The 65881-nt window shown below is 29.6% G+C and overlaps 4 protein-coding genes across 7 annotated transcripts; 2 read left to right on the top strand and 2 right to left on the bottom strand.

Moving 5' to 3' along the window:
- Positions 1-3112: 3112 nt before the first annotated feature.
- On the bottom strand, positions 3113-4011 carry LOC100792317 (60S ribosomal protein L12). Its single transcript, XM_003537245.5, has one exon. The coding sequence runs from the start codon at positions 3837-3839 to the stop codon at positions 3339-3341; it is 501 nt and encodes a 166-aa protein (XP_003537293.1). The 5' UTR covers positions 3840-4011; the 3' UTR covers positions 3113-3338.
- Positions 4012-11644: 7633 nt separating this feature from the next.
- On the top strand, positions 11645-12878 carry LOC100793369 (ubiquitin carboxyl-terminal hydrolase 34). The gene has a single exon (XM_003537246.5). The coding sequence runs from the start codon at positions 11825-11827 to the stop codon at positions 12389-12391; it is 567 nt and encodes a 188-aa protein (XP_003537294.1). The 5' UTR covers positions 11645-11824; the 3' UTR covers positions 12392-12878.
- Positions 12879-34964: 22086 nt separating this feature from the next.
- Positions 34965-37282, top strand: LOC100305799 (uncharacterized). The gene is given in 4 exon segments (NM_001249917.2): positions 34965-35355; positions 35940-36051; positions 36683-36751; positions 37133-37282. Coding segments are annotated over 4 exon segments (387 nt in total). The 5' UTR covers positions 34965-35227; the 3' UTR covers positions 37211-37282.
- Positions 37283-53257: 15975 nt separating this feature from the next.
- Positions 53258-58352, bottom strand: LOC100796522 (auxin response factor 18). Of its 4 annotated transcripts, XM_014763000.3 has the most exons (7): positions 58088-58340; positions 57813-57926; positions 56236-56467; positions 55002-56129; positions 53998-54544; positions 53622-53907; positions 53258-53531 (listed from the first exon to the last, which is right to left on the bottom strand). In XM_014763000.3, exons 4-7 carry the CDS (start codon positions 56109-56111, stop codon positions 53462-53464), a joined length of 2013 nt encoding a protein of 670 aa, XP_014618486.1. In that variant the 5' UTR covers positions 56112-56129; positions 56236-56467; positions 57813-57926; positions 58088-58340; the 3' UTR covers positions 53258-53461. The 4 variants fall into 4 exon arrangements, with proteins under 4 accessions (XP_014618486.1, XP_040862283.1, XP_006588784.1 ...); XM_041006349.1 differs by lacking the exon at positions 56236-56467; XM_006588721.4 differs by having other exon boundaries at positions 53622-54544.
- Between the last annotated feature and the right edge of the window lie 7529 nt (positions 58353-65881).

Below are 65881 nucleotides of genomic sequence, written 5' to 3' on the forward strand. Positions count from 1 at the left end.
AAATTTACATAATAAATTTTTTGATGATTATTTTTTATATAACAATTAATTTGTTTAAATATATAAATTATAAATAAAAATGACTACAAAAATGACACATTATGTTATCAATATTTTTTATAACTACAAAATCAAATATATTTTTAAATTTAATTTCAATCATTACCTTAAACTAACAATCTTATTATATCTTAAATTTTGGTTTCCATATTTCTTATAACAAACAAATTTAATATATTTTAAATTTAATTTCAATCATTATCTTAAACTAACAATCTTATCATATTTTAAATTATTTTCAACATTTTTTATAACTACTAAATCAAATATATTTTTAAATTTGATTTCAATCATTATTTTAAACTAACAATCGTATCATATTTTAAATTTTAGTTTCAATATTTTTTATAACTACTAAATCAAATATTCTTTCAAATTTTATTTTAATCATTATCTTAAACTAAAAATCTTATCATATTTAAAATTTATAATATTGAAAATTAATTGTTTCACCAATCTAATCTTAATTTTAGCAATCTAATATTAAATTTTAAATTATTTAACAGAAAAAAAATCCATACGTATGGTTCATGCGGAATGTCAATCCGTATGGTTCATACGAACAATCTGTATGGAATTTTTCCAAAAAAAATTCATTTTTTTGTTGGAGAGGAAGAATAAGAACAACAGCGTGGGATCTATTCTGGTTCATGGTTTATCAATAAACAAATGTATAACTCCCCAGGAATTTTAATTGCACTTTTATTCATCACAGTAGGAATTGGATTCAACACCAAGCAACCAGCAAGACGAAGCAGCAACGAACACCAAGCAACAACCAGCAATCAACACCCAGCAGCAACGAAGAAGACGAACCAGCAGCAACGCGCGACAGAGGAAGAAACAATGTGCGTGAGAAGAAGCAAAAAAAACGAAGAAAAAAGAAGAAGCAAAGGAAAAACGAGAGGAAGAGGAAGAAGACAGAACAGAAGAGGAAGAAGACGAAGCAGAAGTGAAGCGGCGCAGAGGAGAAAGGGAGAGGATGAGTCACTGTTCCTTATGTATTAAATGGCTTAAGGGTAATTTAGTCATTTTACTAAAGGTGTTGGGTGTCCCAGCAAAAATGCTGGGTGCCCAAAGTAACACCCAAATTGCTTCATTGAAGATAATCGAGTCCATTGAACCGAAAGCCTATTTTATTTTATTGACCTAAAAAACAAGGCTCTTTTATTTTTAGTGAAGAAAGATAAGATTAAAATTGTATTTCACCGCTCAAATTACACAATTGCTTGCTGCACTCTCCAAATTAAGTCCTGAACTTCTCATATTGCTTTCTAGAGGAATGCTAGTAACATTCTCTTTTGGGTACTCTCTTGATTAGAATTTATTAAAAATGATTAATTTTAATAAATTTTGCTTCTCATTTAATATAAATCGGGATATAAAAACATTAATTGAGAAATAAAACCTACCAAAATTAATAATTTTTAATAAATTCTAACAAATCACATAGAAGTTATTTGAAAGAGAGGATCAAAGAAAGTATTCGAAAAAGAGTGTTAAAAAGAATATCACTAGTATTCATCTTGCTTTAAGGATGATCATTCTGGAAGCAATATGAGATGTGCAATCATTCTGAAAGTAATATAAGACGTGCACGAAGCAATTCCGCAAGTGCAGAAAAGAACACCCCTCAAATTAGATAACTTCTCAACTGCTCTTATAAGAAAGATCTCCCATCGGTATAGATAAGACCCCTCTCCAATGTCTCAATAGTTTTACACCCTCCTATGTAATTATTATTATTGTTAAGAAGAAAAAAAGAGAGAGAATCGATTAGTTTTCCTTAATTCTACATTTGTTTTTCTTTTTAAATCTTGGAGAGTATGCACATAGCCATGACGCTTGTAGTTTGTTTAAGTAAGCCTTCTTGATTTTGAATCATCTTAACTTTGTAAATTAATTTTGATAAAAAAGTTTAATTGATTTATCTTTTGAATATTTTTATCTAAAAATTAAATTTATAATAAAATTTAATATAAAATTGTCACCTTAAAACAAGCTATATAATTTTGCTTTTGTCAGGTATGCTTTTAAGTTAACTCTATGTTAGTTGCTCTTGAAAAGCAATTCTAAGGGATTGTTTGGTTGGAGAGAAGAGAAAAAAGAAAAAAAATATTTAAATTAAAATAGAAAGATAAAGGTGTGAATAAGTGAGACTCACACAAAAAAATTTAAAAAAATTCTTCTTTCTTTCCTATTTCTTTTCTACCAAATCTACCATAAAAGTAATTCACCATTTATTCATATCAGTATATCACCATTTCTGGACATGAAAAAATTTCCTTTCTATAAAACACATACTGACACTTAAGTCAATAAAATAATGACTAGTTATATAATAAAAGAACATACATGATGACAACTGAGAAGAGACGATGATGTATACTTAACAGTTTAAGGGATAGGGCTAGGTGATTAACAAGCCTCAATAGTACACTAGCCATAAGGAAGATTGTGTAAATGAGAGAGGTTTATTTTACACTGAAGTTAAATGTACACATGAAAGACACACTTGATTAATTCGAGGTTATGCATAAAGCCAACAAGTTGGGTTCATGACTTGGAGGAATAGTGCTCAAAATAACCAAACAATATCCCACACAATTAAACTAACACCTCTAAAAAAAAGAGATTTATTAAGAAAAGTAATATAGGTAATGGATAGGTAAAACCATTTCCAAGTGACAATTTTAATTAAAAAACTTAATTTGAATGAAATGATAAACCCATGACTCTTCTAAGTAGTCATATGTTTAGCTTAATTATTAGACCATTATTGTAAATTCAGATCATATTATATAACACTAATTAGTATTTCACAGAATTCATATTCGGGTCCCTTTACCAAATTAACCAGAGATTGCCTTCTAAATTGCATATAAAAATTTAAAAACTACAATTTTTATCGAATTGAATTGTTTAATTCATTTCACCCAATATCTTATATTTCATTTTGCTCTTCGGAATACTACTAAACTTTGCTATGCTACCCTTCGCACATACAACATAAACGAGCACAGAAAAGCAATCCATAGAGCAGATAACAAACTTACGATCCAACCTTAAAATTTGACAAATGGTTTTGGCAACAATACAAATCACAACTCCATTACAAAATTACTCAAAAACCCAACAATGTGATATCATTTACCAAAGTCTTAACTATCATACCATTCCTATGACTCAAATTCCTTTATAAAAAGAAAAAAAAACCAAAATTGCCCAAAAAAACAACATAAACGAAACAACAAAAAACCACTGAAATTTCAGCAACTTCATTCAAGAGGAACCTCAACATCTCCATCAGAAATCTCCTGCTGCAGATCCTTGGGGTCCTTCCCATCAACGGTGCACCCAACCGAAACGCAAGTCCCGAGAATCTCCTTAATGGTTCCACTGAGATCCTTGGCCATGGAGCGAGGACTCATGACCCTGGCGATCTCAACGACGTCGTCTAGGGAGATGTTCCCGCTGTGCTTGATGTTCTTCGTCTTCTTCCTGTCCCTCTCAGGTTCCTTCAGCGCCTTGATGACAAGCGCGGCGGCGGAGGGCACCACCGTCACCTTCGCCTGCCGGTTCTGTACTGTCAGCTTCACCGTCACGCGGAGGCCCTTCCAGTCCTTCGCGGTTTCCTTCGCAATGTCTTCTCCGATCTTCTTTGGGGAGAGACCCAATGGACCGATCTTTGGAGCGAGGGAACTCGCCGCGCCGACCTCGCCGCCGGTGACTCGGACGAACACGTCCACCACCTGCGAGGGATCGAACTTCGGTGGCATCGCGCACCACTGGTTTTTTTTTTTTTTTTTACCTTGCGGTGGGAATTAGGGTTTTGCAGGGGGAGGATGAGATTGTGTTGGGACTTGGAAATATAAAGTTCTGTGCTAGGGTTTTGTTTTGTGGCTTGGGCTTGTGGGCTTTGAGGGTCCGAATGGGTTTACGTTGTGGCCTTCCTCATTTAGGAGATATTCTTCCTGCACCAGTCCAATCTCAAATACACCAAACAAATCATGTGAAAAATCAAATTTGTCTTTCACTTAAAATCTTAAATACACCCATCTCTCCCCTCACCTTCTTAACATCCCACTCATCCTTTCCACTTTTCACAGCATACTCTGAGTTAAACCAGGTCTCAACTGTCCCCCAAGTTGATTCAGACACTTTTGCCTAAATGTTGTATTTTGATTACTATAAAAGTGACCTTCAAGACACAACCGAAAATAATAATTGATATGCATTTCTATATGATCCATAAGTAAAAGGCAAGCCAGGGGATGCAAAAGAAATAATTAAATAAGCAATATGATTACTACCTCTACATATGTCTTTAGATGAAGACCACTTGATTGTTCAATAGATGTAGGTGGGGATGAAGATCTCACTGCACATGATATTCTAATTGTAGGCAACAAATCAGAAAATAAGAGTAATTTAATTGAGACTTAATTACCAACATGATAACCTAAACGTAAGTTGTAGTCCGCTTTTCCATTCACAATCAGTTGTTGCATATATTTAAAAAAATTACAGTTGACAAAAGTTAAATTTTATTTTATACAACTTAAATAAGGATCAGCTTTCAGCAATGCCAAAATTTCATTAAAAATACTGAGACAGTCCCCATTTACTTTTAAAGAACCAACTGAACCCCTATTCTAACATCTAAACATTAGTAGTCAAAAACTAGTGATTTCTATTAACAATTGCCTTTAATCGATCCTACCCCGTCCGTTAGATTTCCATCTTCCAAATCATACTATCAATGCTGCAATTATGTGATTTCTCCAACACAACAACTTTGGCCCGATGTACTGCTAGTGAGTTCTTTACTCTTTCATACTGAGGAAGTTCGCAAGCTTCACTGATAGAAGTTGTTCTCAAACCAGCAGGTGGAATGAAGCAATCTATTGAAAGGCCTCGAACATTGAACGCAACCTCGTCAATTGTCCGGGCTTCTTCCATTCTTGTTTTATATGGCTCATGGCCATATCTCCCCAAACCTGAAAAGGGTAATGTTGGAATTATAGAAAATTTGTTGTGTGTATTTTAGATTGGGCTGGTGTAGGAAGAAAATTGCCTCATTTAGCCAAGAATTGGACTCCGTTTTTGTTGGGCTGATACGAGTTTATTTTTTTGGTGATCCAGACAGATACGGATTTTTTGACAAAAATGGGTGTTTTTAAAATCAATTTACCCAAAGAGTGCAGTTCAGAAACAACTTACGTAGTTCAGAAGCAACTTACATGGCATGGCACCTGAGTGGTGCTAACTGTCGGTTGTGATTTTTTTTTTAGATGGATTATATGTATTTTTTTATATCAATTATAAATATAATCAATATGAAATAAAAAATAAACATAAAATGTCACTCGTGATAATATTTCCTATATCTTGTTCCTATGTGTCATGTTATGTAAATTGTTTCCAAAGTATTCTCTTTGGGTGTATTTTTAAATTATCTATTTTTGTCAAAAAAAAAAAAGTCGTTGATACGAGTATACAAATGATTCTTCTCTTTCAAGATTTTTTTATTAAAAATAATAAATTGTTATAAAAAAGAATGGAAATTTTGATTTTGTATCTAAAATGTAACTTAGATTAAATTTGTGTTTGATTTCTATTTTTTAAAATTATTTTTTGCTAATAAGAAAAGAGATATTGCATGCCACGAAGTGCAAAAAGAAAATATAATGTGAAAACTATCATGAAAGAAAATTTAGATTATTTTGTTAAACTTGACGAGATATATAATTGTGTAAAAAAAAAGGTATGTAATAATTATACCTACTATTGTTTTAGACTTCTAAATCTTGGTCTTTGGTGGACAAAATTGCTTACTTCTTCTATAGTTCTATAACAGTGAGTTTTCCATTCTTCCTCTTTTATTTACTTGAATTGCGTTCCTTCATTCTTTGTTTTCTCTCCTATTCTTCTTTGGCAAAGCTCTTCGTATCAATGTGATCTTCTAAGCTTCGTTCGTTCCTGAATATCAATACCCTAGTAAAAGCTAACCCTATTTCCATGCTCGCTGCGCTGATTGTAGCGTTTGGTTCCAATAAAAAAAAAATTGTACAATATGGAACCTGTTTATAATACAAAAATCTCAATATTTGCAATATGTGCATATGTTAAGAAATAGGCTACAAGCCTACTCCAAGCTATAGGTTCTTACTTTCCAAAACACGTTTTACGTGGTGTTTAATTACTATAAGTATACTCCAGGGAAGATACCAACAAACATGCATCATTATTAGGATAGGTACATCTTCCTAAGTTCCTTTGTTGGTAGAATGACTTTAAAACTAGAATAGTCACAAGCAACTTTCTTTTTTTCTTCACTTTGATCTTTGAAATGGGTAATAAGTCGAATGCAAAGGAAAGAAGATAGAAAGAAAAAGAAACATGAACAATGATGTATTCAATTATTTTTTGTTTGATCAAATAAAAGACTAAAATTTTGATGTTTTAGTTTTTTTTTTTCTATTCAAATTTTTGAATTAATTTTCTCTCCTACCTCATTTTCTTTACACTCATGTAAAGTGACCATTATTAAGAACATGTTAGTTCAAGAAAAATTAAAATCAAATCCTTTAAGTAATGTTTTAAGTTTGAGTTGTGAGAAAAAAAGGATTAAAAAATATTTCATCAAAGCTTATCATCTATGTTGGTGATGGATAATAACCATTAACAAAACTACTAAATATTTCACCGTGTTAACATGATTAAAAAAATAATAAAGTGACCATTGAGTTTTCTCATTTTGAAGTTAGAACTACTCCTACCCAAACAAAAGTAAGCAATGCCGCAGGTCATTTTTAATATAAAAATAAAGAGAATGGTATTATAGTTGTAATTTTCTTTTAAATAATTGATCGACAAATCTTTTAAAATTTAAATATTTTAATTATTACACTAAGAAACAATAGTGGTAAAAACAGAATTTGATTCTAGTTCCTCGGAATCAATTGGTAAAAATATTATTAGTTGAGGTAAGAACATGAACAATTATTGGCAGTAAGAACATCCAATTATATAAACGTTGTTCTTGGAATCAACGTGAAGACTGGAGGTGGAGGCCCGCGCAGTCTGGTATCCTCTAAAAGTCTAAAGTCTAAAGTCTAAAGTTGGTGGAGATGAATATAAAAAAATGCTTTGTTTAACAAATACAGGATTTTGAACTGTTAACAAATATAATTATTTTACAGACAAATGCTTTAATATATTTTATTATTATATTGTAAATTTTATATCAGTCTCGTTTATGTTTATGTTCTATTTATTATGATCGTAGATTTAGTAGCACCCGTTAAATTTCATTTGGATTTATCGCATAATATAAGTATTTGTATAAGTGTTTAAGAATGTTTATAATATGTTCATAAGTTGTCTCCTTTTGTCTAACCCTTCTATCAATCGTTTTAACATATTTTCATTGTTTTCCTCGTTTCATATTTTTTCTTTGTCCATCTTCACTCATTTTCATTGTTTTTTACCCAATTTTTTGTTCATTTGTCTCATGTTTTTCAAGCTAATGTTTTTTAATTACCAAATTTTAAAGTTTATCTTACTTTTATAAATACATTTTGAATCGTAAAAAAATATTATCTAAAATATTTTAAAAATGAAAAATAAAACAAACATAATTTATAAAAACTAAAAAAATTATAATAAAAAAAACAAAAAATGCTAAATTATAATGACTAAATAAATATTTAAACCTACTATTTAGGATAGCTCATGAAGATGACATTACGTAGTTGCAAAGCAGTTGTGTGATTGGTTATGCATCTCGCCCTGGAAAAAATTTACTTCTTAATTATATGAGCGACTTCATTGACAAACATAACATAATTTTGGTGGTTATTTCACTTGAAAAATTTGTTATAGTTGTGATTAGAGTTTTGATGCATCCATGATATTCATATTCTTATGGCTTCTTCAAGAATATTATATTTTTTTTGTTATTTTTTAAGAATTCGAAATCGCGAGTATATCAACACATAACAAACACACAGCAACTTAAAGGCTGCTGGTGCCCTATTTTTTTTTCTTCGCCTAAAAATTGACTTTTTGAAAAGTACTTTTTAAAATGTGTTAAAATTTTAACATTTTTGTGAAGTACTTTTAATGTTAAATTTTTTATACTTTGAAAAAGTACTTTTCTTTCAGAATGTGTTAAAAATATTTAACATTCCACTAAGTAATTTCTGGAGAAAAACATATTTTTGAAAATAAAATGGAGGTATATTAGTGAAGTTGGGATGTGTAAATAATAATTGCTTACATACATTCAAAGTGAGAGGATAAGAGTCCAAGATGCACTTAATACTGCACACCAACTATGGGCTTACCGCTTAATTTTTTATATTAGAATTCCTTTATGTGTTTTGGACATTTTTTTGTTGTACTAAATAAGCTAATGTAATTGGGAGCTCAAGTCTAAGCTTTAAATTCGATTTCTTATTTTGGATCCTTGCTTATATTTTTTAATATTAGGTTATAATGGGGACAATACTTACTACTTAGGAATTCCGTAAATAAGATTGTAATTCATATCATTTCACAAGTTGAATAATATTAAACTTTTTGCTCCATTTGAGAGTGTTAGTACAGCATTGATTTCTTTTTTATTTCTTAGATTAGAGCATTTTTGGTTCTTATATAAAAATTTTAGAATTTTATGTGTTGAATACTGACTTCACTCATCATTCTTCATAGAGTATGACACCTTCTTCCATTCTCTAATCTTTTTCACCTTTTTAATTTGGTCTTTTTTTTTTCTTTCTAAAAACAAAAATTTCAATCAATACTTGTGTTCTATTTTTGTTGATATTCTTAAGTTTGCATAAGTTTTATCTTTTGTTGTCATTCTTCTTCCTTTTTTTTTTTTTTATCTCTATAATTCTTGACTTCAAGATAACTAACTCAAGGACCATTCATATAAATAATATGATTCTAGACTAGAATCATATTAGTAGATCTTTGAGCACCCTGCACTAATATTGCTGACAATAATATTTGTAATAGTTATTATCATAAAAAAGCTTTTCAAAATAAAAATAATTAAATCTTATCTAAGATAAATGATTATCATAAAATAAATTAGCCATTCAGAGTGAAATATTAAAACTACTTTATTATAAAACATTAACAAATTATTTTGTAACCTATTTTTACTGCAATTATTTTGTAACTTAAGTTAAAATTATGTAGCCAATATTTGTAGTCTTTGTAAATAAAAAATATTTTTTGTTTTTAAAAATAATCTTATTCTTTCAATTTCTGAATTATAAAAATACATTACGTGTAATCTTTATTTTCATTAATATAAGACTAAAGAAGACATTTTTTATGAAAGGTACAAATTAAATGTGATATTTTTTAACACTAAAAAATAAATATTTTCATATTTTAAAAACAAAAATATATTAATTTAACCCTTATTAAAGATATTCCTACGTAGTATAAAAAGAACCTGATAATGTGGTATAGAATTCTACAATTGGAATATTTCCTTCATTTCTAATTATAATATATTTTTCAGAAATTTATTTATTCTTATTATAATTTTTTTTAATTTCTAGATGTATTAATATTTTTTTCTTACGTATTTCTATTTAATTATTTTTTTCTTCAAATATTAATGATTGAAAAATAATAATTTTGAAATAATAATATAAATAATGAATATATTAAAAATGATTAACAATTTTTCTTAATACAAATAAATGACTTCAAAAGAGTCTTAGTTTATAACCATTTTAAACCTATTTCTCTTTTCATAATGGATTTCTTTGAATTTTTAAAGAAAAAAATAATAATATACTCAGTTTATTAAATTATATTTTCCTTGTGTTGCTTTTATTGAAATCGAAGTCCAATCAAAATGTAATTTTCTTGTTTTTGAATGGACTTTTTCAATTCTTTTAAATGTCTTTTCTACTTTTGGAGTAAAAATTTGACCAATTTAGATTTATACATATAGGATAAATACGACAAAGTGTATATTTTTGATATAATTTTTTCCTTTTCTGAATTTTTTATTTAATGTTTTCTGCACACCATATGAATATTTTATTATAATATGTCCATAGGACAGTTGGCTAAAAATATATTCCTATTACATAAAAAAAAATATCCATAACTCCATAAGACAGTGATGTGACATAATAATTAATGATGGTATGCATAAATTAATTATAAACGTAGAAGTTTTGTCTTACAGGAGCAGTATTTTGCATATGATAGTCTGTTCTGAAGGCGTATTTGGAGAGAAGCATTGCGTTGGTCCACGTGTTAGTTTTTCTGGAACTGGATAACTTTGCCCCTTTTCTGCACTCAGTGATGGGGGCATGGCATGGATCACTAAGTTGCCTACGTGTTATTTCCTCCATAATCCATTTATTCACCCTCCACACAATCCTACTTGTCACTTCTCTCTAATTAATTTAGGGAATTTTAAACTCAACCCATCCCGTGCCAGCTGTCCCATGTTTTTAAAATACACACCCTCAATCTCTCTCAATTTGGCTTCTGCACTGTTCTTGTTCTGTTATTTAAAATTAAATATCACTATTAAATATTAATATTATTGTTATGTATTATTATTTTAATAGACAGCATAATATGAAAAAGAACAATAAAAAAATCAAGTTTCTCCATCTCCATCTTAGCTGCACTCTGTTTATGAATATACTATAATTTAATTCTCAAATCCATCATAAAACTCTATTTTATCAACATTGCATTCATAATCATCTCATCTTGTATAATTTAATTATAAAAATTAATTTTATATTTTATAATTTAATATTAAATTAGTTTTAAATGTTATTTATTTTATTCTAAAATAAATATCGTTATAAATTATTTTATATATACTAAAAAATTAATAAATAAATAAATAAAAGAGAATCATAATTTTACCACTTATTAAATATTGTAGATGAAAAGAAATAATATTAATATAAGATTTTAAAACTAAAATAATATTTATTAGGGATATATGTAAAAAAACAATTAATATTATCTTAAAAAATCAAATATAATATTTATTTTGAGATAATTTTTTTTAAATACAACACTCATTTTAAAATAAAAGTAACACAATTTAATAATAAAATAATCATGCAAAATTTAATGATAAACCATAATTTTCATACATTTTATATATAACAAATGTTAATATGTGACTTTTTTATCCTTTCTTATAATTTTCATAATAAATATATATTTTTTAATTATTTTTATAAAGGTAAGGCTGCGTATAATATCCCTCCCTCATATCTTCGCTAGCCTCTGGATAATGGGTAAGAAGTTTTTATTTAATAAATGTTATTTGGAGACTGATTAACCGTATCCTTTTATATATTTAGGAATAAATGATAAATTTTGCTATATCAAGTATTAAATTATTATTATTCACGAAAAAAATATTAAATTATTACTGATTTACACGTTTTGGATCAAAATCCATCATTTATCCTTATTAAAATACCCCTAGAACGTTTTGTTTATTCATCATTATTAATTCTCAAAGCAAGATAAAGCAGATCGAAAGGGTGCTTCACGTTAAAAGAAGTGAGGGCAATTACACTGAATACAGACATAGGGGTTAGCTTTATCCATTACTCCGAAAGCAATATAAATAAATGTAGTATTGAAGACTCGGTGAATTGAAAAACAAAGCCACCTACAAACAAACAAAAAACAAAACCAGAGAGAGAGAGAGAGAGCAAGAAAAAACAGGTTTTCTTTGAGATCAATGGCGTCAAGGAAGAGCTTTCTTTCAAACCCGAACCGTTACATCTTTCCGACAACCTCAGACACCCATTTGAGCCAAACCCAAGAGGGCATGTTCGAGTTGGACGAGGCTGAGTTATGGAACAACCACAACCACTCTTCCACAACAACGGATCAGGGCAAAAAGGGGTTACCTTCTTCAGGTTCGCGTTCCGTTCTGAAGAGAGCTTCAAGGAATCATAACAACAACAATGGAGGGAGAGACAGAATCACTACCCCGGCGTCATTGCCTGTGAACATACCCGATTGGTCCAAGATCTTGAAGGAGGACTACAAGGAGCACCCCAAGTACTGGGAGAGTGAAGATGAAAAAGAAGAAGAAGATGATGATGATGATGAAGAACACAACAACGTTGTTGGTGAACAAAACCATGGGTTTAGAAATATTAGGGTACCCCCACATGTGTATTTGGCTAGGACAAGAGGTGCTTCTCTGTCGGTGCATGAAGGGATCGGAAGAACTCTCAAAGGAAGAGACTTGCGCAGTGTCAGGAATGCCATTTGGAAGAAAGTTGGCTTCGAAGATTAATTAATTAATTATTAGTATTAATAATTATTATCAGTGGGGTGGGGATTAGAGCTAGCTTGGTTTCAACTTTTTCATCTAATCATAACATATATATATATATATATATATATCAAGAGAGAGAGGGATAAGATATGGATCGGATTCCATATTTTTTGCCAGATTTTTTTTTTGGAAATTTTGGTTAAGGTGGCAATTAATTACTTTAGTGACTGCTAGTTGTAGTATACTGTAGCTATGTGCTTGAAGATCGAGATCCATTTGCTATGTTGTTCGTGTGGATGATCTCAATCTCATGATCATATTATTAGGGGACTTTTTTTTTTAATTGTTGACTTGTATTGTAGTACTAAGTAAGGAGATGATCATCATGATCATATCCTCATTTTGGTGTCTGCTGTTTTTAAAGAAGGACCACTCTTGAGCTCTACATTCAACTTTTTTTTTTATTGGATATGAATATATTATCTTTTTGGGTTTGAGGATTTAATTTCATGGCCGTGTAGTTTTGTTCTTTCTTGGTTCTATGTATTTCTTGTTTTGTTGATCCTATGTGTTTAAATGATGAGAGAGCAAAGTGGAGTTAAAGCTAGATAAAAGAGGACAAGGCGTGCAATGGAGTACTATTTCTGTAGTAGTTTTAATATGGATAAGATTGGTTGAATGAGAAGGAAACAAATAAATTAAGAAGAAGAGGGAGCGAAAAATGGGAAACGTCGGTGGGTGGATTTTCTATGGGTAAGAAGAGGTTAGTGGTTAACGTAATAGTTGGTGAGAAAGGTACTTGTTGGCCAAATAAGCATGACTTTGAGTAACATTCATATAAGAATCAATGGGACTCATCTAACCATTCCTGCCCAACCTTTTCTCCATACCCTCCTCAAAGGACACAACTTTTTCCCTTTGGTAAAGTAGCGTCATCACTCACTCATGCAAGAATCGATATCAATATTTTTTTTATTGGCCGGAAGTACATGGTATTTTAATACGTTATGAGAACGAGGTTGAAATACATTTGTTTACCATGTGCTATTTAACAATAAAGAAAAAAAGGTTGATCAAAAACAAAGAAACATCTTATAGTGTGTTTGGAATAGATTTATTGAGAAAAATAATCAATTAAATTTTTATGGTTAAGACAAAATAATAATAATTTGTTTCTAGTTTTTTATGATGTAATCATAGTTTTGTGGATTAAAACTGATTCTTGTGTATTATCTAAATACACAATTATTTTGGTTATTAAAAATTATTATGAAAATGTTTTGATACTTAAATCTCTTAACTGATGTTTGAAATTAGTTAGACTTCAAACAAGAAGTCATAGATACCTTCGGGTAAAAAAAAAAATTATATATATTTTGGTTGGTAACATGTTACTTTTCAATTTAGTATTGATTATATTAATTTAATTAATAGTTAAACTTTTTTTTAAATACTAAAAATGAGCAAGGCTTGATCATTTTACGCAATGAGATCATTTCTAATTTTATTATCTCCATCAAAGTTATGCTCCACCTGTATAATAATATATCAGTTGATAAAGAAATTGAATCTATTATCTGCACTTGCGTCATGTGTAGATAGACGAATGTAGTTGGAAATAATATAACAGTTGATATGTTCGGTTTACTTAACGTGCGACCATTAAATGCTAGCAAAAAAAATTGTTTCAATTACTCCAAAAACACTCCCTCGTCTCACAATAAGTTTATACTAAAATAATAATTATTTAATATTTTAATATATATTAATTATTTTTTCACTTATATTTCTTATAATATTAATAATATGAATAAAAGATAAAAAATGAATTAATGATTATAAGAATTAATTGTGTAGAATTATTATTCCTTTTTATTTATTTTTTAATTTGTTTTAATCTGTATAAAATAATCTAGGATGAGAATTACAATCAGATAAGGAGACTTATTATCTATGTCACTTTAGGGGATTAACTAAACAACGAATAGATAATTTCATGCATAAAAAAAACGAATAGATAACATTCTTTGGTGTTTGTGATTTGAACGTTTGTCTAACCATTAATTAATTAATCCACGATATCAGTCAATTATAGATTTAACTTTAATGCATTGATTAATAGACTTTTATTGTGCTATAAATTAACCATTCATTTCTAAGTCGTTAAAAAATTAATTATCACCGGTATCATTAATTTATTAATTAAAGTTAATATCAGATGCGCATATCTTATTCCTTTTAATTAAGATTTGGATTCAAACATCGTGAAAAAAAGAAAAAATTCTTATTAAGAGAACTGAATTCATTATATTGTGATTTTTTTCCAACTTAAACATGATTATTCCTCAAAAATATATGTGGTTCTGAAAAAAAGTTAATTATAATACAAATACAAATCATTAATAATAGTGTAAAAGTTTGACTCTTTTTCAATATACTAATAATAGTTATGACAACAACCTATCATATTATTATTTCTTTCCTTCCTAATTATAAGATTATTCCAATAAATTCAGATCCTTAAAAAAATTATTAGTTATCGCATTAAATTTATTAATTATTTATACTATTATTTTAAAATATTTTTTTTTTCTATCAACTTACTTATTTCTTATTAATGGTTGGAAAAAGAATAATTAAGTAAAGATATATAAGAAAAATAAATAATTTATACATCAAGCAGTTAGAAAAATATCTTATAAAAATAAATAAATAAATTTTTAAGAAGTGTCTTATGATTTAAGATGAGATAGTATAATCTTTAATCTAGCGTTCTCATCAACAATTTTGAGAAGCTTCCTCTTGATGAATTTGATAGTGTACGAATCATTAAAAAATGTTGTATTATATGAACACTTTTTTAATTTGTATAAAATTTTAACATATTTAAAATAAAAAATATGTATTATATAAGAAAAATATATAATCAAATCAAGTAAATGAATAAAAAATTACTCATTTAATCAAAAAGTGTGAAAAATGAGAAGCACTTAATTAGCATCCTACATCTCACATTACTCTTTGTCTTGTCACATAATGTAGAGCATGATTTCAAATATCACTTTCAAGAATAAAAATACTTTTTTAACAAAAATAAATCTTAACACTTAAGAATTAAAACTAATTTATAATTAAAACTAATTTTTTGTTCACAATATATATTATTGGAGTTTTATGTGAATAATCTATCCTAACAACTTTTTACATTATCATTTAATTTTTTACACTTCATTTGATGATAATTTGACCGTATATGCATGTTAACAAATACTACAGATACAACATAATATGTCAAAAAGTCATTATTAACCGTCATGATAGACAATATCGTAGAAAGTACTTTCTACGACTGTTTCATAAAAATCGTCTTAGAGAAATATGTTCTTCTAAGACGGTTCTTAGTTAATAATCGTCTTAGAATATACATTTTTTAAGACGATTTTTTAAAGAACCGTCTTAAAATATCTTATTTAAAAAAAAGGAAAAATGTAATAAAATAATAAATAAGGTTAATAACAAAATTGCTATTCCCAAAATCTACCAAATGTTAGAAACACAAACAACTAAGTTTTTTACTTCATTTTTTTTCTTAAAAATTAAAATGTGATATAACAAATTTTCAAAATTAAAGTTGGGGGCATTAACAGTAATTTCCAGAATTACTAGAGAGCCTAGGAATTTCATCAAACCTAAAGGAGGTAAGAGACTATGCATAATTCACCAAATTAGCAAATATAAGCATTACATAGGTATGCTTTAGACTAGCATCACTTACCCACTTGATATCCAACCATCAGCAAAAAATCCTCCACCAGGACGTTCCACCACATTCATCACTAAATAAACCTTCCTTGTATCTATAGCAAACCAACGAAACAAAATACAGAAGTTTAGACTTTAGGGAATACCATGGATCAAATGGGAGAAGACAAATGAAAGAGATTAGGTCACTTCTTCAAGAATATATGTATTTTCCATTTGACAACATTAGTTTTGGATTGAGAGAATATCATTTCTCTGTTTCCTTTTATGTAGACTTGGTGTGTCACCTCTTCCTTACATGTAATAATATTTTTAACTGATTGTAAATTAGTCAAAATTATGTTTTTGGTTGTTGTAACTAATAGATCATACTTCAGACAGGCTCTCAATTCTTGTACTACAAATATCAATTGTAAACTCAAACTCTAAACCTTGAATTAATTTTTCTCATTTTTCAATATAAAGAAAATTTCCCAAATTCTCTCAAGGATTATGAGGTATGAGATATAATAACTTACTATCAAATGTCAATACACAAATAAAAATTATCAAGAAAATAATTGGGCAACTTGTAGAACACTGCACCTTGTTTTAGCCCTTTTTAGCTATAGTCAATCGTATAAGAAGCAAAAAACTTATATTTGCAACTAGAGACTATGTTGGAGGTGACGTCCCTCAAGAACTGCGGAGTGTGTGAGCATTCCATTTTGTAGAAAGATACAGTGTTTCTATCATAATAACTTCCTTTTTTTCTTTCTTCATTACAAGACTAAGTTGTCTAAAATGAACTTGAAATAGAGCAGAGAAACATAGAAACAACATATGAAAGGGGAGAAAAAAAATGATATATACACAGCTCTGGCCTCTAGGTGTCAACGCATGTGGCAATTTCCAAAGGCACAACAGTATCGGGAAATGTGTGTGTGTGTATAATATAATATACTGGTGCATAATTGAAATGCATATATAGAATAGGGAGGTTGACAGGTAAACATGAAAATCTTGATAAGCAAAGTTCTAGAACTTACCTCAAGGACTTCCAAATCTAGGAGTTTTTTATTGCTTGGTTTGGTCTTCAGACTTTAGAGTCACAGAGAAAAACGGTAGGAAAAAAATCAAAATTAAATACTACTAAAAGAGAATGGATATACCTTTTCAGAAAAAAATGTGAATAAACAATAAATGTTTTTGGTTTCAATTTTTTGTTGTTGCAATATTTGCATTGTGTTAGAGGTTTTTGAACTTCTACATATTACTTAAATTAAAATTTTAGACCAATTTCAATTTTTTTAGAACTAGAGTTCAAATTAAAATTCAAGTTCCATGTATGGACTCTAACACAAATTGTTAAACTATAAAAACCAATTTTAAATAATTATAATGTATATTGAATTTAACAAATGAATTTATATTTGACGACAACAAAATTGGAAAAAATAATTTAATTTGTTTAATTTTAGAAAATAGTTTTTTTTATTACAAAAAAAATGTTACCTTATTTTTGTTGTTTTCTAAACAAACTTTTAAAAAAATAAAAACAACATGACAAGTTTATAATTATTCATAAAAATAAGAAATGAAATGTTAGAAAACTTCCAGCAAGTGTTTGAAAATGGAATGTTGGAAAGAAAAAAAGAGAGTAAACATTTTAATTATATATTAAGAGAATTACAATATATTTATAAAAATAATAATAAGTATGATATTAAATTCTTATATATATATATATATATATATATCAATATAACAATTTTCAAACCTCTAATTTTTTAAGAGAAACAAATTCTATGAAAAGAATAGTCCACATAAATTGATATTTGCAAAATTTAATTGAAAAACTAGTTTATTTGACATAGTAATGGGTAGATTGAAAAAACAAAGTACATAGAAATACAAGCTACCTATATCAACAATCTTAATCTAAGAATCAGCAAAACAACTAATTTGAAAAAAAATTATCATATAATTCTAAGCTCTTGCATGGTATAATATGGTAGATGGAACAGTTTCAGACAATTCCGTGTCTCGTCTAAGAAATCAATAACTTTGGGATATCTAAGTTTTTTCAATAGATTAAAAAAAAGATGGATACTTAAATCAATATCCGTGAATAACTTAAGAGCTAGAAATATATTATTTCTATACTGGAACTGGACATTTGGTAAGCCCAAAAAATATATAAATATTAAAAAGTAGAAGATAAACAAAAATCATTTAAAAATAAATGAATAAAAAAAATTCAAACCTGATTTTGAAGTGCCATGAGGAAGACTTCTCTTTTTTTTTATCTTCTTTTTCTTTTGATCTTCATCAGCCTTAGCAATTTTAGCCTCTGTAGGCCATGTCTGGTAACAACAAATGATGTTGTACTCAATCATTAAGTGAAGAAATAAGCTAACAAAGGGTATTCAAACACATAAATAAATGGTTAAAGAAAGCATGAGATTCAAAGGTTAAATAAATTGAAAGATCACAATGACTCAAGATAATTGTGTATTAAAGATGACAAGAATGATCAATAATCCAAGAATTTAAGGTGGCAGAAAATAGAGCAGAAAGAATGTTAAGAAAATATAGCAGAAAAAGCAAGATGGAATATGAAAGGATAAGTTTCTTTATCATGTCTCAAACACAGTACCAATCAATGTGTCAACTAGAGACAAGATAGGAAAATGCAATAACAAAAAGAGAACATGTTAACAGCTTGCCCCTATAATATGCCATGCCTACTAAACCAAATGTTGAAGTGTTGAGTATATCATATGTAATTTACGGTTCTACCATTCTAGCATATGCAAGAATGAATAAAATTTCCAATGAACCTGATCAAAGTCAGCAAGTTGTTTTACAGCCTTAGGCAATTCCCTCTTGGTTTTCGTCATCCCACTTTTTCTTTCTTTTTGACAATGAACATTTCAAAAGGAGAAAACAAAAATTAGATCTAATTGCCAGAGGTATGAAGCTCACAAAAGCTAAAATATTTCAAAAAAATGTAATACCACCTTCTAACGAGAAATCACACCTTCTGTGAATAGCTCATAAACTAATTTATAACCCACTCACAATCAAACTTACCAATATATGCTTGCGGATACATGGATATAATACACTTTCTGGTGCATGTCAACCGTGCAAAATAGTATAAAATGAAATAACAAACATCAACTACAATAACATAATTATTAATCAAAATGATGAAAATAAGTTATAGTTTAATCTTTTGGAGAAATTTCTTGAGAGGAGAGGAAGGGGTGCGACCTTGGTATGTGAAGAGGAACGGACCCGAGTGTAAATGAAAATAGAAGACCTACGACGATTCTTTCTTAAAATCGATTTTGAATATCTAAGATCAAAGACGATTTTGCAATAATCATCTTTGTAAAATTACGATTATTTATAAAAATATCACCACATTTTTATAGATGACAGTTTTCTAGAACCGTCGTTAATGCAGTGTCGCAAATTCATTTTTTTTTTTGTAATGAGTATTTATTAATGATTTTGAAATAAATTATGATATGATTTTATTATTCGAATTTGAATCTAATTTAATATTACAAAATTAACTAATAAATTATTTCTCATTTATATATTTTATTTTAATATTATCTCTAATCGATCATACTTGAGTTTTTTCTAGTATTGAATAGTTTTCTCCATGATTACACTTTTGATGGAAGGCTCGAAGGTCTTGATTATACCCGTATCGTATAAATGTAAAAATTCCTTTTCAAGTGGTGACGTGGGTACCATAAAGCATCTCTCTACATATAAAGCAGATTTCGAGGATAATGTTGCAAAGAGGAACAATTCGAAGGCTTATGTTCGGTGGCCATATTCGAGTTTGATAATTGGAAATGAAGGAAGCTAACATGGCAGCAAAGATAATATTCGGACTTGAGAATTGACTATTGTGAACCTGGGATTCCTAAAGCATCAAACAAGGGGAGCATGCAGTTGCTTGATTTGATATGTGTTCCTACAGGCTACAGTTTTTTTATGCATGGACTATACTAAATAAATTCCTGTTATTACACACCAACTTAGTTGCGACATAAAATATTACAAATTTGAATAATCGATCTAGATTTTTTTTATTAATAACACGATTATGTCATGTTATAGTTAATAATAAAAAGTTACAATATGCGTTCAGAACGTATGAAACTTTCATCGCGTAGGGCAGTGGACTTTCAAATGCAAGTTATACCTAAAATACGTACGCTCCCAAAATAATTTAATATATATTACCCATGTTTTCCTCATTTATTTTTTATAATGAAAGTATTGGGATGGATTTGAACATTTGATGCTGTGCAAATTATTCAAATTCTATATTACTACATTTTTCCTTTAAGTATTAATATGAATGACTCTTGAATAATTAAAATTTAATGTGTCTACAAAAAATGTGTATATGATGGGAACTGGGGAGGAAAATATTGACTAAATGGCTCTAAGCCTAAATATGGTATTTGCCCACAAATTTAAGATTTATGAAAATGGGTGTGATTTCAAATACCTTATTATTATTATTTTAAGTAAAGAATGTAATATTAGCAAGGAGAAACAGAGTTGGCCCTTATTATTTGATTTGCTCATACTTTTTTATGCATGATTTGTTCATATTTATGTGTTACTCTTTCCGTCTTATAATAAGTATCATTTTAAGCATAAAAAATAATAAGTATTGTTTTAATTTAATATTTTTTCTTCATTTATATCGGTCCTTATAAAATTAATAATGAACAGTAAAAATTATAAATTAACATGTTGAGATTAATTTTATAAATAAAAAGTCATATTTTTTTATTTATTAGTTTTTTTTTTTGTTTGGGTAAAATACCTAGAATGACACTTGTTACGAGATAAAGAGAGTATTTAATAAAGTAGTAGTATTTTTTGGGAAAGATTTTAATATAATTGATTTAAAATAAAAACTAATGTTACACAAATTTTATATAATTAATTGTAGTATGTTAAATAATAATACACAAATACTTATAATTAAGAAATATTACCCAAATCAATTATATAATAAAAACCATTTGTGCTATTTTGACTTTATAAATTACTAAATATAATTAATCAATGTTTATTTTTTGTCATATCTTATGAAGTATAAGTACCGAACTATTAATTAGTTATTTCAAATGTTTATTACACTGAATTTAAATTATTTTATTTGTTACAAACATTAGCTATACATTATGTTTTGCAATCAATTTATTATGCTAGATTTAAATTTAGTTCTGCATTTTGTTTGTAATGTTTTATAATTAAAAGATATATAACATGATTACTAGATTGTTAATTCATGTGGTACATGTTTCATTTCCTTTAAACAAGGTTTTAGCCTTTTAGGTTATTACCTTACTCAAATTCTACTCATTGTACTAAATTTTAAAATTTTAGTTCAAAATTCATACTGCCCTTACACGGAAAATTGTGAGTTCGTTGAAAAAGAAAGGATCTAAATCCAAAATTCCAAATACTATAATTCATCTTTATAGTTACCCCACATCATGGCCTATTTTATTTTCGGTATCCCCTACTAAATATACAACACAGTCTCTCAGGTCATGGATAAGCATGACTCAATAGATAGGATAAGAGAATATACACTTTTTTCTTTGGGTACAACATATATCTTTGTCTGAAACAACCGGAGTTTCTTGTCGTATGGTATATGAATTTGTCGCTTTGGAGTAGAGTCGTAACTGAAAAAAGAAACTATCATGTTGGTTTCAATATAGTTAATACTTAACAGGCTATTGAATTAAGCACCAAAACTTGTGCATCTGAAATAGGGACATGGTGCTATCTGGGACAGGTTTTTTCATTTTTGCTTGGTCGTCTGAGATTTAGACTTTACATTTACTAGTATTGATTTTTTGTGTGGTCCGTGTCCAAGACTACAAGGGAGTGTGCGTGAGATTTAGACTTTCTTCTTATTTATATATGTATCATTTATCTTATTTCTAACTAAGAAAAACCATATATGTTCTCCCGCATATATATAGTCCCAACTTCCAAATCCACCTTCTTCAAGCTTGTTTTGAGGGTAAATCCACGTATTTTTTTTTTCATTTCCTTGGCCTAAATTATTGGATTCGTTATGAATATATGAATATGGTGTAACATGATTAATAGATAATTTTATTTTATTCTTTAAATATCTGTTAGTAAAGATTAATCAGAAAAGCTATCCTAAGTATATGCCTAAAAAAAATATTTGTTGTTAAAAATTAATCTTTTAAATAAGTTTTAGTATCTGGAAAGATTTGTTCTAACTTTCCACTAAAGAATATTTTAGGTTCACTGGAAAAAAATAATGGAGCTAAAGAGGAATATTGAACCTGATCCTCGATCCTTGGATATGCTTCATTGCTTCTCACTTCTCCACATAGCGTTTCCTTTGCCAAAGCAAAAAAAAGATTACCAAACCCACCTCATGATATTAATAGTAACTTTCACTGTTGGAATTGTGACATTTTCCCACAACAGATTTTTAATTATTATCATCTGTAACATCAATACTGTTGAATTCCCGTGATCTTACACAGTTCAGTTCTGCATAGTTTACTTATGAGGGAGTGAAACCAAGGTAAACCTCTTCTTGAAGAGGGGGAGTACTGAAAGGGTTTGCACAGATTCTTCTGAAGTTCCATTCATGAACTAAAAACTTAGTGTCATTATGGCAGTATTGAATTCTCATAACCAATACTGAAAGAATTATTGATCCGGTGTTTATCTCTTTTTTTTTTTGGTAGATCCCAGTATTTTTCTCTCTGACAAGACGTAAACAATAATTGTAACAAAAAAAAATGGTTAAACTATTCCATAGATTTCTACTATTTGGCAATTTTAATTAGATTTTTTTTTCCCATTTAAATCCTTAAACTTGCTTGTTTTTTCAATTGGATCCTTTATCTAACTTTGAAATACTGATTAAAGAATCTAATTCAAAATACTATTTTCAAAATTTGTAAAGGTGAGAATATTAGTTTCAAGAGATGAGAATAGTGTCTCAAATAAAAAATAAATATAAATTTAGGAATCCAATTAAAATAATGAATTTAATATTTATGTATTGATAATGTAAAATAATTTTATATTATTATTTAACCATAAATTATTATTTGAATTACTTTAAGATATATTTTAAAAGTTAATAAACTTATCATGCAGGATGTGTTATGATTAAATGACTGTAAATTTTATACCGTAAATGTATAACCTTTTTTCTCTAAAATAATAATAATAAAAAATTATCAAATAATTCAAACATGTATGAAATAATTTAATCAAAATAAATTTACGTTTTGTTTGGGCTGAAATATGAGGTCCAGATTCCTCTAAAAAAAATAGGGAATTGCTTGGGGCACCCAACATTTTTGTTGGGGCACCCGGTAATTTTTCGAAAAGCCGAAAATATCCTTATGGTATTTTCGGTTATAAATAGCAGGAGGAGTTTTTTATTTCTGCAGTGTCTTTTTTTTTTGCAAAATTTCCGTCACTTAGTGTAAGTTGCTTTCGTTAAGGACGGTTTTGAAGCGTATTTGGTCTCCGATGGTGTACGTGTGTTGTTCAGGAATATACGATGAATTTTGGTCAGTTTTCGTTGCCGGAGAAGAAGAGGTACGCGAAATACATACGAATTGTCAATTCATATGGTTTGTACGGATTTAATTTTTTTTGTTTTATTTATTAGATTATAATTGTTAATTTAATTATTATTAATTTTGTAATTTCTTTTGTACTAGTTTTAGTAATTTCAGAAAATTTGATTTGGTGATATTATTTTTGATAGTGATATAAAAAAATGTATTAAGTAATTAGAATGGTGAAAAAAGAAATACTAACGATTAATAATTAATTAACATTACATTGCTTAAAAATTAATATACTAATGATTAATAATTAAACAAATTTATATGACAATGACTATATATTTACATGTTTAACTGAATAATGTGTTTTATTGGATGATGTATTTATTAGATTTATATGATATTTTAATTAAAAGGTGCAGTAAAATATATTTTTTGTAAACAACTATATTTGTGTCAATAACAAATGAGGTGATTGTATAATTTGTTGTCATTGAATTAAATTTGTAAAATGTTTTATTAAGATGCATGAAGATCAGTGGATGTATGATAGTATGATGTCTGAAGAAGTTGATATGAATGTTGAAAATGAGGAAGATGCTGGTGTTAAAGTAGAACACGTTGATTGTTCTGATGCCTTTAATACTTCTCAGGTATTTGTGTAATTTGTTGTTGTTGGTACAATAATTATATTACATAGATGTTTATTGATGTCAAACCTGATTTGAATTGTGTTATAGTTGTTTGCTAGCCATGATGAAATTTTACAATGGGCTCGATTGTTAGCTCATGACATTGGATTTGTTGTCGTTATAATAAGGTCATACACCAATATCGGTGTTCAAGGAAGAGCCTCATTTCTATTGATAGCTTGTGAAAGAAGTGAGAAGTAAAAGCCTAAGAAACATAATTTGGTAAAAACATGCACTGACAGTAGAAAATGTGGATGCCCGTTTAAGTTGCTAGCGAAACCAGTTTCAGGAGGAGAATGATGGATGATGAAGTTAATTTGTGGGATTCACAATCACGAAATGGCAAAGTCATTCGTTGGGCATCCATATGCGGGTCGACTGACAAAGGATAAGAAGATTGTTGTTGATGATATGACAAAGTCCATGGTGAAGCCAAGAAAAATTCTGTTGACGTTGAAGGAGCACAATGAAAAAAATTATACAACAATCAAACAAATTTACAATGTCAGACATGCTTGTAGGATCGAGTGGCCTCAGAATAATTAAGAAGGGGGGTTGAATTAATTATGAACGTGTCTTGACTAATTAAAAATTTATCCTTCTTAATATTACTAGATTCAATTAGGCTTTATTACTAAGTTATGAGGAAGTAAAGAACAAAAACAATAAATTAGACAAAAGTAAAGCGGAAATAAAAGAACACAACGGAAAAGTAAAGAGTGTAGGGAAGAAGAAAACAAATACAAGATTTATACTGGTTTGGCCATAACTCGTGCCTACATCCAGTCCCCAAGCAACCATCGGTTCTTGAGATTTCCAATAATCATGTAAAATCCTTTACAAGCAAAGATCCACAAGGGATGTACCCTCCCTTGTTCTCTTTGAACAACCAAGTGGATGTACGCTCCACTTGAACTGATCCACAAGAGATGTACTCCCTCTTGTTCTCAGTATCATAACCCAAGTAGATGTACACTCTACTTGTACCACAAAGGATGTACGCTCTAATGTGTTAAGACAAAGAATTCTTAGGTAGTTAGTCCCTTGAATCTTTGTAAGGGGAAACAAAAGATATATTAGGAGGTTAGTTTTTTGAAATCTTTTGTTTAAAGGGAAAGGGAAAAAGATATCTCAGGCGGCTAGTCCTTTGAAATCTTTCGTCAAGAGGGAGAAGGGAAGAAACAAAAGAATTCTCAGACGGTTTGTCCTTTGAATCTTTTGACAAGAGAAAGAAGGAAATAAAAAAGAAGAATAACACAAGTTTTTGGACAATGAACTTTTCTTAAAAAAGAAAGTATTGAAACAAAATTCTATGAAAGAAATCTGTTATGCATGAAAGGAATCAGTCTTTGAAATTTGTGTCATGGTCACATATTTATAATCATTTGATGACTCAAGTTAAAGTTTGTGACTCTTACAATTTCTTTAGAACTAGTCACTTTAAAAGTTGTGACTCTTTTGAAAAACTAATCACTTTAAAAGTTGTGACTCTTTTTGAAAACTAGTCACTTAAAGGTTGTGACTTTTGAAAAAACTCTTTAGAAACAAGTCACTTTAAGAATTGTGACTTTTGATAATTTATTTTTTGAAATCAGTCATTGGTAATCGATTACCATCATAGTGTAATCGATTACACATCAACATATGTGACTCTTCATGTTTAAATTTGAAAATCTAAACATTTAGAAACTCTGGTAATCGATTACAAGTATTGTGTAATCGATTACACAAGTTTAAAATGATTTGAAAATGTTTTATCACTAGTTGTGACTCTTGAAATTTGAAATCTAACGTTTTACAACATTGGTAATTGATTACATGATTATGGTAATCGATTATAGCTTTGTAAATCAGTTTGAAAAAAACAATGTTGGCTACTAGTAATCGATTACTGTCTTCTGGTAATCGATTACCAGAGAGTAAAACTCTTTGGTAAAAGATTTTGTGAAAAATTCTTGTGCTATTCAATGTTTTGAAAAACTATTTTAATACTTATCTTGATTGAGTCTTCTCTTGATTCTTGAATCTTGAGTCTTGATTCTTTACTTGAATCTTGATCTTGATTCTTGAAACTTGTTTGACTCTTGATTCTTTGGCATCATCAAAATAATCTTGGAAGACATTGTTTCCACAATGCTTACCGTTCTTCCATAAGAGGGAGTAACACCGAAATGCAATAACTGATGATGTTGCTTGATCGAGATCAATATATTCACTAGCATAGGGTGAATGATGATAATGTTGTACGTGACTTGTTCTGGAGTCATCCTGATGCAGTAAAGTTAACCAATTCTTGTAATTTGGTTTTTTTGATCGATAATACCTATAAAACAAATAGGTACAAACTGCCGTTGCTTAATATTGTTTGTGTTGCACCAACAGGAATGACATTTCCTGCCACTTTTGCTTACTTGGAAGGAGAACGTCTTAATAATGTTATTTGGGCTCTACAACAGTTTCAATGTCTTTTCGTGAGAGTTGATGCACTCCCCAGGGTTATTGTCACCGATAAGGATTTGTCTTTGATGAATGCAGTGGAAACTGTATTCTCGGATGCTACGAACTTGTTGTGTCGGTTCCACATTGAAAAAAATATGAAGACAAAGTGCAAAACCCTGGTTGCTCAAAAGAATGCATGGGATTATGTGATGGAGGCTTGGAGGAGTTTGGTTGACTGTCCATGTGAGAGTTCTTTTGATGAGTGCCTTAAAAACTTTGAAATGACTTGCTCTTCATGGCTTATGTTTGTGAACTATGTGTGTAAAACATGGGTGATTCCGCACAAAGAAAGATTGATGAAAGCATGGACCAACAAAGTGATGCATCTAGGAAACACAACCACTAATAGGTATCAATATTGTTTTTTGTTTGTGTTCATTTGTTTAAGTGTTGACTTAAATGAAAATGATGCGGTTGTTTACATGTTGTTGTATATTTCATCTGTAGGGTTGAGAGTGCTCATTGGTCACTAAAGAGACTCCTACAAAACTCTGTTGGTGACATATGCAGTGTTTGGGAAGCAATAAATAATATGATGACACTTCAACACACCTAGATTAAAGCATCTTTTAAGACAAGCACGCACGTGGTTGGGCATTTGTTTAAAGTAATATTGTATAAAAAATTACTTGGCATGATATCAAGGTACGTTTTAAATGAAATTGTTGCTGAGTATAAGCGTGTAGCTTATGCAGGCAAAAATCCTTCACGTTGTGGATGTGTCATGAGGAGTACACATGGTCTTCCATGTGTATGTGAGTTGTTTAAATATGTTGTTAGCTCCAAACCACTCAAGACAATCCATATTTTTTTGGCAGAGACTTAGTTTTTCAGATCAAGGGTTATGTGAGACACAAGTGACCATAATTGAGGAGATGGAAACCATATCGAAATGCTTTGAGCAGCTCGATGTTTGCGGTAAAGTACATTTGAAGTCAAAGCTGCGAGAAATTGTTTATCCTGATATGAACTCTATGTGTCCTCCTCCAGAAAAGGTGAAGACCAAGGGTGCTCCAAAAAAACCGCTAACCAAACAACAAAAGTCAACAAAACATGATCCGTCTTATTTGGAGTATGTTGATGCGTTACACTCTGTGCAAAATAGTAATTCGTCAATGAAACATAGTGCATCATCATCTAAGGACCCAATACAGAGACAAAATATTCCAATGTTGGATCAATTTCATCCTTGCATCCAGGATTCTATTGAAAACATTATTGATATCAAAACGGATGGTAATTGTGGTTATCGAGCAATAGCTACGTTATTGGGTATGGGTGAAAAATCATGGTCATTGATGTGCAACCATATACATGAAGAATTGACAAGCTGATCCGAAGAGTATATCAACCTAGTTGGTGGCATAGAGAGATTTGAGGAATTAAAGTGTTTCCTACTTGTTGACGGATTATCTATGGTGCGCAAGTTCATTGTTATGTCATTTTTTCTTAAAATAACCTTTAAGTAATCATCATTTGTTGTCTTTTACATGTAGGTTACCATGGATAAATGGATGAATATTACGTATATGGGATATGTCATTGCTTCATGATACAACATGATCGTTGTTTCTCTTTCACGACAACAAAGCATGACATTTTTTACTCTTAGAAGTCAGCCGCCACCAGATTCTTCTGTGCATCGCATAATATGCATTGGTCATGTGTATGGAAATCATTTTGTACAGGTAATTGCATAATTATGATGTTAGTATAACTGGTGACACTGTAGTTTGGTATCTTACGTTCAATTTGTTTGTCGTTATCTAACAGGTTTTGCTATGAAATCATTGTCCTTTACCACCAGTGGCGTTGTTGTGGAGTACACAATGTCATTCTCAGGCAAAGTAGTGGCCCACTCCGTACATAGGTAGAATGCAGCGTTACACAACTTTGTCTAGGTTAAAAACCAAATTTGTTGATTTAGGTGAACCATGAACATAAAATGTTATTACCATTGACGTTTGTGTAAATTATTATTTTGTTGACATTCATAATTTTGTTTTCAGTCATTATTTTTGAAAGTTAGAAAATAAGTAAAAGCTTTGAAAATAATAATCATATGGTTTCATTCGCTAATGGACACGAATTCAAACATTACATTAACTTCAACATAATTGAAACAAAAAAAATTGCATGAAAAACTACAATTAACTAATACTAATTTTGCATTGAATCATGTTGCGACCGAGACATGTCGTCTTCCATTTCCATTATCTATTTACTAAAAACAACTAAAATTTCTATTGGTCCAAATTATTTTCAGTAGTTAGACTGTACTAAGACCTTTAGCACGTCATCATCAGTTTTCAGCTTAATAATTTTAAATTTGATAACTTTGTCTGAATACTCATAATGACCTGGTTGTTGAAAAAACAATCGTCTTACCGTTTGTGATTCATGAATACCATAAAGAGGAATTCCTTGAGATGCAACTTGCTTGATCAAATCCTTCAATTCATCGATGGTACATCTAGAGGGAATGACAATTTTTTTTGGATTTTTTCCTGTGAACGGATAACCGACAAAGTCGTGTTGGCGTGACATGTTTCACCTCCCTTTGTAATATAGCAGGGCATCATGAGTAAGGGTCATAGTGACTTGAAGTAAGTTTAATATATCATCCGGTGTTTTACCAATGGTGCATAATAACTCAATCGGGCCAACACACGAGAATTGATGATTACATTTTAACATTGTGTTAACATTATCATCATCATTTTTCAATTGCATAGATGGAAAGCGAAATTGGTTACCTGCATCTGTGCATGGCCGCCGGTAGTAAATTTCATCAAAATATTGATCGTCGGTTAGCTGAAGGGTATGGTGCATTCTGCTTTTTAGCGTTTGAAAACCACAATCGTTAGGTACTTGAATGGGTATTAGAGTGGAACTTTGGAAATAAACACCAGTTTCATTGTGAATAATCGATCCATTCTTAAAAATAAAAGCTAATTTGGAGTTCACTATTGCCTGACTGCTTGTTCCTCCCCAAAATACCATAGTTTGTTGTAAAATTTGGTTTGTCAAGTTGGTTTGGGAGAGAATGTGTGATTTTTGAGAGTGTTGGTGTGATATATATAGATGGTGTTCACTAAGACTGCTTGAATTTTTTTTTTAAATAAACACGCGCGCAGATTTGTGTTTGTGTTGTCAAGTACAACAATGTCGTGTCAGGCTTTATGTTGCATCAGACATGTATTACTTTTAAAAATACGCATACATTTCACAGTGTGTTGTCAAGTTTAACAACGATGTATCATACATGCTAATTTATTTTTGTTGCACGAATTAATTTATTTCTTAATGCAACATTAACGATAAACGAATCACAAAAAATTATCACATAATCATTAAAATTAAAAATTAACCAAATGATCCAAATAAATAAATTATCCACAAAATTAAAAATATTCCAAATAAATAACCCAATGTCACTGTCCAAAAATAAATATACCAAATAAATAAATTATCCAAAAAATTATAAATGATATATACAAGGCAAAAATAAAAAAAAAAACTTCGATGACAGTCTGTACCCCGCCTCCGCCTCGATCTGTGACCTACAGTTGATTGGCCAATGTAACTTCTTGTGATGCCCACATATTCTCAACAACAGTATAGGTTTTTGTTCCTTCGGTCAAGATTCTCAGATTTAGTAGCCTCTCTAACTTATCACCAATTGCTACAAAGTCATTTTAGCAAGTAAAAAAAAACAAACATAACAATTGTTAGTAATAAAATACTAAAGAAAGCAACAAACACAAATACCAAAAACAAATATTACCACTGCATGTCGAACATGATACACATCAACGTCTGCCTCATTAGGTGATGTTGTCGTCATCAATTGCTGATACATATATGGTTCAACAAATTCCTCATATTGTTGAACCGGTGGAACTCTAGGAGGATTCTCTGGCTGTGCCGGACTCATGAATGGGTGCGAGATCATGTAAAACCAATCCATGTAATTTGGCAAACAGTGGCTAGGCACTGCACATAATTGCCCTACAGGTGCAATGTACTCACCAAACTGCATCTATCTATCATCAATTTCTTCAATAGAGAGTGAAGACATAGCAGGATGTGGCGGAATAGTCTAAATGTAGCCAAACTGTCGTACAACCCTTTTCGGTCGATGGATGACCGTCAAGGGGCCTCATCTGAGATGGCCAAAAAATAATGAGATAACCTCAAATTCTCTAAATGAACGGTGATCACCGTATGGAATCCAGCACACCATGTCAGGGGTCAGTCTATCTAAACGCCTGCGATACGTGGAAATGGGCAGTGCCTTGCTAGAGGTCCATCGACATGCACACGGTCTCCTCTGATCATAATCCTCGGTAGGAACAATGGAACCAACGGATGAAAAATGCACGTAGATCCAACACTAATTATATTTTGCAAGCATATTCATTAAAATACACGACAACATATAATATTCAACTTCAATAAAAAAAAAATTTCGTAACATCTTAACTAACTTGTAATAGAGTGATATATCCTGCAAGCTGCCTCACCATGCTCTTGGACGCGTCATTTAAATTATCATACATGTGCATAAGTGCAACATTGCCCCAAGCATAACCCCACCTCTACGTCAAGTCACGCAGTGCATCAAAAAATACCATGTGCACGTGTGTGACACTTTTGTTAGCAAAGAGTGTGCATCCAAGCAGATGCAATAAATACGCTCACGCTGCTACGATCCAGTGACATGCCTCGATCTTCATCACATACACGTCGCGTAGCCACGATATTTGAACATAAGAACCATGACACTGAATCATCTCAGCTCTCGCCTTTGCAGCGGTAACCTCGAGTAATTCCACCAACATTTCGACAGCGTCGTCGACATGAAGTAGCTCGAAGCTATGGAATACAACAGGCAGATGTAGCAACAACGCGACGTCATCCAAGGTGATAGTCACCTCTCCGACGGGCAAATGGAAACTGCTAATTTCTTTATGCCAGCGTTCCACAAAAGCAGACATTAGTTTTCGATCGCCCGTATCTAGGGAACAGGCGATCAAGGGACTTAGTCCACTGGCCGCCACAAGGCCTTCAATCTATGGAGCAGGTCTCTTGAACTTAGCCATCTTCCTTCCATGAGAAGATAACTTCAGCTCAGGACATTCCTGCAAACAATAATATCGATGATGTAAAAAAATTATTGACTAGTAAACTACATTCTTTATGTTTTTAAAAATTACATACCTCTCCATTCGAGACTCTAAAAGCAATGTGATTTTCAAAATCTTTGAGAACTGATGTGTCATGGGGTCCGCCTGGAAAACCCTCAACATCAGTAACAACTTCTTCAACATGTGCTTTTGACTGCTCTTCGTTCAATTCCACTGCGGCTGTAAGAGGGTCCTCGACAACAGGCTCTTGCTACCGCTATCTACGGGCTGATGCAATAGGCCTTCGCCGCTGGGGGGCATCATCGTCACTCGCGTCTCTCCTCCCCAAGACTTTTCCTATTGCTTGGCCTAAAGCTCGACCAAGACCTCTAGTTCTAACCATTATCTGCATAATAATTATCGTGTTTTTTATATTCAATAATCTAATCTAATCTTACTAATCTAATTTTACTCTTAATATGAGAAATCTAATCTAATCTAATGTAATCTTATACTATCATACATAATTAAATAAAAAAACTAGCCAAATTTTATAAAAAGGAAGACTAACATATAAATTAGAAAAATTATCAACAAAACTAACCAAATAATTCCATACATAATAAAATTTCAATACATGATTAAATTTCACAAATGATTACAATACACTAAAAAATAATTACACTAAATTATTTTAACAAAATCACTAAAAAAAATTAAAAATAACTACAATTTTTTTTTACCAAACATAACACCATTAGAAAAATACCATATGGATCAGTGATCCGTATGACAATAACGCTAATTAAATTTTAATAAATATAACTAAAATAAATTTTTTACCATACATAACAACTATTAATTTTTTTAAAAAAATAACTCACTAAAATTTGTTAAAAAATTGCAAAAAAAAAAATTTTAACAATTTTTTTAATTTGAAAAACAAAATTTTAAAAAAATATCATAGGTTCATACGGATTGACAATCCTTATGAACCATACGGATCACTAATCCGTATGGTAATAACGCTTATTAAATTTTAATAAATAACTAAAATAATGTTTTTACCATACATAACAGCTATTATTTTTTTAAAAAAATAACTCACACTCACAAGGATTTTTTTTAAAAATTGCAACAAAAATTTTCACTTTTTTTTAATTAATAAAAAAGTTTTTTTAAAAAATACCATATAGATCAATGATTTGTATGGCACAACACACTGAAATTTTTTTAATAATAACTTAAATAAATTTTTCAAAAATAAAAGGAAAAAAATTTCAAATAAGTTTAAAAAGTAAAAATAAAACCCATACGGATTAGTAATCCGTATGGGTCATACGAGTTGGTAATCCGTATGACCCATACAGTTTTTGATCCGTATGATTCTTACGGATTAACAATTCGTATGACTCATACGGATCATCAATCCGTATGGGTTTTTGTCAGCAACATGTCATTTTTTCCGACAACAGGCCATTTTTTCCAGCAAAGCTTAAAAAAAACCAACACCACAAACCAATTATATAAAACAATATAATCATGCAACAACATCATAATAACAAGAAATCATTGAACGCTTCAACAAAAAACAACTTGAGAGCGGGAAGAGAAACAAGAAGAAGAACTGAAGAAGACGAAGGACCAACAACCACCAACAGCAACAACCACTAGCACAGAGGAAGACGAAGGATGAGCGGAAGAGGGACAAGCACCAACACCAACGGTGAGAGGAAGAGGAAGAAGCGACTGTAGGAAGAGGAGACGAAGGATTCACGTTGTACCAACGGAAATGTAGGAGTATTTATATTATCAAGGTGAAGGACATTTTTATTATTTCACCACATGTACCGGGTGCACCAAGTAACATCCAAAAACATATTGGCCCAAGTGAACTCAATATAAAGTGACAGTCTAAGCTGAAGGCAGTTGCTTCCTGTACCATCAATGTCACTCTGAATCTTTTTAAGCTTTCAAAACACCTATTCTTAAATATAAATTACATTTCAGAATAGCCTTTCCGGAAAATAAGACTATTCCGATATACAATTATACATTCCAAAATAAGTGTAGGAAACAACGTTAAAGGTGCAACAAACAATTGCCCAAGCTCAAATGATGCACTCACAATATCCAACACAACGTGAAAGACATACAGTGATACAGCTACGTCGAAATTCCTTTTTGATCATTTTTCTTGCAGTATCTTATTTTTATCATTTCTTTCAAGTTTATTTAAATTTTGACAATACAGCTACGTCACTTTCAATGCACTTCCTCTTTTTACATTTCTTAATTTTTTTTCACATATTAGAGGAAATATTAAAAAAATTAAAGGAGGTACACTAGTTTTCAAAAGGATGTGTTTCGAAAAAAATATTACAAAATAATGAAAGGGGAATATATTAATGGCATAACGACTGGAATGCGTTAGGCTTTTCTTTTCAATGAAGGGGAGTATACTTGTAATAAAGGGATGTGTTAAAGTGTATTTAGAAATTCTCCCAAAGTCCAGAGCCACAATTGGAGCGAAGCATTAACCCAAGCCCAAAAGCCTAAATAAATAATAAATAGTAATTAATTCTCATTTTGTAAAATCGAAAATGGAAAAAAGTAAGTATTTTCTTTTTAAAAAAAAAATTATATCAAAAATCTAATATGAGAAAAAATAAATAAATTATTATATATTTATTTTTAACTATTTATATATCAATAAATTTATTAGAACGTATTTATTTATAAAAATGGTTAAAAAAAATCTTAAATTAGGTAAAAAATTTAAAATAAAATTAATAAGTAATAAATAAAATTATAATAATTTGATTATAGGTGAGTATAGGTACATCTCCAACCCATACCCGATTAAAATAGTTGAGCAATCCTTGAACCCGAATCTGTATCGGGTGAACTCAGATATTTTCCCACAACCACAAACTTAGAGCGGGTTCGTACGGGTACGGACGGATACGGATTTTATTGCCATCTAAAAGAGGTTAGATCATGGAATTGAAAGCAATTAGGCGAAGCAAGGTCCAATATAGTGTTTTGTGTAGGTGACAGTCACTGGCAACGTTGGTTGTTGGGTTCGGATCCCAACAACGTTATAGAGAAAATAAGAGTGAATGAGGAACACACATCACATGACATAACAGAGGAAGAATGATGGGAGCGAGGAGAAGGTGTATCTTAGCCACTCTCGCTTTTCTAATGTTAATGGGCATCGCCGTCTATTTCAGACTCTGGGCTATTCACTACAACCTTTCTTCCGATGACACCCAACTCTTAAGGTTACCTAACCCTTTCTGCTATTTTACCCTTTTCTGGTCTTCTTAATTTTTCTTAAAATGAATTAAAAATCATATATTTTGCAAAGTCAGCCTTACCATTATTGCTCTGTAGGAGATATAAGATTGATGGGGTTCTTAAGAAATAAGGGAAAAAGGAAAATGTCGCTGATTGGGTTCCTCTGCTAACAAAAACTAACAAGCTAACAATTAGCATTTGCTGATAGAAGAAAATGAGTGTCATTGGTTTGATCCCTCCTGTTAACAAAAATTAACAAACAATTAACATTTGTCCATTGAAGGAAATGAGTGAAAGGTCATTGGTTCGATTCCTCCTGTTAACAAAAACTAACTAACAAGCTAACAATTAACATTTGTTGTTAGAAGGAAAGAAGGAAAAGATCGTGGGTTCGAACTTTCTTGTTACCAAAAACTAACAAGCTAACAATTAACATTTCTCGATAAAAAAACAAACAAACCATTATTGTTCTGTAACTCTTTTATCATTATTTTGGCAGATTTATTGCACTATTGTCGTTCCCGCTTCTATTATGATGATATTTTTTGGTTCATTCGTCTGTTTGCAGGCAACAGTTTGATATTGCTAACAGGGAGGCAATGGATGAGTCTGCAGAGTGGAGGCTGAGGTATGATCAGGAGGTAGATAGGACAAAAAAATGTTTACAGGAGCTTCAAGTGGTATGTGTTCTTTCTTTTCAACTTTCACTTTCTACCTTGCAATGTGAATTCAAAGAAAGATTTAGTGTCTGTTTAATTTCAATTTTCAAAAACTTTTTTTGTTTTAAACAACAACAATAAAGAAATCATATACTCACACCAAGCTAGACGATTCACACCCTTGAGTGGTTGAGCCTAGGCGCCGAGGACCACAAAACAGAAGAGGATCAGGGAACATCTTCTAGCTGTTTCTGTTTATTGGTTTTGGAAACAATTTTTTCAAAAGTTTGAATAGATTTTGGATGAGAAGTTGATTGTTGAGTAGCATGGAATTATTTTAGAAAACAATTTTTAAAACCAACAAGTGAGAAGAAAATCAAACATGTCTTTAGCTTCAAGTTTTGTGTTATGATTTGGTTGGTAGTGCTTCACAGTTCACACCTTAGCCTTCTTAATTTGAGTAGGTAGTAACAGCTAACAGGTTTATGATATATCTGCACCAAGATAATAGAGTCGGCACTCAATGAAACAGACTTGTAAAAATCAATATTTATTTTTCCAACCAATAAAGTAACAAATGTTCCTTCCTTTTTTTTTATATCTTTCCTGCAATGACCGTATAATCGTGTGTGTGTGTGTGTGTGTGTGGCAGTTTCAGGAGTCCTCTCAGAAGGGGCAGGATGCTTCTGATATTAACCATAAATTGGCAATACTGCAAAAGGTATGTCTACATAAATTTTGAATCAAACTTCATTCTAATTCCCTATGATAATCCTTTTATTCATTTCTCCATCTTGGGAAAACAAAAACTAAAATCGTTAAAGCATAACCACACTCACTGTTAATGTAAGAGATGCAGTGCACAACCAACTTATAAGTTATCATAAGTCCCGAAATTCCAAAATTCAAATTTTATTGCCTGTGATGCTGATTTTATTTGTGTCAAATGCTATAACTACCTATAAACTAGGACAATTTCCTACCCTTTCTTATTAAGATAATGTTGGGTGAAATTGTTTTTGGCTCTATTTGGTGGGTATGCATAATTTGTTTGTTTTTCACGACATTATTCATGTGTTCTAATGACCTTCTAACGTACCAGGAGAATGCAGTCTTACTCGAAAGGTTGGAAACATTGAAAAGAGAGCTTGAAGAGGAAAGGTTGAAGTGCAGTTCATGATACATGAACTAACCACGAAAGCGTTAACATGAAGGTCTATGTTTGTCATTTTGTCCATAAGTTGTTTATTCTTTGGCACAAGTGTTTTAAAGATATTTGCAGCATACAACTAGTATTCAACCATGGAAGAATATTGGCTGTATGATTTATGGTCTCAACTTTTCACCTTAGAGATACAGGCCATCCTGGGAATATGAAAACACACAGCATTTCTCCTTTTCCCCCATTTTGACGGGGGTTACATTTTCCTCTGTACTTTATTATGGGCAAATATATATATTTCTTTAATCTCCAAATGTACCTGATAGTGATAGTTATGTTGTTTTACTTTCTTTAAAGAACAGGTGTCAGGCGTATGCCTTGATTGTGTACTATGGGCCAGTATCTGATTAATCCAGCCTGTCCTTGGTAAATTTATTCACTCTTTATTCACTATGATGCCATATAATAAGATCAAGAACATGCAGCATTTTTACTATTTCCATTTTATATATAGTGGATTAAAGCAAATGACTTTCATGTTTACCAAAAAGAGAGAGAAAGGGATAGAAGTGAAGTTAAATTGCAGTTGCAATTTTATTGTTATCATTGATATTTTGAAAAATTCTAGGCAAATGTAGTTGATGTGGCTGCAATTATGGTTACAATGTGGTCACATGGACCTCAAAAACTTTTATGTTGCGTCTTAAATTGAACTTACAGACCTTTTTTTTTAAAACATTTATAATTATGCAAGGGTTAAATGTCAACATACATGATGCATTGAGAAGATTAGGGTCATGCTATGTTGCTAATATATGTGCTTGGACAAAAAACAAAAAATAAAAGGGAGGGGGAGCAGTATTGTTCTCTGACCCAATGGGAGGTGAGTATTTTACTCATTACTTGCTGGCTTTGGCCACTAGCTACAGCAATTGGTATAATGCTTTTATATCAAGATTTGCATTTGGTGGCTATAATGATTAATTTTGATCTTCACACAATATATAACTACTGTTATCCTCATCTGCTCCTTGATCACTCAGAATCTCTAGGGTTATTTCTCAGTTCATGCAAAAACCTGGTCACTGTCTGCACTAGTACTTCATTGTTGTTTGTCTGGATTGAGGAAGCAGCTGCTCCTCCACCAGAGGCATTCCCTCTTCGACCCTGTTTGCAGTGTGTGAGAAAAAGAGAGGGAAGGGCCATTAAAGATATAAGAAACATGATTTAGATGCACTAGACTAATGAAAACATTAAAATTGTTCATACTTGCATTCCTTAATAGCAGCATTCAAGGACCCTACCTGATAGTGTCCAACGTTGTGAAACTATGAAGTTTTTTTGACAGAGGAAACTATGAAGTTATGACCATTAACTAACTACATGACATTTCTTTGTTATATAGAATCATGCACTAAAATTGGATAAAATAAGGACATCTTAAAGATGTACCTTTCTCCACTTTGTCTTTGGTACTGCATTGCCATTGCTCATTATTCCCATCAGCTCTTCAAACTGAAAGCATAGTGATTATGTTCATTTGTACACAGTATAAGATAAGATTCATCATGACAAGAAAGAAAAAAATGTTCATCCATAGAGTTGCACATCAAACATTAAGGTCATACCTGTTTCACTATGGTTTCATACTTCCTTAAACATTCGTATAACCTTTTTTCATCATCAAGATCTTCAGACATTATCCCTGCAACTTGGTTCTCTTGGTGGGCAATGTTGTTTTGAGATTAAAGAAAGTTGTAGCATGCAAAATTCGGTAAGAGCTAGTATTGTATTGTGGTCTATTTATAGCACAAGGGAAAAGAAAGAAAAATAGTTAATTGCTAGAAAGGGTCACTTGGGATGTTGGAAGTTGGAACTTGGAGTGTGTTTGTTAGTTGTTCCAAACTTTCTAGAGAGATTACTCGTTATCTTTGTGACCGACCTTCGTTGTTCTCGTGAAAAGAAAGGTCTCTTCAATAGCTTCTCATTCACTCAAATCATAACTCCTCAGTCCTCACTGGTCGGTGCATGTATCTTCACTTTCTAAGCTCAGCTAAAAAACAAATTTAATGATATTAGTTTGTTTGGGATATATGATTTTTCATGTTTTTGACTTGAAGTATATGATTTCTAGAAATGGGATCACTTGTGTGTTTTATGAAATTTGAAGAGTGGGGTGATTGATCATTTTGGGTAATTTTTATAAATAAAATACTAAAACAGGTATCTTTCAAAATAATTTATCGGCATAGGTTTCTTTTGGTCGGTGAATTACATGTTTGACCAATAGATTTAAAGAGAAAACATGACGCATGTCAAAGAATAAGTTACATGTCATGTTTTCTTTAAACCTACTCGTCAAACTATTAGTTTTGTTTGACTGGTCAATGATAAAAAAATATTTGTCAATAAATTATTTTGAAAGGGACCAATATTGGTATTTTATTTTAAAAAATAACCCTAAATAATTAATTAGCCTTGAAGAATGTATTATCACATACTTAGAGTGTAAATACAATATTTTGAAGTTTTAATAAAAAAAATGTTTAATTAACTTTGGGAATCTAAAATATAATATTACTGATCGTTTTGGAAGATGATGGGCACAAAGTATACACATTGCATCTAGCATTTAAGTAAACATGGTTTTAAAACTATGGGTCAAAAGGAAAGTCATGTGTTGACAACATGAAATCCATGTCCTATGAAAGATGATGGGTGACTGACAACTAATAAATAATTTATTTATATTTTTTTATATAAAAGAAACTCTAGAGTGGAAGATTTATAATGTTGATTAAAGTTAAATTGAAAAAGTTATATTTATTTTTGAAAGATCTTTTAGAAAAATGTAAAAATAAACAATATTTTTTCTAAAATAAATTGTTTTGAAAATAAATTAAACTTTGTTTAAATAAACTTTTTTATAATCTCTTATAGGAGAAAACAAATAAAAAGGTAAAATAAATTGAGTTTCTACTATAAGATAAAATTAATTTATGCACTCCATTTTTTGGAAAAATTCAATGCTTAAGTTGATTTTAACTTTAAGAGAGAAATTTAATTCATTTTACTTTTTTATTTTCTTTTATTGTAGATATTTGTGAAGAAATTTACCAATTATATCATAAATTTATAATCTATACTTTTTTTTATGAAAATATATTATTTCTATACTATTCACATGTTTCATCGTGTTAATATGTACAAGACATTAGAATGCAAATGATAGTTATACTAATCATTTGTGGGGTGTTGTTAGGTGCACTTAGCAGTATTGCTGGTGCATTCAATAATTTCCCATTTTTCCAAAATTGCCAATTTTATGGAAGAACCGTGACTTTCATGTTATTAGCATAATATTTTAATCAACTGAGCTAATGAGTCAATTACATTATAAAGTAAATAATGTTGTTATACATAATATTAAAATTTCTAATGTATATTTAATGCGCATGTAAATTTAAATAATAAATTTTGTGACAATTAATTTTGATATAAATCATACGAATTATTTAATCTATATATTTTTTTAAAAAATAAAAAATATTTATTTAATATATATTAAATTTTGTAATAGAAAATATTTTTTATTTTTAAAAATATTATTGATGGGTCATTAATTTTTTTTACTATTACAAAATTTAATATATATTAAATAAATATTTTTTATTTTTAATATGCATTAGAAATTTTAGTGTTATGTATAACAATATTATTTATTTTATAATGTAATTGGTTCATTAGTTCAATTAATTAAAACATTCATAATATTTTATGGAAGAACAATTTTAAAAAAATGAGAAATTGCTGGGTGCACTAGCAATACTGCTGGGTGCACCTAGCAACACCTCATTTATGTTAGTTCATTTGGATCTATTTTCCACCTCCACTTATCATAACTCAATAATCATTACAAGTTTGACATAGCTTTTGTCATTTAATAATTTTTTAATCTTGAATAAATTATATTTCCGGCCACTTAAAATATTATGGTTTTCTTATATTGTTTTCTATTTTTAAAAAGTTATAATCTTGTCTTCACAATTTTTATTTTTTATTTTCATGAAATTTCCTATTAATCTTTTATTTATTTTGTTCGTTTTTTGGGTAAATCTATGGTATTCTTTTGCCGGAAGTCAAACCCTTGTAAATTGACCATTATAGAATATTAAAAATAAATTATATTTTATTTTATAATTTTTATGGTAACGGTATTTTATTTTGATTATAGTTTGACTAAAAAATTCTTTATATGATTTAGAAAGAGAAATTTTGTTGTCCATACTAACCTTATTTGACTCAGTCCAAATCAATCAATTGCTTGATATAGTAATTGGATGCTATTTGTGTTAGAAAAAAAATCCTCATGTGATTTGCTATATCATTACATTTTTAATTCATTTTCAAAATATAATTAATATACATATTACAATTGTAAAAAATATTTAATGAAATTCTCTTTGACATCTAAATCATGTTTCATTTCTCTCTTAACAAAAATAATAACCATTGTAACCTAAACAAAACGTGTCACAAGCAATTACCAAGGTTGATCTAGAATTTTATCAAATGGAGTAATATCTAGAATTTTGCATCTAATGGAGTAAGTTACCGGCTAGTTTGAATTTTCACTGGTCTAAATGAGGTATGAATATTTTTTTAGTTGGAAAACTCCCAATTTTAGACTATCACACCATCATCCATTAGTTTTATTGATAATGACAATTAATCTTGATCAAAAAATCTAATTGATTATGGTTAGTGAAATATTTTCTTTCAAGTTTCAACCATATCTTTTTTATTTACAAAGTTTGATTCCAAATTTTTTCTTAACAAGACCGTACTTAGATTCCCTCAAACTCAAACTGATTATGATTACATGCTGTTAGTTATTTATCAACTAACTATATATTGACGATAAATTGCACAAGCAGTTAAAAACAACGCTTTACTAGTGTCACTGTTTTTTCCTGTTACATCGGCTTTTTTTTAGTGAAAGAAAAAGAAATAAATAGTGTTAATGAGATTTATATCTACATAAACAAATCAATTTGAATTAATCAAATTAGTAATATGGTATCAGAACCAAATCAAAAACATTTTAGAGAAAAATATTTTAAAAGTATTTTTGGTAGTCTTAATATGTATATTTCTGTAAAGATGAATTTAAACTACTACAAATTAAATATATAATAACAAAACAAACCGAAGATTAGATTTTACTCCATTTGATCAACCTTAGTAATTATTAGTGAGACATTTTGTTTAGGTTACAATGGTTATTATTTTTGTAAGAGAGAGAGAAATGGAATGTGAATTAGATGTCAAAGAGAATTTCATTAAATAATTTTGATAATTTTAATATGAATACTAATCCTATTTTGAAAATGAATTTAAAATGTAATTATTCACTTGAATATTTTTTTCTCTTAAAACCGCCAGTATCCAAATAATATATTGAACATTTAACTAATTTGGATTGAGTTAAATAAGACTAGTATAGGCAATAAAATTACTCTCTCTAAATCACAAAGATTTTTTAGTCAACTATAATAAAAGAAAATACTGTTACCATAATAATTATAAAATAAAATTTTATTTTTAATATTCTATAATGGTAAATTTACAAGGGTTTGAATTTTGTGATTAGAAAAAAAAATATGATTGAAAACCGGTGGAAACTAATTATCATGATGACAAAAAAATCGAAAAGGATAAATTGTCAAAGTCAAAAACATAGGACACAAACTTAAATTGAGTCAAATGGTGTAATTTATTTAAATATTAAATTAAAATTTAAAACAAAAATCAATGAAACTTAATTAAGACCAATCTAAGTTTTTTTTTAGCAAAGGAGAGACCAACCTAAAACTTAAAATTTAGAATGTGTACATTTGCACATTCAATCTAACCCTGAAAAAAAGAATAAAATAGTTTCAAACCGTAGCTATTCCAATGAGAATGATTAGGGCTGCAAGATGTAAAATTTGAGGGACCTTACCTTTTCTAAGTCTTCACAACACATAAACTTTTTAATTATATGTATTTTCTTTTAGAAAACAATAACTTTTACCTGATCCACATTTTTTTCGCCACAGAGAAAAAAAAATGCCTTTAGTATTCGATTATTTCTGAAAATAATATATTTTTTTGAAAGAAAAAAAACACTATCATGCTACAATAATAATTATGAGTTGAATTGTATGTATGCATGCTTAGTATCAGTATAAATTTTTTTATATCAACTAATTAAAAATCAATGTTGGTATAATTTTTAAAATAATTATTATAAAAATTAGAGAAAAAAAGTTGGTCTTAATGAAGTTACAAGCTCATTGATTTTGTTTTAAATCTTAATTTAATATTTGGATAAATTATACTATTTGACTCATCATAAGTTTGTCTCCTATGTTCTTGGATTTTGACAAAATTTACTCTTTGATTTATTTTTACTCATCTGATTACCATAATATTAGTATTAGTGTGAAGTATTTTAAAAAATAAACTTATCAAGTTTGTGATTTGAGAACAATATAAAACTATTTTATATCATTAATTTATAACTTATTTTTTTCATATACAAATGTTATCTCACGTTTCTGATAAATATAGGGACACAATCAAACAATAGATTTAGAAATTAAAAGAAAATGAATAGAGACATACCTTAGGCATGCTGAACTTTCATTGTTGGACTGCACAAACTCCACAAAAGTGCTTTATTACCACGCAAATAGCATTCAGATGTTTCTGTCACCTTTGATCAGTGACTTTGTGCCTTTGGGTATAACAAACAAGGCCAAGGGTCATGTGAAAAACATAGACACAAGGACTATTTTCGATCTGGTGTGTGTATTCAATCTACATGCAATAAGAAACATATATAAAAAGGATGTCACATTTTTCTTCCATATATAGGTGCTTCATTTTGTCTATGACGCGTAGATGCTTTTAGTCTAACAAATTTAATTACATGAATTATTGCAATACAATGTTTTCAATATTCAAATCAAGAGTTTTTATTTTATTTTTATTTTTTATGAAAACTGAAAACTTTAATTATCTGGCAGGGGTCAATGTTTTGATTTTAAAACCTCTATATAATAAAATAAAATTTAATTCTTGAGAGGGAAAAATATATTTTTATTCAATTTTCAAACTAAAAAATTATTATTTATTTGAAAATCTCAACTGCTTACCATGCTATACTATAATTACTTTCAAATGAATCTTTATATTAATTATTTTTCTTTATATAGATTTAGTTACATGTTTCTTTTTGATAAAAAAATTACATGTTTGAAATCTTTATTTTGAACTATGGGGCATTTTTTGTGACATATTAATCCTATGTGCCATTTTAATCCTAAAAGTATTTTTAACCAATTAAATTCATGTTTTTGAATTTAACAAATTTGGCCTCCCCTATCAAATTTATTTTACATAAAATCCTTAAATTCTCATTTTCTATCTAAATATGTTGGGGCTTATAATGGACATGAGACATGAAATAATTATAAAAAATTAGGAAGTCAAACATTTTCTGAAATTTTGAGAAAATTTAAAAGATTTTATATAAAGATTAAGATTGAAGAGGAAAAAAATTTAAAATATTATTATTTTAGAGAAATTTAATGTTTTGATTAGTTATTTTTAGAAAATAAAGATTTAAAACACTTTAATTAATTCAAAATATTGATTTTAATTAATTCACGAGTGGGATAAAAAAGTATTTTTTTATTCATTTTCGAAACTACTAAATTATTTTTTAGTTATTTAGTTTGAAACCCTTGTTTTAAATCTCAGTTTCTAACCATCTCAAATTAATTACTTTGGAATGAATGTATATATATTGCATTAGGGCACATTTTCTTTCATAAATACATAATCTTTTAACACTCTCTATAAAAGAATAACACAAGATATTTTTAATTTTTAATTTAAGGTTTTTAAAATTAATTATCCAATTTTTATAATATTAACATTTTATCCTTTTCAATTGTATCTAAAGATTAAACATTAATTAATTAAGCAGAATAATTTTAAATATTTATAATTTATAATTTGCTCTTGAATATTCATATAACGAATGGATGAGTAAGATGCTTGCTAATAATAGTAATAAGGTGTAACAAGAATCATGTGCATTGTACAAATATATTTAAATTCAATTAAAATTACAAGTTAAAAAATTTATTCGTATAGTGCATATGATTATTACATCTTAAAAAATATATTTAAGAGAACTTTAAAAAATATCCATAAAAAATGAATGTACATTTAAGGGTTCCACTTATCTAATTGGCATAAGATTGACTTTGATGTAATTTGCAACTTTCTAATAAGTGGTAAATGTCTCACACATGGCATAAGCCGAATAACCGTTATGCCTTAATCCCTTTCAAAGAAATTTGAGTATCTAAGCTAGTAAAGGGTATAAAATTTCATTTTATTCAATCTAGTTATAGCGATGAGAAGTAAATAGGTGTAAATATTATCTTATAAGTTAATTTATAGAATTGAGTTAGGTTTATAATTTATTTTTTAAGATGACATCAAAGTTTATTATAGTGATCTAGTACCGAGTCTATCGTGTTATTCATTATTAGATCACTGTTGGATCATTTGTAAATATCTAGTCTTATACGTTTGAGTTGTCCAATTTTCGGCGTGAGAAATATGTATTGAAGATCTCATCTTTATCTAGCGATGAAGCCTAAATAAAATATATAAATAAAATGTAAATTTCATTTTGTAGGATTGAATCAAGTTTATAACTTACCTTTTAAGGTTGCTGATGTAATATATTTATTTTTAGACAAGTAAAAGTTTGTTAATGTGATTGTAATGTTAAATTTTAATTTCACTGGATAAAAATTGTATTAGTTTTAAGGTTAATTTAAATTATGGATACATAATTTACTAAGGTGAGCCTAACAGTGAGAAACATGGATAGTTTTTAAGTTTAAAACTCAGTGTTATCAAATGCATAAAATAATTGTTGAGAAAAAACGAAGAGGAGAAGCTGAATAGTGATAAACAATTAAACATCGTACATAATCATCAAGAATATAAAAACAAGACCAGAAAAAAAAAAACATACATGTATTTATGGATGATTATGTGCCGTATGTCTCTTCTAACATCCCATCGTTCTTATAATTAAATCTCTCTTGTTTTTTATTCATAGTAATTAATATGAGAGTATACTTTGTACTCTAGACTACATTAAGGATTTCATTCCTCTGCCTCCTTACTTTAGGAAGTTCTATTACTATGTTCAGTGTAGTTGACAAAATAAAAAACACCATGTTCAGTGCAGAGAAGATCCAGAAACCCTTTAAGGGGGGGGGGGGTATTTTTTTTTCAATTATTTAAATATTTACTAACTTTTAACAAATAATTATTTGATGAAGAATAACTTTAAAAAATTAGTTTTTTACAAGATTTTTTTTAAAAAAGGTGCCTAATATTAAAAAAAGTAGTTATTGATTTACATATTTAATAATTATTTCTTAAAATTTTGTTAATGTAATAACCATGTAGTATAGATTTACTACATTATTGAGTGATTTGTATGAATATTTATGATTTTTATCTACTTATCAATTTCGTTCATTAATTTTTCAGTACATTTAGATAGTAAATGAAATTAAATAGGTGCGTAACATTTCTAAAACTCCATAAAATAAAAATACACCAACCATTATCATGGGTTGTATTTTATTTATCCCCCATTTTGTCACTAACACAAAATAATTAGCTCTAAAAGATTATTATTAAAGGTTTCACATATTATAACTCATACTATTTTTTTTTAACTTTTGAAAGACTCTTTAGTCTCACAGCTAAAACAACTATCAAACAAGATTCACAATAATAATCTCACAATCCAAGAAATAATAATAACAATAAAAATTAAAAATCATCAAATCTTATAACAATATATAATACATACAGATATGCTTATAATAAAATAATAGTATATTAAAGCGATTAATGTTGACTTGTAAATATAAAATGAATGATAAATTGATAGTCAAAATAATCTGTGTGAACATAAATTTAGATTTCCTATTATATTCATAAATCTGTGAAGTTCCTTCAATGTGTTTTAGTTTACTCATCTTATTTATTAATTGTTACCTAGCTTGCTACAACTACAAGGCAATGCAGGCAAATTTATTAGAGTCATGCAGGAGGAGGGGCTAAGGCCCTCCTTATATCCGTCCTTGGTTCAGTGTATGAAAAGGCATGAAATGAACTAGCATCTTGTGTCAATGCCCGTGTCACTTGATTAAGAAATATTTAGTTTACACGCTTCTTGATTAATTTTACATTTTTTTGGTTCCAAGAATCCCTTTTTCATTGGCAATCTTGATCCTGTGAGTCACCAAATCATGCAAGTGTTAAACAAATTCATGCAGTCATGCATTGAGCCTAATGTTGCTGCCAGATGTGGATGAGAAGCTCTTGTATGATACTTTCAGTGCATTTGGAGTTATTATTGTTACTAATCCAAGGGTTTTGCTGTGTCACTTATATCTAGTTAGTAACAGTTGCTAATATTGTAGACACGAAAAAAAAAGGAAAAAAGAAAAAAAAGTTATGAATTTAATCTCTCCTGCTGACAAAAATAAAAAAATTAATAAATTAATAATTAATATTTATCGATAAAAAAATTATTAATACTTTTCATGCTTAGCTATTTTCTTATTTTTCATTATTGTCATTTACATTTTGTTTGTTTAAAAATGGTTAGTATCAAGCCGATGACAATTAAAAATAACCACCTTTTTTTAGTCTTATTCTTTGAATGTTTTTCCATTTTCACATTTGTAGGTTGTATATGTTGATTGTTTGTGGTATGACCAAATAAATTGGATGATGTCCCAATGTATCCTCAAAGTACATAACATTATATTAAACACATGGGGGTGGGGGCAAATTAAAGTAGCTAGTTCTTCTCACAAATCATACAGCTTGTTTGCGTCCTGATTTGAAACAATTTCTGAAGAAATTGATACAAATCTCATGAAGATTCTTTTTTTTTTGTTTACCTTGAATTGAACTTGAATCATGCGAATTACTTCTCTATTGGATGGATCCAAATCTGAGCTGCATCATGCGATTCTTGGACAGTTGGGTTGCTCCCAAAAAGGGGTTGAGTCACGTTAAAAAGGGCAATTTTAGGGTTTTTTGTTTGTAATTTTTTTATATATAAAATTGAAGGGAAAGTGACGAAATATTTCCCTCCCATGACTCCAGGTTAGATTATCCATGAATAAAAGCAAATGGGAAGTTTCGTACATTTCAAGTTGCATAATAGAGTTGATAGTTCAAGTTTCATTCATCAACTGGTGTGATAAGGTTTATAATGGGCTGGAGTTTTATCTTTTAACTGGGTCGGGCTAATTAATACATTGATTCAATTAAGACTAAAAACTCGAAAATGATTAGGGCTTACTATTGACACCTCTTACTTACCTATTTAAATCTCCAGTCTAGTGAAAATACCATCGTACCCCAAGCCTTTTCCTTATTACCCCGCCCCCTAAACACCCCAACCAAAACAAAAGCCCCCACCCCTCACTTTTACTCCAAGTCTGCTTTCCTCTCTTAGGCGACCTCCGTTTTTTATTCGAAGTTCAAGTAAGTCACCTAAACTTGCCTTTTTATTTTTGCATACTTGATAGAAACTTATTTTCGTTGTGCTTTTTTTGCACAAGGGAGAAAGTTCTCATTGTGTAAATGGTTCAGATACACAACAAAAAGTAGTTTATTTCTGTTGTAGTTTATTTTTGTATTGTTATTCAATGTCGTGTTAGGTATCTATGTTAATTTTAGTAGGTTTTTTTTTTTTTATATTCTTGCATCCATTTATATTTATCAAGTTATTTCTAACAAGTAGTTTAAGATATTGCTTTAATTAATCTCCTTTAAAAATAAAAAAAATGCCAAATCACACAATTTTAAAATTTTCCAGTTACACAACGAAAATTTATTTCAATTGTATATTTCCACCTTACTACACAATAGAAATTTGTTTCTATTGTATATGTGCACCATATACACAACGGATATTTGTTAAAAATGTAATCCACAATATCATAAATGTTAAAAATGGGATGGAACATCAATTGTTTGTTTATTCGAAAAGTATATGGATAGTCTTACGTACGCAATTGAAACCTCGGAAATGAAAATTACTCGGTTGTCAAATTATACGATGGAAAATAGAACTAAGCCCACAATTTAAAAAGAGATACTAAGTAAAGGAAATGGAAAAATGTTACATAAGATGAGGATAAGATAGTAAGAGAAAAAAAAAAAATCTTTAAGTGTATCATTATTTATGTTTTTATCGTATTATGTATATTCACATGCATAATTAGGTGCCGTTGATAATACGATTTCACGTCATATGATCCAACTCAAGATCTGGTCATTTATAGGGATCCTCGTGTTTCGGATTCTGTCTTCTCAATGGCAGAGGATCGTATATGAATGAAGACTTAGCTATGAACATGGAAGCTTCAAGCATGCATGGTTCGACGGATTGTTTAGCAGAATCATTAAAGGACCTTTGCCATGTGATCATGAATAAATACGAGGGTAAACTACTAGCTGTACATGTTTCCGCACGCCCCACTTGCAAATGTTAATATCTAGTGAAGGTCCATACGTATATATACTTATACATATCAATAAGGAATTCATACAAGTAATATTATATTTAATTCTCTTAACTATAATATTAAATTTAAATCTTATGAATAAAAAAAATATGTAATTGAAAAAAAAAATTCACTAAAAATAAACGATCAAATTTTATGACAAAAATTAATTATCATAAAATTAGTATATATATAACTGGATTTTTTTCTTTGAAAAAAAAAAGTCCTAGGATTTGATTCCCCAATTCCTTCTCTGTACGTAAATAAAATCTCGTGAGTGAGCAACCATAAAGTTTGAAAATGGATTAGCCTAATAAAAAAGGACAAGATAAGCTTAGAACAGTGAATAAGATTTATCTTCACGTTGCGTTTTCTTTTTCTTTAGTGGAGATAAATTCTAACCACCTTTATGTTGCATTTTGTCTCCGTGACTACCAGAGATTTAATTCTCACCATTAATTCGTTTTATCTTTTTTTCTCCATTATTATTATTTTTTAAGTAAATTGCCGGTGACTCTCCAGCGTGATCTGTCTCTCTCTTTTTTAGCCTTTATCATTTTGTAGTCCAACAGTTAAGAGAAAAGGGAATACAATTGCAGTTAGATCTCCATTTCCCACAAAAAGGAGTCTTTAAGTAGTAAGACATTTTTTTAATATAATTTAGACCGCATGCGACACACAATGAAAACATTCATCGTTGGTGAGATCACCGCAACACTAGAAGAGGCTGTCAACGACGTTGGAGGAGGAGGGGATGGTGAAGTTGTTGTGGTTGACAAAGGCGGCCAAGTTGACAACGGAGGTGAGGAGCGAGCTGAAGATGTTTTCGTACGCAAAATCCAGCGTAAACTTGGTCTGGGAGTAGACTTGCACAAGCATGATAGAGGTTCTTAGGACATTTCACAAAATCTAACACCGTTAATAACGCTAACTTCATGGGAGACAAAAAGAAATGTCATTTTAGGGAAGAGAGTGTAAGTGTAATAAACACTAACTTCATGGGAAATGAGTGTAATTTGTTATATAATTCATATTATTAGTTAAAATTTATAAAACACAAGTAAGATTCATTATATAGAATGCAACCCACCTAATTTCATATATTTAATATATAATAAAAATATTTTAAATTTTTTGTTACTAATAACGTTTCTAAAAAATGATTGCATTGCTCAATCTATAAAATATAATGTTAATAACGAAAATATAATGTTAATAACAGTTGATCCAAGGATAATACTAACCTCTTTTTTAAAAACAAACAAAATAAAACTTTAGATAAGTTAGATTGAAATTGTCACGACTAAGATAAATTTTAATATTTTTTAAATTCTTTAATTCAGTAGAAGAAAGAGACATTGATTCATTTGAAATTTAACAGAATGTAAATAAAACCTAACTAATAATTATTTTCGCCAAGAATCAAACTTAATACTCAAATAATTTAATCTTAATTTCAACACATAAACAACTTATGTCCAATAACTTAGTTGAATTTTATGTTTAAAAAAATACTTATAAAAATATTTATAAATTATCATTAATATATGTTTAGGTTAAAGTTTATAAACTTAATTTTAGAATAATTTTTAATTTTCAGATTATAAATTATCTATTAATAATATACATATTTAAATTAATAATTAATATTTTATATAAAAAAAACACATCACACTTTATACATACACTTGCACTAAATTGGATTAATAATGGGTTAAAAAAAAAGTGTAGACAAAGCTAAGAAAACAGATGAGGTGGAGGCAACAGCAAAACAGCCCGGTCGCCAACACATGCGTAAACACACCGTTGATGAAGTCACCCACACGTGAACCTATTATTACCTTTCCCTTTACCTTTACTTTACCATGCCATACATGGCCCCACGTTCTCACGTGTGGCCTCTTAATATATAAATATAATATAATAGTATTACCGTAACATATCCTTATTTTTGTTGTTGTTTGTTTTCTTGTGTGGAGTCAAATAGGAATGTGTCCTCCTCTGCTTTCCAGCTCTTTCTTTCTTGTTACTATAATGTTGTTTTTTTGCTAACAATATTTTATGGGTGTCACGCTCCGAATCTAACAAATTATTGACTTCGTGTTTGACAACTCTCTGTTTTTGCAATCCCGATAACCCATAACTTATTACGTACAACAATATTAATTAATTGCTCTATTAATTATCCCCCACACTTTGCGGCATCAGCATGGGACTTATGTTTGGTTGAATTAAATTTTCCATTTTGATTTTTGGGTGAGGAAAGTTCCATGTTTGTGATTTCCTCCTTCTTGCTTCATGCCGTTGTCCTCTCCATGTGGCACTTTTTTACTTGCTTGGAATCATGGTTCATAATCTTTTTACCTGTTGCCTGTGAAATATCTGGTCCTTAAGTGGTGATTAAGTCAACTCCACCTATGTTTCTATCCTGTGATTAGACTTTCAACCAACTTAATCTTGTTTTTCTTTTCTTTTTGTATTTGTTTTGCTTGTTCTTCTCCCACTGTTCAATTTTCCGGGTCAAGCAAGAAAAGTTTAATTGGGAAGATATATCAATGGTGCATTCACAAACATGATGTGTCTCTAGATTGGAAACTTGTTCACATTTTTCTAGTTCATTGTCATTGCTAATGTCATGTAAAGAAGAATGATCCAACCGTGCACCAATTTCCCATGACCAAAGTAGAATTGAGATCCCATCTATTATAAGCCTGTTTCTATCTGAGTCTCAAAATACATTTAGGCTGAAAAGAAGAAAAAAAAAATACTACATCCTTATTTTACATTCTTATTATAAAGTGCAAATTAAAAATATAACTTGATTTTTTTTAATTTTTTTCAGAAAAATATTATTTACTAAAGTTGGTTCAAGAATAACATAAAAGGGAGAGAAATATAATTCATTAATGTTTTTTTAAAGACCCATAACTCATTAATGTTAGTTTTGTTCACATGGATGGTTTAAAAAATATATATGGATGGTTTCAAAACATATTAATTTAGGACAAATTTAATACCCTCAAAATTTAATATAAGGCAACAAGAAAAAACGGTACAAATTTAATATACAGGTGATGGTACATACATTTGCAACCTTAAAATTGCATTCAATGCAAGATTAAATTGTAATGGCAAATAATTTATAAGGCAACACCAAGAAAAAACGGTACAATCTCTGAACAGGTAAATACATAAAGGCAAGAATGACTCTCCCTTTGTTTCAACTAATATTTAGATTGAATACTGTATATTTTTTTACTGCATACAAACCAATCATATTTATAGGATCTCAAACTTCTCTCTTTATCCTCCACCTTTTTCCCCAACAAAATTTGAAAAGAAAACTCAAGTAGGCAAAAATAAAGAGATAGTGACAAAAAAAAAATGAAAACACAAATTATGATCACTCTAACCAAAATTCAAAAATCCAAACATCCCCTTTGAGATGGAATAGAAACATTTATGTAGAGTTTGATATTCAAAAACTAAATCAGGCTGCCTCCTTCCATTGCACCAGGAGGGGGAAAGGTTAGAAAATGAGACTTCATGAACCATTTATACAATTAAAAGAATAGTTTATTTTGCCTCACTACACTCCTACGTTGTTACTGCCAGAATCCATTAGAATAGTCAACCTTTTGGCTGTTCTTGTGAAGTCACTGCAATAACATCAAAGAGATAAACATGTCAGGCTCTAGGATGGACCACATTTTCCAATTCAATATGGCAGTGATTGTGAATATTCCTACCTGAATGATTCATCACTAATGCGTTTGACAGCCCCAGTTGAATCACGATAGAGCACGTGACTTAACATTTCAGATTTTTCTATGCCAAACATGTCTGCCAACTTTCTATGTAATTCATCATAAGACCGAAGCAACGAGAGGTCCATAGTCCGACCCACATCTTCAGACTCCATAAAAACTTTACAGTGACCAATCTCCAAACCAGCCTCAGTTTCTTGGTGGTTATCCTTACACCATTGGAACCTCTCACAAGAGGAGTGTTCGCGTAAACCTTCCTGATGAAGAGCTGATCCAGAACCATCAGAAAAATTAGTCACTTTATCGACATTTCCATCTGATGAACAATTTCTGGTAAGAACTGGGGAGAGTGTATCACCAGAGCTACTTGGAGAGATCTGCTGCTCAGTGAGAATTTTTTGGCCAAAAAGCACGAGCGAAGGTGTCTTCCCAACATCCAATTTCTTTGAAGACTGGGTAGAATTTGCCATAGTCAGTAAGCAAGAGACGTTCTCACTAAGGTTGGGCTTTTGTAATGTTATGCTATTTGAGACCCTCATTGGCGTAGCAGCGTGATCAAGAGACGGGAAACCAGTCGAAAATAGACCTGACTGCAATTTACTGAGGTGGAGATCCGATAAGGATAGACCATAATGAGCATGCCTGGCTCCCTGCATGCCAGCAGGTGTACTTTCAAGTAGACAACCAAATTGGTTGGTGTTACTAGGACCTAGAAGGTTGCTGGGAAATGTCGACAAAGGAATCTGGCCATCAAGGGGGAAATCTGGTTGTTGAGGCAATCTCAATTTCTTCCGTGGTGGTGAGAAAGGGGAAAAATGAATGGCAGGCATGTTTGACACCAATTCAACCAGCCACGGGCTCACCCTTCTCACGTTTTGAAGTAAATCCGGTTCATCCCATGTAACCTATAAATATAACTTCATCAAATTAGTCATAGTTGGTACAAAATAGAGAAATCCAACTAAACTAGGATTTACTTGTGTTAAACATGTAAAATGCACAATCTTATGTGAATGTACAAATAGCATCATAAATTTTTCATCAATACTCTAATTCTCCAAAAGTTAATTTAATTAGCAATAAGCAATTGAAAAGTTTAATTGTTTTTAAATTCTAATTTACCGAATGCATTGTGCCAACATATTTTAACATAATCTAACAACTCTACATGCATTCATGGTCCAATGCGATAATGATGCAAAATGAATGACATCACAACACTTCTAAGCATAATATTGATGCTAAGGCATTTCAGGCTAAATAGAACATATAAAAGAACATAAATACATATCCTCATGTCATAAAGATATATAATGTATTATGCTAGTTCAAAGGCATTAAGAATAATAAATATGATGTTACCTGGAGAAGCCTCCAAGGTGAGTTAGGCCAGTTAAGGGGATCAGCAACCTGAGCCGAAGATATAGTTCCCATAAACCAACTTATCCGTGAGGAGTCTTCTGTTTCAAAGGCCATCTTGAACCTTATTCCAGAACACCACCTAATCTGTAGTGCTGCTTCAACTAGGGAGGCCTTTACACAAAACTCGGGAGTACTTGCTCGAGGGTAGTAAACAACCTCGAAGGGTTTCTTATTGGCTGCAAGATTTGAAGCTTCAGAAACTGCTTCTGGCCTGACTTTTCCCTTTCCCATCATACTCACACTAGGGTTTAACCCATTGCTATTGCCATTTCTCGAGATTCTATTATCATCCTCCCTAAAAAAGGGCGAAAATCCACCATAAGGAATATGACAATTTCCTCCTGCAGGATTCCACCCTGAGGAAGTCTCAAGTCCACCACAAATTCCCTTCTTCGCTCGTCGAATCCCAACACACAAATCCCCATTTTCTGCCCTCAAAAACACAATTGAGTCCCCAGCAACAAGCTTCTTGTGATTCACAAAAGTACTCCACCCAGTAGTCAACAAATGTCGCCTTGGCGTGCCCCTATAAATGTGTCTGAATTTCCATGTTTCTCCATGAACATCCTTGGCAAGGATGTTTTGAACGGGAGGGTCAACTGAGTAGTCCAAACGAGGGAAAATTGTCTCTGCACAATACCTAGGAACAGAAAATCCCCCACCATTGTTGGCATCAGATTGGGTCAAGGTTTTTGCAAATGAAGCAGGCTTGTCCTGAGTTTCAGCCCCACCAACAACATCACGATCATAATCAACATCATTGGCATTCAGAGGAATGAGCTTGAGTTTGGCATAGACTTCATCGGTCTCAGGATCAGCCCTGTATTTGACAGCAGTCACTCTACATGGAACAAAAGGTGGAACCTTAGGACAAGTCCTGAAGTTAACTGGTCCACATGCATGCTCAGCATGACCCTGAGGGAAGTAATAAACCTTAGAGTTCACTGCTGGCATTTGTACAATACCACCTGCACATGCATGCCATAGCTGAGGATCCAAACAACTCTCCACCTCTTTTGATTTCTCCTTTGTGTCCATGAATGTAATCATCTCACTCAACAACTTTCACTGCAAGTGTAAATTTTCCAAAAATGGGCATACAATTGATGGCTAAGAATCACGGAGGTACAAAAAAATAAAATAAAAAACATTCATTTCCGAATTAAAAGATCACCTTAGTTGTATTTTTATGAGCCTCTTTCTTACATTAAAAATCATATATTTGATCACATGTATCCACAACAATTCAAAGCAACCTCACAGAGTGGTTGTAGGTTATATTTCCGCTGGGAAAGAGAAAGAGAATCCTAGTTGCTCATAGTTTCTGATTTCGAATTTTGCTGACGGATCAATTCAAACTTGAAATATCTCTCTAAATTGTTGTCAATAAATTGCTGTCTCCACAACTTTGACAAAAAAAAAATTAATGTCATGGACGCAAGAGTGCTATGTGTCACAAAATTTGAAATTACAAGGAAACAATTCAAGTCAACCCACCAAGTTTTCTTCGTCTTCTTTATCTGTTGTTCTATTAATAGAGATGCTAGTTCATTCAAATTGAAACAGAGAAATTGAAGACAGCATTTTTAATATTTGATGTTTTCTTCTTTAGTCTTTTAAATATCAAAAAATACGTTTCTATTCCTATAGCCAGACAACATTAACAGAAGTAAGGAAAAGTCGTGACGTTATCACTTATCAATATTTGACATGTGTCTACTTTTGAGCGTTACACCACTATTTTTTTGTTAAAATTGCATTGTTTTTATTGGTGAAGCTCTTTAAAAAATGGAGGGGCCAAAATAATTAAGATTATATTATATAAATTAAATGTAATAATTTTGATAATATAATTTTTATGGCTGATTTTAAAAATTTAATAACAATAATATTCAAATATTAATTATTTTTTATGAAATAAAAATATTTATTTTCCTACTATATTAATAAGATTTTTAGTTTTTTTATGAATTATCTTGTATGATACTGAATTAAAATATTTAAGAATTTATTTGTAAATTATTTTTGTGATATCAAGATATATTAATTTTTTATATAAAACAAAATTTGTATAAAAAATACATAAAGTATTAAAGTTTTCTATGAATTTTCCATTGAATTTAAGAAAATAATCATATTTTTGCCAATTAATTAATGAAATATGTTTTTACAATGATGAAATAGTTAATATATGAAAAGTATTATTAACATTTAATATTAATCAGAAGTACTTATTTCCCTCAAACAAACAAAAAAAAAAACTTTAAGTGTAACATTAACATAAAAAAAATTATTTATAAAATAATAACAACGAGAAATTGACTTAAAAAACATTTTTAAGACGTAAATGTGTTCTCTCTAGTGTTGTTGAAAGTTTTTCCAGTTTCTAGATTGAAACTAGATTGTATATGCTTGTAAGCCCAGACATACACTGACACACCGGCCACAGAGGATGACTTCTTTTATATGTAATAGAAAAAAAAATTGATGATGAAGGTTTTTTTTTTGTTTATCCCTATATATATACTGGAAAAAGTTTGTCTCAGCCTGGATTCAAGAACTAAATTCAATTTGAAAGACAAAAAATAGATATATTCCAATTTTGAAAGACTAAAACCATAATTAAACCACTTTTATGATAATTATTTTAAAGCTTATGTTAAAAATAATTTCTAATTAAGTATTAAGCCGAAGATATTATTTTAGAACGGAGCATGACAATTGATCTCAAATATAGAAAAGAATTCGAACCTGATCCTTGTGAATTCGTTCTCGCCTTTTTCGTCGGATCTGAAAAAGTAAACGCCGTATCTTGAGAAGCCAGAAAAACAAGTTATGAGTGTGTGTCGGCTTTTTTCGTCGGATCTGAAAAAGAAAAACCCCGCATCTTTGAGAAGCCAGCAAAACAACAACAACAACAACGAAGATATTGCTGAGGATGAGGAAAGAATATCTTGAGCTTGTATATAGGTTTTGCAGAAATCTAGTGAAGAAGAAGCTGGAATGTTAAGTTTACTCATACGCACCGTGGAGGGATAATTGAGCTGCTACAGATTGGTTTGGCTTTGAAGCAAACCACGACGTTCAACACCAAAGCTTTTTCTAACAGAAATTGCGTTGAACGGGACTCCGAACGCGCGTTTTGAGTAAAACAAACAAACACACACTTCCTTCTTCCTGGCCTCACCACGTTAGTTACAGAGCCTATTCTGTTTTTTTCCCCAATGTTTTCTGATGGTTGTGATTTTGTTGTGGCAGGACTTTATAGTAGTCTCACATCCACGCTATCTTACTTTGTAATGGTTTGGTGACTTTGGTCTCCTTTTAAGCATAAAAAAACAAAATAGTTAAGAAATTTATATTTTTTTGGTAAATAATTATTTTTGTGGTTGAATGTATAATTCGTTAACAAATATATTCCTAAAAAATGAAAATACAAAATTTAATTTTTGAAAGCATAAAAAGTACGATAAATATATCCCGTCGTTAACTTCCGTCCGTCACCATTAATAAAATAAAATAGTTTACTTGGCACAGAGCAATGAATTTGCCACTGAAATGGTTGTCAATATGGTCATCTCTAATTGTCAGCACATGAACATATTTGTTATATAATATTTTTTAACTTTTCTTCATCCACTTCGCTGACAAATACGTCCCTCAAAGATGAAAATACAAAATTTAGTCCCTCTAAAGTGTAAAAAGTGCGATAAATATATTTGAACGTTAATAATATATTGTGACTAATTATTATAATTTTGAAAAATTTATAATGATTGTGACAAAATATTATCAATGGAAGTGAGTTTGCATTGCTTTGACAAATTTTTCTTACTTTTCTTCAACTACCAAATAAAAAATCAATTATTTGGTTGTTAACTTTTGAATAAATGTTATTAACACATAATTTTTTTATTATAAAATGATAAGAAAATTATTGTTTCTATTTAATCAAACACTATTTATTTAATTATTTTTTTAAAAAAAATTCATAATAAAATATGAATGTCTAATAATATATACAATGACATCAAATTACAAATTATAATAAAAGTTTGTTGATTTTTAAATTATTCTTTTATATCATACACAATTATTTTTTATTGGCTGATCATTTAAAAAATCACAACCTAAAAAATATCATTCCAAGGAGATGAGTGTTTTTTACAAATTAAAAGTGTCATTGCAATTACAAATTTTTTTAAAAATTATTTATGGATTTAATTTAACTATAATGTTTTACCATAAACATTTTTTTTATTTAAATCTTTCATAAGCATCCGAGTATAAAAAATTTATTTAGAACTTTATAAAATTAGTATTTTTTTCTTTTAAACTCAATTTAATTTACGAGTTTGTTAAAAAAAATTTATCCCAATTAATATAAATTTTTCCAAATTATAATAATTAGTCATAATCTATTATTAATGTTTGGATATATTTGTCATACTCTGTCAAAAAAATATTATATGACAAATATGTCCCTATGTTGACAATTCGATATGACTACGTTGACCATCATTTCAGTGACAAATTCATCTTTCTGTATCACATAAGTTATTTTATTAATGGTGACAGACGGAAGTTAACTGCTGGTTATATTTGTTGTACTTTTTACATTTTTAGGGACTAAATTTTGTATTTTGATCTTACAAAGACGTATTTGTAAGCAAATTATACATTCATAAGCAAAAGTGACCATTTACCCTATTTTTTTCTTTAATATCCTTTTATTACTTATAATTTAAAGTTTTTTTTTCGTACTTGCAATTTTTTTGTAATTCTTTCTGATTATGTTTGTTTTGTCTACGGTGATAATAACATTTTAAATAATTCTTTAAAATTTTAACGGTTAAAAAACATTATCTGAAGTACCGATAAAATAAGTATAATTTACCTTGCAAAAAATATATTTAAACTTTTTTTATCCGAAGTTCAATAAGGAGTATTTACTTTTTTTAGTTGATATAGCTTTATTAACATTTTAAAAAGTGTTACGTTATTTTTAATGAAACATTAAAAGAATACAATGTTTTATTATTATGACACAAACATGTTAAATTAAAAAATAATAATAAACACGAATTAAGCTACCCATTTTCTGTTAGTATTGTAATACTATTAAATATTGAGCTTCTGACGTAAAGTGTGCCTATCAATAAATGAGCATATGTGTTTATTTAATAATAACAGACATGCTAGATCTTGTTTAAAAATCATCTAAAAACTTTCTTAATTATCATTTCTTTTTTGTTCTTAAGATATTTTAAGCCAAAAGTGTGGTACAATAAAGTCTCTTGAGATACAAATAGAGGAAATAGATTATGTATTAACATGGTAGAATAATTTTATATTATTATTTAACTATAAATTATTATGTATAATAAATTTATTTATTTTTATAATAATTATGTTAAAAGTTATAATTATTAAACTCATACACATATCCATGTAATGAACTGAGCGATCCCAACAAAATTTTCTTAATTATCTTACATCGAGTAGCATAAGTTATACATGAAAGTTTATATTGAAAGTATACACAATATTTATTACATTAAAAGTGTTTTAACTTCTAGACATCAATCATTGCACCTAATATATAGGGCAAAAAATGGTAATTAGTTAAATTATTTTAAAAAAATCAATACTTTGTCTATGCAATTTAACAGAAGAGTTTAATTTGAATATATTAATAATGTAAAGATTTATATTCTCCAAATTAATTAGAAATGATTTTAAATATAAATTTTAAAACAACTAACATAATTAAATGAAAGAGTTTGTATGCAGAAACTGTCCACAATAAAGTTGAGTTCACCTTTTGTTTTTGGTCGAAGGAAGTAGTTAGCTTAGCTGTGTATGTGGACGTGGGACTATGGAATAGGTAATAGGTAATAGGTTCAACCCCACGGGTTGGTTAACTGGACATTGTTTTTCTATTTTATTTACTGAACAGACCCAAAATGCTTCATAGCTTTGGCTTCAGTCTCGTTCAGAATGTGAAGACACGCATGAAATTGGACATGGAACCAAAAGAAAAGAGTTAACATCAAAACACATAGATCAATTTATACATGATTATATTAGTTTATTTGAGTTCAATTTATAATTACACTAAATGTTTAGAAAAAAAAATTTGCTGTTGTCTTCGGTAAATGCACATTCCAAGCCTAGTCTCATTCAAATGGACCAACACAAAAGTAATATTCTAGGCTCGTTTGAAAACGTAATAGTTCTGAGGCTCACAAAAAATGTTGTTTAAACATATTTATAATTCTACTCGATTCAAAGAAGATTTCTTCTTTTCAAAGTCACTGGTTGTCTATGAAAAAAATTGTCATGGGCGTATACAATTGTCAATGCCATTCAAATTAATTAAATTACCCGTCTCTAATTAAAGTGCATTACATGAATTGATAATTTTATAAGTTATAATAATCAAAGATGTGATGAATATATTTTAAAATTCAGATAGTAACGTACGTACCAAACATGGTTTTTTGTCAGCAAGTTTATGGGTCCACGCTTCCATGGTCTTTGAGGCTAACGCAGTCAAGACTCGAGCCTGACCGGACTTTTTATTGTGTTCTTGGTGGGTAATGTCTCAGACACCAAGTCATGGCATCTCACTGTATAATTATTTTTTTTAGAAAATGATATATATATATACAAATTTATGTTTTAAAAGTTGGAGTGATAATTTAACTGAAAATGTTAGTTAATAATTTATTGGTTCAACTTCGATTAAATATTACTTACAGTAAAAAAAATCTGGTTAATTATTCAGCGATTAAATATATATATATATGACTTACAATTAGTAATTCTTTTTTTGGGAATACAGATATTCTTCACGGATTTTTATTATAATTATTTATTATTTACTAAACTTCATTTAAGAGTGTAACAATTTATGTAATTGGTATTGACATAAAGTGATCCCTCTTTCTCCTCTCTTTGTAGATACACGGGATGGAAAGCCATTTTTACAATATTAATTTTTTTATTAAATAAAATCATCATTTTTCCTCCAAAAAAAAACTATTCAATCATAAGATATATTTTTTAATGATTACAAATTCTAAAATTTAGATTATTAAAATTTTAAAATACTTAATGAATATATTTAATATTTTACCGGGTATGTATGTTGGCCGTACACAACAAATAACCCCAACGAGTTATTAATTGAGACCTGCCTTGATGATATTTGTACTCAATTGACAATTTTCGACACTACAATGAAAACATTTAAAACGAAAAATATCATTTAAAATGCCTATATTAAGTAGCCGTAAAATTAAAAAGTTTCAGTATTAAATTTTTTTAAGACTCAGTTGCTTTGTGATTTGATAACTACATTATTAATTATAATAACTGCATATGTGTATGAAATGCGGATTATATTCAGAAATTGAAATTGAAATGAATTGTTAGTAAAACACTAAAACAGAAAGAAAAAGCCCGGTTATTGAATATAGTTTTCTGATCTGTAACACTATCAAATGTCAATTGTATATGGTTTTTTTTTTTTTTTTTTGAGAGAGAGTCAATTGTATATAGGTAATAGGTTAAACTATGTGGTAAGTGTAGCATTTTGCAAAATTGTAGTTGTAATTTAAGTCAAGTGGTGCACCATATGCCTAATCTACTTACCCAACCTGGTTAAAGGGTAAAAGGCAGACCATCATTGATTTCTTTTCTTCTGTTTTATTTTTCCAACATTTATTTCAAATTTAAACAGGGGGGAAAGTGAACCATTTGCGAATAATTATTTACACCACACTATAGGTGGGATATATACTATTAATTGTAGCATAGCATGGTCCAATCCTACCTGTTGAAGTTAAAAACTAGTAGTATTGCCAAATGTGGCGGCACTTATTTTTGCCTCTTTCTGAGGCCAGATTGCAACAATAAAGAGAAAGAGAGTGTTGTTATGCCAAAAGCCATATACCCTAGCTAGTATGAGTTTCTTTTAATCATAAATATTTTTTTTATGAGAAATAATCACATTCAAATTGAATAAGGTGTTTCTTTTCAAGTTCAAATAATTAATAAGTTATATACTCGCAATTTAAATTTAAAATTATTGATTAAATTAGAATAATTTTACATTAATCGATCCACATACTTAATAATAATTATCAAAACAATTTAAATTATTAATCTTTATTTTGAATTAGACCTATTATAATTTTATCATGTAAGAGTTTGATTTCTCTTATTTTGACTAATAAGTTCTAACTCCGAAAAAAGGCAATTAATATCTAAGCCCACACAAAGCTAGTGGAAGAAAAAGACTTGGTGCTAAAACCAAAAACAAACAAGAACTATAACATGATAATTTAAGGAAGAAAGAGACGGGGTAACCACTGAAAACACATGGAGCAGACGTCAAATTTAGGAAGTTGTCGTTCCTCTTTCGATTGAAACTCGCGAGACCAATTACAGGCACCAAGCCCACAAACACTAAATACAGGGTTCATGACTTGTCTCATGATCGATGTTAACACCTCTAGTTTTTTTTTTTTTCTTCTATCAACTTTCTTCCACCAAGGTGGTTGATTTTAATTTGCTCGATTTTAATTAATTGGGAAAAAGTTTTTCATCTTCTTGTTTTGTGGATCGATGTGTCTTCTTGTCACCCATCCAAAACAATTTCTAAAAGTTTTTATTCCCCCCCGCTCTTGTTCTAGTGTATTAGTCTTGGTCAATCTGCCCAACTGTCTTAGCTGATAATTATGATGTAGGGTAATTTTGTTTCAATCTTTTTAATTTTTTATGATAGTAGATTTTAATTTTTTTTCCATATTATTGTTTTTAATTTAAAGACAATCTTATTTAAAACACAATCAAACATTAAATGTAGGCACCTTTCTTAGCAAGATTTGAACCTTGATTTGTCATATTAGGGACTAGGATCTTTTGCTAACTTTTGGAAGAAAAAGAAGAGAAAGAGCTGTGAAAAGGGGTAGAAAGGAAGAATTGAGCAAAATAAATCCCAGTAAAAAAAGAATTTTTTTATATATATTTAGGAATTAATAAAAATATTTGCCAAAAAGAAAGGCAAAAGAAATTTAGAAAAAAAAATGAGAATTTATGATGGAAAAATTATTAAAGTTTAGTTTAAGAGTTTGCTTATCAATAAGCCTAGATGAATTTCTCATCACACTTTTTTCCTGAGCCAGCTCACTACAACCAAGTAAAGACCTCGTGAAGAAATTTGAATTTTGTGTTGAAATTTTTTTAGAACTTTTGCTAATTCATGTTAGAAATTGATTTTCTCTATATGAGTGCAACAAGCTCATACACAAGAGAAAAACCCTAAGAAAGGATAAAGAGCTTAAAATTATAGATAGTGGGATGTGTAACTGGTGTGATCGATATATCTGATGATTTAGGAGAAGTCAGCTTAGTTCAAGCATTTAGTTATTGAGAAATACTAACAACATTTTTTCACTGAAATTTATTTAAAATTATTAATTTTGTGGGTTTCACTTATAATTAAAGTAGGAGAAAAGAATCATTAAATAAGAAGTAATTAAGACCCACTAAAATCAATAATTTTTAATAAATTTTAACTAATCATAAATAATATTAAAAAAACTATCAAAAAGAGAACTGATATTTTTTAGTTATTAATGTCATAGGTTTCCATCGCAAAAGAAATTTTGCATTTGAACAATTTTTATAATGTTAATGTTTTTAAATCAAATTTATTATTATTATTTTTAAATATTATATAATTTAAAATTTCAAGTGAATTTTTGTAGTTCTCTTGTAATATTTAGCTAGTTAAAAACACACCCTTAGATATTTTCGGACAAAAAAAATTGTTCTATACGTATTGTTGACTATAGTGGAGGATCGTGTCGTGGATAAGAGAGGAAGGAAATTAAAGAGGGCAACATTGTATATATTGACAAAGATAAAGAAAGAAAAAAGAAAAAAAGGAAGTGATTAATAAATATGGAGGAGGGCGTAGCAAGGCAAGCTGTCATACGTGCATGTGATGTGGATTGTTTTGATTGATTAAGGTTCATTATTTCCATGGATCCCAGGCATGAGGGCTTGAGAAGAGGATGGTGAAGTGAATCTCTGTCCCCTCTTCTCTTCTTTGCAATGAATTTGTCTATGCAGTTCCACTATACATCTATCTCAATCACCCTCCCCAGATAGATAATATTAGCAACCCTAATATATATAATTCTAACATCATTTTTTTATAGATAAAATTCTAATTTCATATTTGTTTTCCATTTATTTTTTTATTTTAAAAAAATATGATTTCTGTTGCATTTTATTCCTCTTCATCTATCTAGTTATCTCCATACCATGATGAAATAAGAGTAGGATAAAATTACAATTAGCAATCCCTCAATGCACCGAATACCTAACTTTAATATATTAAATTAACATGCATTCAGCAATATATATATATATATATATATATATATATATAATTAAGATAACGATTGAAAGCATTATTGATTGATTAAATTATTTCATGCATGTTTTATGTGAGAAAACAAGAATGGGCAAGCGCCTGCAGCATATTAATTACAATAATATTTGCAAACAATTTAAATATTTCACGAAATATTATAAGTGATACAACAATTTTGTTATGTTGAGATTTATTTATTTATTTATTTATATTTAGATTTTTAATTATTTTCACTTCAATTAGCTAATAAAAAAATAATGTTAGTAGTTCAGTTTTAATATCCATTATCTTAAGGTAATAATTAAATGATTAATAATAAATAAATAAATTTTACTATAAATTATGGTCCAAAATGTAGTTGGATTAT

This window comes from Glycine max, chromosome 10 (genome assembly GCF_000004515.6).
Source record: "Glycine max cultivar Williams 82 chromosome 10, Glycine_max_v4.0, whole genome shotgun sequence".
NCBI lineage: Eukaryota > Viridiplantae > Streptophyta > Magnoliopsida > Fabales > Fabaceae > Glycine > Glycine max.

What these genes read in the sequence shown, in the direction of transcription:
- LOC100792317 (XM_003537245.5), bottom strand. Translation starts at nt 3,839, where the DNA reads ATGCCACCGAAGTTCGATCCCTCGCAGGTGGTGGACGTGTTCGTCCGA.
- LOC100793369 (XM_003537246.5), top strand. Translation starts at nt 11,825, where the DNA reads ATGGCGTCAAGGAAGAGCTTTCTTTCAAACCCGAACCGTTACATCTTT.
- LOC100796522 (XM_003537248.5), bottom strand. Translation starts at nt 56,111, where the DNA reads ATGATTACATTCATGGACACAAAGGAGAAATCAAAAGAGGTGGAGAGT. An exon ending in CACCTTGGAGGCTTCTCCAG is followed by an intron (nt 54,545 to 55,001) that starts GTAACATCATAT and finishes TTATATTTATAG; the next exon opens with GTTACATGGGATGAACCGGA. An exon ending in ATTAGTGATGAATCATTCAG is followed by an intron (nt 53,532 to 53,621) that starts GTAGGAATATTC and finishes ATGTTATTGCAG; the next exon opens with TGACTTCACAAGAACAGCCA.